Genomic DNA, 71596 nt, shown 5'->3' on the forward strand with positions numbered 1-71596 from the left:
CACATTGTATGCTATATAGGACATGCAGAGGATGTGATAGTTTCATGGTGCAATGAGCTGTCACAACTTTGCGGTTGGTTAGTTTTCAAACATTTCAAACCCAGTGTTCTTGCTAGTGGGCCTTAAAAACAGATGAGACTCGTTTGTGAGTTTAAAAACAGGAAATGTTGCTGCACCCAACACTAATATCTGGTCTCTGCATGAAGCTTTCGTGAGATCTTTCTCCATGCAATGTCTTAACTGGATTATCTATGGTGATACACAATTTCTCAGAGTACGATTCACTCACCAAAAGCTCTTTTTTGTAGGAGTTGGCCTTTTGCATTTCTGGAGAAAAAAAAAAACGCTGCACGCTGCTTAAACATGATAATAATGTTTGATGTGCTGAGATAGAAATTTGAATAGATGCTGTAATTGCCTTGTAAACTCTACAATCAATTACAATTAATTTATCACCACAGCTATGAAAAGTATGCAAAGATGAAATGTAGAAAAATTCGATTTGATTTAAGTAAATAAATACACCAAATTGCTGACAGCTAAATTATTAAACTATTCTTCCTGCAGCACACCAACAGGTTTAACAGATCTTTTGATATGCAGACAAGTTTCTATTAATGAACTTTAACATCTCACAACTAGATCAACAAAGATTTTGACTACGCATTAAGTAAGGATCCACCCTTCCACACTTATTAAAACTGGACGTCAGGGATTCCTTCACTCCCAGCTAAACTAGCACAACTAGTACAACAACAACGCCCTACCGTCTTGTCTTTTTTTAAAAACAACAGTGAGCCTGGGAAGACATGCAGCGTCTGACGTAAATGAAAGAGCCAATTGTAAAGTTGAACTAATTAGGAGTCCACGATTGAGAGTCATGGACAAAAACTTGGGTCAGAAGGTTAAACTGCAACCTGGTCGTTAAGTGAATTAGATATGAATCAGCCATTGTTGAGAAAAATCAGAATCACTATATGAACTCATTCACCCGAACTGTCCTCCTTCACTATTCACTTCCACAGTTAACTGAAACTTGCAGCACACCAGGCCTTGATGCGATTATAGTTACTGTTGTAAGCCAGTTGCATCCAGAGACAAACTTTGATCATTTGTTGCGCACAAGTTTTGCATGAAGACGTCTTCTCCAGAAACAAAGGGGTTATGGAACAAAAACATGGCCTGAACACAATATTTGCAAAATGTTAGCCGTGTTAAGCAATTTTTACCCATAAAGAGGCAGAAAGTCTCTACAATAGTTTTTACCTTTTGTTTGGTCAACCTAATTCTAAGAAAAATGTACAACTGTTGCTGTATCTTTGACTTGCTAGACGATCAACTTTCTTTTGTCTGTTTGTTTGCCTACAGTTTTATACTAGGGAATTAGTGAGAGCTAGCGGCACTCCAACACCACACAGAGTGACTGACCAAATCATTGAGCTAAAACCATCTTGGTGTTTCTGGTCCTGAGTCCTCCACCCCTGCTGGGGATTCTCATGCATTTCTTGCATTTTAAAACATCAACATTTCTAATAAATCAGGCTCAACTACAGGTAGTATTAGTAGCCTAACTTTTGTATTGTGTTGTTTCTGTTCTAAATATACTGACATTGCTCATTATTTCACAGTTGTTCCAGTCATCACAAATGTTGCTATTTCGTAAAGTGAGATTGCTTCAACTCGGAAATGCCTTGTAGAAACTGTATATCAAGCTATTACTTGGTTTCCCTGTTATCTCTCTCCACTCTCTCTGTTTCTCTGCTGTCTCTCTTTTTCGCTACAGGAATGAATCACTCCCACGAGAAAAGCTGGAGTGGCACTTCACTCTAAAAACAAGCAAACCCCTCCCTCCCTTTTGGCGCTGGTGTTTACAGAAGAGCTGTTTTGTGGCCCAGATTCAGGTCACAAATCGATGTTGTTACTGTTTTTATGAGAACCAAATGTTCAATTGTGCTGATGTTCATGTGAAAATGTCTCATCCGTCCTCATCTAAGAACTGAGGACATCGTCAGTCTTATGAAACACTTTCGAATCAAGTTGGATAAACTCAGAAGGCCAGAATTAAGGCTGTTTTTTCCCCCCATATGAAAACAAGACTGCAGCCAGACATGGATGATCTGTACTGTAATAAAACAACCATTTATTTTTGTTACAATCAAACTGCTTTGTTGCTTAGCCCACAAATTGTGTCAAAATTCTTGCAGCATCAGTTACTACAGAAGAGCATACAAATCATTTTTTAGGTCAAACTGAAACAAAAAATCAATGGATCACAACAAAAACAATTGTTCCAGGGTCAGTCAGTAAACACTCCAAACTGTGAGGAAGAAAAAATTGAACTAAACACAGAGGACCCCTCCCATAACAAACTGTCTGTCCCAAAACACATATCAAGTCCAGGGAGAAGCGGCGGGAATAAGTGGACAACACGCAAACACAGACAGGCAGGAATGTTTTTTGTGACTTGTTAGTGACGCACTATTTGTTGTTGTGCTACGCTGCGGTGCACTTATTGTTGAGGAGGGACACTTCGCACTTGTTGAGAGAGGAGGAGGAGGAGGACGAGGACAGAGGGGGAAGGGGCATAGGGAGGGGTTTTGTTGTGAGAATGAAAAGTTGAGGGTGTTCTCTTTTCGTTTCCTCCTTTCCCTGAAAGCCCCCCCTCTCCTTGGTCTGTCTCCCTCTCCCCCAACATACTCGCTGTTCCTAATGTCTTTCCTGTACAGGGGTGGGACCTGTTCCCATACAGTGTAGGACATCCCTCGGATGCACACACAAGAAAAACACACCCTGTTCCCTGGACATACAGACCTTGTTAGCCTGAACACATATTTAATGCATTCACAGCATCAACTCCCAGGTTTGATGGATGGATGATATATTAACTACTCTAAACTCAAGTAGAAACATTATTTATCCCTAAAACAATCACTGAATTTTGTAAATACAGATTATGTTTTGGTAAAAAGCATTCAGGCTTCCATCCCTCTGGTTTTATTCTTATTTTGCCACCATGCTAGCTGTTTTATTTACTGTTATCCACTGGCTGGCAATTTTGTACTACTGCTGGCAACAGTATGTGGTGCTCACGGTTTTACTGCTTCAGGCTGTGTACTTGCTTGTTTTGGGATCAAATTACTTACACGTTTCTCACCCAGAACACACTAGCAAGAACTGTTTGGCCTTGAGGAGGACAGAAATCCAATATTTGACAAAAAACAAAATGTGAACATGCAAAAAAAAAAAAAGGGCATCACTTATTTTAAATTCAAGAGGCATGTCCTGAACTTTCATTGGCATTTTGCCCAGTGATCCCATTAAACTCTTCTGTTTGTAATCACGTATCATAAAAGTCTAGGTGAAGATAAAACTGTGATCAATGACAGATTTAAAATGGGCTGAATTTAGTAGGTTAATATGTTTCGTTGGTGCCTGTTATGCAAGCGCCTGGCAAAGGATGTTTTGTTAGATAAGCCTACAAAGTAGCTTGCACAAGCGCAAAGTTATAAACCTTTCTCGTGCACCACTGAGCAAAAGGGAACACAAAGCTTGTTTCCTGTTTGTGTCACATTCAAACCCCTCCCCTCCATTTCCTTCCCTGGGGCTCGATTGTGCACCTGCACCTAAAGGGCTGGCATAAACACTTTCAGCTGCTCGGCTCTTGACTGGGCGCTCAATTCATCAGTCGCACAACAACACGTGTAGAAACAATACAGCTCCTGGATGAAAACAAGTTTGTTTTTCGCCGATCCTTGACAGAATGAATGGAAAGTCCAGGATGCCTTCAGATTCCTTAGCATTCTTCTCATTTGGTGTTGGTTGTTTGGATGTAGTCACTGGGATGAATATAGATTATATCCATGTTATTATGTTTGAGGAATGAAAAGAGTATGAGCAACAATGTCCAGCTGCTCTACTGTTTGTTTTAATATAATGAGGCTAAGTGACAATGATGGATGAGGTTAAAAAATGTGTGTGTAGAAAGTTTGTTTTTGTGGGATAATCCACAATAAACCACGAGATGATTGAGAAATGATGCAAAAACAATCAGGCAAACAGATAAATAAACAGAGGCTTAAGTAAAATTCCATTGACATTCATGATCCCAAGAGGACAAATGCTCTTGACTTTGGTGATCCCTGAATTTTCATTTTGCGTATTTTTATCTAGCAGCTGTGACTCAGGAGGTAGCATCAGCAGTTCAGTTGACTTACTTTGGCAATCTCCTGACTTTTCCTCAGATCCCAGCATTATGTTGACATTTGTGGTGTTAAGTGAAATGTCTTCAACTGTCAGCTGGATTGTAATAACATATAGTGCAGATATCAGTGTCCCTCTCAGGATAAATTGTAATAACTTTTGGATTTTGGTTAGCTTTTTCTCAGCTGTACTTTGTGCTCAGTGCTAATCTGCATGCTATTTATGTCACTGTTTAGCTCAAAGCGCTGCTGTGCTGCAATAACAGATTTTTTTTCAGCCCTAACACAACTTTGTCATACTGTATCATCACCTTTTAGTTGATATCATGAGCTAGTTCTAGTAGCTTATTTAACATACTGCAGTTATATATTGCAGGCTATAGATTTAGAAAAATACCATGAGGTTTCTGTGGGATGTGAAATAAGAACCCTGTACACTAATTGCTCCAATATAAAAAAAATCAGGCCTTTTTAGAGTCTGGATTTGCTTTCATCTGACAGAACTGATCAATTAGGAGCATACAGGAAGCCTTCAGAGAGAGAGAGAGTCATTGTGAAAAAGTGAGAGTTTGAAAGTTTTTCTGCAATTGTCCTGGAAAAATCAGAGTGATTGATCAACTATTGCAAGGAGTGAAGTCAATTTCCTTTGGAAGACACCAACAGAGTACCTCAGAAAGTTTAGTCAGAGCACACAAGTTTAGTCAGATCACACACACACGCACACACACACACACACACACACACACACACACACACACACACACACACACACACACACACACACACACACACACACACACACACACACATACACACAACAAATGCAATCCCTCCCACTGCATCTAGTGCCACATCTGCAGACAGTGTAGGAGTGGTTTACAGTAAAACCACCGGAGCTACAGTGAAATTACAGAAGTAAATCAAAACACTTGCAGACTGCGCTCGCTCCCAGATGTATCTTTACTTTTGTTTTTAGTAAAAGCGTGGGCTGCTTGCATCCCACCTCAGACTTCTACCAGGTTTAACGCTTATTTGGGAGGCAGCAGAGTGGGCAATTCATACAGATATGGAGCTGAAAGAAATCCAAGGATGCCTACGCTATGCCTTTGCTTTTAAATACAGTTGCATTAATATGGGTTCCACCAGCTCATTTCAAATATTTACTTTTCATGGGATGTCAGCTTTAATTAGACAGTAAATAGAGTCATAATTAGAGGGAGAATTGAGACCACAAGAAAGAAGGAGAAAGAGAGAGAGGAGAGATGTGAACTGGTTGTGAGCCACAGTCAGACCTTTAAATTAACTGCACGATAAGGCAACATCATACATATATCTTTAAAAACAAAAGGAGATAGGAGGACATTGGAGGATGATTCTATTACAATTTGAGCTCAAAATAGTGCAAGTCATGACTGTGACAGCAGCATTTTCATTGTCCACATGGTAATTCTGTGTTTTATATTTCCCTTAAACATGAATGATTTTCTGTAAAATAAATGTGTATTTTGAAAAAGGAGCTGCTATGCAAGAAAAACACAATTAGTTACATCACCAAAACTGAACAATTTGTCTTCCCTCAGGAGCAACAAAATACACTCTAAGAGCTTATTGCTTAAGTTGGCTTTAACTGAGGTTTGGTCTCTGTTGGAATTTTCTCTGCTGTGATTCACATGTTTTTCATGGAGTAGTTGGAAGTCAGTTTATAGTATTTGGCAGATACCTACGTCACGTCTTTTCACAGGTACTTAACATACTTCATATGCTCACATTACTGTAATGTGATTTCACGTATTTTAAACTGCATATTCGTGCAGGTGCAGCAACTTTAAAAGCTTTCAACATCAAAATATAATTAGAAAAATAAGTTCTAATTAAGTGACATTTGACCTATAGATATAAAAATATTTATACTATTGATTTAGTGTCTTACTGGTTGTGGAATGATAATGTAAAGCAGATGTAGGTCAATGTAAGGAATGTAGGTTTTTTCTTTCCAAAGAGGAAGTAAGGTGTAGTGTTTGGGTCTATGTCAATGAAGGTCATCTATGTGTGTGTGTGTGTGTGTGTGTGTGTGTGTACCTCCCATCCTCAAAGGATATCTGTGTATGTGACATGGAAGTTAAGTTCACATCCAGGAAACAGGCCCTCTGTCCGACTATTATCCGTCACCAGAAGCTGTTACAGGCCTCAAACATGGAGAGGCGAGCGGATAAAAACTGGAGGAAGAGGAGGAAGGAGACGGTGAAGAGGGCTAGGACTTTGTGTCTTTTTGGCATGGAGTCATAGAACAGGCAAAACCAATTAGTTCCTCAAATTTGCAGTCCTGTCCAACAGTTATTTTTAAAGTTCAACTAACTCGAGTCAGATGGATAAATGAGTCTCACTAAGGGTGTGATTGCACCAATCTTAAGAAGAGCTGTGTGTTTGAATTCTTTTGTTTCCTCTTTTAGTTTGCTTACATAACCTTGTGACATCTATGGTGCATGAACTCAAATAACAAGTGTCGCTTCTCTTCCTGGTAAACGATGCTGCAGTTTTTTTTAGGATTGAGAACATGATCCAAACCACGCAAAGATAAGCTAAAACGACAAAGTTCAAGGCAAGAACTGGTCTTGCATTTTCATGTGTTTGGAAACAAGTTCTTAACAGCAGGAGAAAGCACACACAGATGACAACTGACGTTCAAACCTTAGTCATCAATTATATAACCAAAAACCTGTATTTTTCCTGTTTCACAAAATAACAAGATAAGAAAACATGGAAGATAAAGGAACATTTTATATGCTGTAAAATTTGGCATAGTCCAGACATCAGCTGTCCACCAGCCATGACTCACAATGGCACTTCTGATAAGTGGTTCCTGCCATTTATATGGTTACTGTTGCCGTGGGTGAAAGCGATCCACTTGCTTCCCATCTTAGAGTCGCTATAGGAACACGATTCACAGGTCAGGAGGTTTAGCAGAAAGATGGATCAATTCAAAGAAAGAGTAAAGCAGACTCAGTTTGAGAGAGTGACAAAAACAATGAACAAATCAATGAAAAGGGGGGGGGGGGATACTGTGCATGTATGGGGTTTTTTGTCTCTATTCCGTAGAAGGGTGGGGGTGGGGGTGGCAGTGGCGGTGGGGGGTGATGATGAAGAGTACACATGCATGATTCATGAACTGTTTTGGAAAATAAAAGCAAGTCTTGGAAAATGTTCTGAGGCTCCCTTTTGATGCTTGCTGGGAAACATGTTAAAGTCCATCTTTGGGGACAAATACTGAGACCCAGGAACATACTCCAAAAAATATTGTGTATGCGTGCATTATTCAAAATCTATGACCTGTTTGTACTGCATGCATTTTAACACGAAATCAACAGTGGTGACAGCTGTTGGTTAGTCATAACTTTCCTGCTTGCTTTTTTCATAGTTTTATGACCTTTAGGGTCTCCAGCAAAGTAAAAAACACTGATTATTGGCAACATATTGTCTCCAGACAGGGTCAGGGGGCTTCCAGTAGCTGAGTCAGACCTCTTACTGGAAGCCCCGTGAGTCATCTGTCTTCCTACCCCCATTAACCCACTCCTCCTCTCCCCAAATCCCCCCCTTTTTATATCCACATATCAATTACTCCTGTCAACCTGAACTATCCTAATACTTGTCTCTTGCTTCAGGTCCTCCATGTCTATAATGTGAACGTTGTGGCGCTGCTGCATTATTTCCTTCTATGCTGATATTCCTACATTTTTTTCACAATGTACGAGCGCATGCATTCCTAAGAGAAAAGAATGTCACCATAAAAGCCATGCTACACCCGCCCCCCGCCCGTCTGCCCCAGCATCCATTATACCCCGTCCCCTCTGCGTCCCCCTCCCCCGATCCTCGGGTTCTCCCCCCCTTCTCATCCCCCCTACCCCCCTTTCCCGAATCGTAATGATCTCACCCAGCTGTCACTGTGTAATCCCACCCACACTCACTACAGCATACAGGTCTGCTGCTGCTGCTGGTGGCGGCTGACATCATTTGTTTTGTCCGTGTCACCATTTCCCTGAAATCCTAAACACACTTCCGGACATAAACCTTTGAACATATGTTTGGTATTTGGGTTTAAGCTTCAAGCAGCATGTTCTAAACTTTGAAAAGATACATTTTTATTTCATAGAGTTGGAAATAAACTGGATTATAATGTGTAACTTGCAATGTTCAAAGTAGAAAGTAGAAAACCTATTGCGATCCTTCTAGCAACACCATTCATTACAAAAATAAATCACTTGAATAATTATGACCTAAAAAACCTCCAACAGACCTGAATCAAAATTTTAGAAAATTGTGAAACATGTCAATCACTGTTTCCAGAATCCAAAAACTTCAAAAATGTTGTTTTGTTCCAACCAACAGACTAAAGAAACCAGAAATATTCACATTTAATAAGCTGGAGTCAGAATATTTTGCAAAAAACACAATTACAACATAACAATTTGCAGACCAGATGCTGATCAATTGTCCGCCCATCAGTTAATCAACTAATTGCTGCCAAATCTAAATTCATCAGCTTTATAAAACAATGCTGGTGTATTGCTTTGAATTACATTGTACAGGTCAAGCTAATCAAAATGGTAACTTCCTGTAATCAGAGAACCTGTGCAGCACAATATAATGGTAGCTCTCTGCAGTTTTTAAAAGGTATATTGAATCTACATTGTGTTCTGATATTTATAAAGGTGAGTCACAGCTCTAAAATGCCATCAATTTTTTTTGGTGATTTTCTCATTTCTCTATGAGACAATCTTTCATCACTCACTAACTCCCATGATGACTGTGTCATGACCTACATATTTGTATTCGGGAACCAACATTTTCATTGGCAGAGCATACTGGAAGACATAAATAATGTTTATGACATGCTGGAACATCAAACCATATCAGCTGTATATGAAGCGCAAGCCTCACCTGTCAGACAAGGCACAGATGCAACTCCAATAAAATAAAAAAAGTCACATTCTAATTTCACCTATAGGCTTACCTCTTCTATACTTTATCTCCCTTTTTTGGTCATTTAAGGGTATGTACAATGAATAAAATTACATCATATTTCACAATTTTTGCCCAGTACAGAGAGTTAGGAAAACTGTCATTATTTGTTGGCATGGTTACAAAGAATCAAGGACAAGACTCCAACTTTGTCCAGTCATTATTTCTTCTGCTGATGTTTTCAAAGTCAGCTTGAGTTTTGATGAATAATGGAAAAATAAGGAACATCTGTGACGTTATCTGTCTGTGTGAGCGTGTGACATGTGTTGGCGGGGTGATAAGTGTTTCTCTGGTGTTTGTGTAGTTTGCATAGATACCGAACAACTTGAACAAGTGACCTTTACAATGCTTGCACATCAGTTCTGTGTATTTACGACGGGGCGCAGACTGATTTTAAATCGAGCTTTTGTGACTATCTTGTCTTTGTTAACGACCCCCCCCTTTTTTTTTCCTATTACGTTTGGGAAACATTGTAAGCTAGTCATTTGCTGTCATACAATGACAAATGGTGTACAAGTTTTAAATGTGATATAAGATGTATTTAAGGACACACAGCTTGTTTAATTAATAACTTCATTGGCTTCATTTGGAGATTTCAACCAAAAGAGACAATTGAGATTTAAGCTGCAGCGGTTAGTTGATTAGTTGATCAACAGAAAGTTAATTACCAACTATTTTGACAATCAATTAATCATTTTGAAAAATATCTTAAGCAAACAAACACAAATCTCTGGTTTCTTCTTCTTAACTGTTAATATTTTCTGGTTTATTTATTCTTCTATGATGACAACCTGAATGTCTTTGGTTATGGAATGTTGGTTAGGACATAACAAGACATTTGAAGTTGCACCTTGGGCTTTGGGCAACAGTGATCGATATTATATTGACCAAAGGACTAATTGAGAAAATAATCAAAAGATTAACTGATGAAAATAATTGTTATTTGCAGCCCTAGTTGAGATTATGAACAGAGTGGAAAAAGACATAGGACAAACATGCAGGGTGGTTTTTAAACTGACAACATCACATGAACATGGTACTGTATATGGTGGTACATGGGTGCTGGACATGTCCATAACACAAATATTTTGGCTCATGGTGGTAGTGATGGTAACATGCTAAAGAGAAGTTGAGGTCTCATTTACATTGACATCCTTGATTTCATACGCCACTCTAACAGGAAGTCTTCCTCAACAGCTCTCTGGCAGCTGTGGGCGTCAAGCAGCCAATCGAAAATCCAAATCCCACAAGGGCCCTCACCGCGCGTCGCCACAGTGAAGTACCACCGGAAGGGGATGCGTGTGTGTGTGCATGGGCGTACTTTCGCTTCAATGCCTCTGTGATCCACACATGGCCAAGCGTAGCCGGAAACTGTGCGCCTGGTGTAGGAGTTGGGTTATTGTAATGAGAAAGCCCTGCAGCCTGAAAGGCACAGAGATCAGCTATTCTTGCCCGAGCAGTGATGTGTCAGAATATACGAGGCGTCAGTGATCAAAAAATGAGCACCGCCCACAACCTCTGGGCTCGGTTGTACTGTAAATCAAACACAGTGTTTATGTAATTTGATGTTTACGCAATGGAAAGGACTGGACTGGGTTGAGGTGGATGGCAGCGGTGCAGTGGTAGTTGAGGGGGTGGGTATGGAGTGCACACACCTTGCTTTAATTACCATATTTCAGGGAAAATTAGACTGCTGGAGAGAGTGATAGTATATATATTTATAGTATATTCTAAACATTTAGAGAAGGAGATGAGGTGTGTTTTTATACTCTGACAAGGTAAAAAAAATGTGTTCAGTTTGAGATTTGCTCCTAGTAAGCCTGGTCTAACCCTGGCCGTGCCTACGTAAGAACCCACAGACTTGAGGAAAGTACAACAGGATTCAGTGAACACATTCCTGTTCTTACACGAAAATTCTGATAATCTTCTTGTTTTCACGTCAATTTAGAGATAACTTTGTGTTATGGGTTGAGTAATTTCCCCAACCATGTGGGCTTGTGAAATCCTTTGAAAACCTCACTGAATATCAAAACAATCAGTCATCATGACTGTTCTAAAAAGCTAATACAACATGCAATTAATGCAGTTCCTGCAAATGAAGAAAAGTCTCCATAATGATCCCTTTGCTTTCACTACACGCTGAGTTGAGTAGTATAAACATACCACTGAACAACTGTTTACACATTTACCAAAAATGCAGGTATAGTTGCAGATCCAGTTCTTGCGTTGTATACTTACCTGTGCGTAACAATGTTGTATGAATGGTCAAAAGTGGATAAATAGTGTGTTCATCATACTACACTTTTCCACATAGACATTTGTATGTAAAAGTGTAAATGTTTAATGTAAATATTTAATGTAAAGATTCACAAAGTGCTATAAAAGGGTTAAAAACTCACTCTAAGAGTCTGAAATCTTGGATTTTGGAGCTTACCATATAGAACCTGAACACACCCACAAACCACACTATATTAATCCTGCTTTTAGCTGCATAACCAAACGTGAATGATATATTTTATGTTAACAGTGACTGTGGGTTGCTTTCAGTGACAAACACACAGATAATATTGCTGAACTTGGCAGTTCCTCTCAGTTCTCAGGAGCATTTTCATGATTTTAGAGGCTAATTATTTTTTCTTTTCTGGCACGCAAACTCAGCGAATGAGCTCTGAACATATTGGAGCATTTATCAGCTAAAGAGACAGGTATTTCCCTCAGGAAATGGTGGCGGACACGAAAACAGAGCTAAAATAAGTAGAGTGAATATTAAGACATCCGTCACTGGACACACACATGCTAAAATTGCTTAGCAGGATCAGGATGTACACTTGTATCTAAATGTAATAAAGTCATAGGCTACTAACTGTATAAAGTGACATATCAGATGTTGGGGTTTCTGCTTGTTCCTACCTTTAAGTGGCCAGAAAAAAGAAAACATGCAGCTTTAAAACAATATGTTCATTGTTAAAGATTACTATTATCAAAGCAGGTTTCAGGCTCTTTCATCTGATTTTCATACAGCACAGAAATGAATGGCAGCCAAAGGCAGGTAAGGAAAAACCCTGAATCCCACCATGATGCTTAATGACATAATTTGGAACCTTAAACTCTATAAACCTCAAATAAAACAGCTTGGGGGCTTATACTCTTGCATTGCCTTGATTTTTATGTAACTGAGACCTACTTACAGCCACACACACACAACACATTCCGGGAGGAAACCTTACACCTTCCATATTTCAGCTCTCCAACAAAAACATTCGCTGCCTCTGGCTGTGGTTGAAAAGAAAGGATTCGACGGACGGCGAGCCAGCCAATCAGAATCCACAGAGATTTCGATTTTTTGACTCCTCCGCTGCGATTGGCCCGTGCTGCCCCTAGAGGCACCCGCCCTCGAGCAGCAATTGGTCAGTTTTCCCGGCTCTATGGAAGTCATTTGAATACGCCTCGCTTTGAGGTTCATTACGGCGCTGCTGGTTCAAATTGACTCAAATATCAAGAGCGGAGACGCACAATGGAGGCTAGTACAGCACGGACACACTCCTGAAAGACTTATCTGTACGTTACACACCGTGCAACTTTATCCAACGCGAACAGTGGAAAATCACAAGTACTTTGGATAGTCTTGCATCTTTTTTTCTTTTTCCACTTTTTTCTGCCTGTAAACGAGATTGGATTCGGACATTGAGCTGCATCACATAAGAGGTAAGTTGAGGGTGTGGATGATAAGGATATTTATAGAGACAATAAACTTGTTGTTGACGTTATATAAGACAATTAACTATACCTAATTAACGTTTATAGACAGAAAATTATGTTTACAATGGCTTCTTTCATTGCAATTATACATTAGGCATCACTAAACTGCCCAGACTTTTTATAATGTAGGTTAATTTAATAACTTCCTTAATATGATACTTTATAGTCATTTAATTCTTCTTGCAAAACCAATGAAAACATTTCCCCTGATTTCTGTTTTTGTCCCTCAAATCTGTAGCTACATTTGTTGTTGTTGTTGTTGTTCATCATCCAGTTTATATTTAGGCTGGCTGACACAAACAAACATTACTCACCAGCACCTGTGATGGGACTGTGGTTGCACAGCATGGCTTTTTCACAGTCAGCTTTTACTTTTGCTGTGTTATGATTCAGTCAGAAGCCCATAATGTAGAACAGGCATGGTTGCTTGGTGTGTATGTGTGTTTATGTGTGTGTGTGAGAAAGAGAGAGAGAGAGAGAGAGAGAGAGAGAGAGAGAGAGAGAGACAGAAAGAGTGAGAGAATAACAGATTGTGTTAGTCTGTAGGGAAAAGAAAGAAAAAAGAGCGACATAAAGTGTGTGTGTGTGTACTTGGAGCCAAACAGACTTTAAAAAGCTTTAATTATCTCTTGCTTTAGCCAAACACCTCTTTATATAAACCAACAGCAACCTTTACTGGCTGAAATGACTGCCTCGAATTCCCCTTACTTTTCAAGCTCAAATTAAATAGTTAAACTCATTTAATAATTAAACACAAAGGCAGCCTGAGGAACAACATTTGGGACTTCACAAGGTCTTAAAATAATCCAATCCACTTGTTTTGCCCTTTTAAAGTGAATTATCTGATGTAGATTTAATGTCATACCTTCACATCTCAGTATGAAGTGCCTCTATTGTACTGTGATGCAGATGTTTGTCACATTTGTAGGTGTTTGGACAATAGAAAATGTGTGTGTGAGAGGGAAAAACCCATGCACAAGCTTAGGTTTATTATTTCCTCGCAGCAGAGGAGATAATGTGTCATTATCTTTTCTGACTCTAGGTTAATACTGTACTAGCCTACCAGATCACAGAAGGGACAGGTGTGTGTGTGTTTGTGTCAGAATTGCATGCCATTGTCTTCCTGTCTGTCTGTGTGTGTGTTTGTGTGTGTGTGTGTGTGTGTGTGTGTGTGTGTGTGTGTGTGTGTGTGTAGCCTACACACAAGGAAATCCATGCATGAATGACGTGTGTACGAGAATAAAGGATGGAAACAGGTCCTGCAGTGGGTGAATTGTATTCCAGATATCTCTCCAGTCGATCTGAGTTTGGCGTCTGTATCCGGCTCTCTGTGTATGCCTGCCTGTTACATTTAAGTGCAGGTGCAGGTTTTTTTAAAAACTGGTCAGCGGCTCTTAGCGTCTGGTGTTTTGTCAGCGGCTGGAGGCCTCGTCTGACCCGTACGCTTACTCAAGCGTGAGTGGAGCGGTTTGTTTGAGCTATGGGCTGCTCCCTCCTGCTTTGGTTTGGCTGCTTTGGTCAGACGATTGAAGTCTGGTGGTAAGAAGTAAGAATGTCATTTAAACAAAATGCAGGGAAATGATTCTGGGTATAAAGACACAGATGCAGGTTCTCATGCTGTAACAGCCTGATAGAACAAAATAACATTTGGATGGATGCTTATACAGTATTTAGCTGTTTATTGGTATGATATTATCTAGCATTAACACCATAGAAGAGATATACAAGTCTATGAAGTCATTGCACTAAAGTCAGATTGGTTGGCTTGTTTCTGCTTCTGCAAGACCCTAAAACTTAAAATATCTCATGTTGGAATAAGTCAGTCAATGGTCAGACTGCCAAAGGAATCTGCCAAATCTCAGGGTATGTATACAATGCAGCTTTTATTAAAAATGCATCCTCAAATGACCAAATAAAAGTAAAAAAAACAAGCAATCTTGAACTTGAACTCTGTCATTTCATTAGCTCCTAACTGGCTAAACCAACATATTCAGGGGTTTTCCTGCACAGGAAACTTAAATCGATTTCTTTAAGATCTCTCAGACCAGTGAGGTCATGTATAAAAGTACTGTGTGCAGGTTACTGACATCATCTTACATCATCATCTAATGTCAGAGTATGCCAATACAGTTTAAAGGTGAACTCATGTTGGTGTAAAACTGTTTAGCATGCAGCTTTGAGAAAACCACGAGTTAGCCTGGACTTTAACTTCATTTATTATCGATAATAAGGCTGACCATAAAGGGTTTCCCCCTTAGCTACCTCTTTACCTGTTGTAGCATATTAGTGTCAAAGTACAAAGTGGAGCAAATACAGCATGTCATTACATTGGCATGTACTACTCTGTACAGCTGATAAATTGTTTTACAGGTCCTCTTATCGGGTACGTGCGTGCCATTTGTTCAGTGTGACCTGAACCCAACCCTGTTGTGAAGACTGGTAATAGCATGTATAACTATTGTTGGAGAAGAAGTGTTTTAAGGCCAGTTTACAGTAGGAGCATAATTGGAATTGATTAAATTATACTGAACCTTCAAATAAAATGAGGGCAGATTTACAATAAGGAAGTATTGTTTAGCCTGTGGCCCTGCTTAAAGGCCTTAAAAAGTATTTTTGTTTCAAGCTAATTTTGTGTTGTTCTTCGACTCCTCTTATAGTGCTGATTATTATTAGGTCAGAGAGCACGTAGATGCTTACAGGGGTCAGCTGGCTTTGAATTAGGACCATTTAGAATGACTAGGTTAGCTGCAGAGTGATTGCATGCCATGTTGCATGATTGCTATGTAGTCCACTTTGTTCTGTATTCATACATAATAATCTCAAGTCTCCTTTGCACCAAAGGTTGGCTGCTGCCTTTTGGCCCTTCAACCACGTGTAGTAATATCTGCTTATGTAAATATGCAAGTTTCGATATGCTCCTTTGCCAAAGTCATCAGGACAATTCATGTACATTTATTGCACTTGGCAAATAAAAGTGTATGTTTATGAGGGCAAGATTGCAGTAGATGGTGTCTATCAAGGTATAGTAAGAGTCCACGCCTCACAGAAGAATGAGACAGTCTTCTTTACTAGTTGGACTGATGTGAAAATGATCCTAGCCTCGGTACGTGCAGTGGCAGGGCGTCATGCTGTACAGGCAGTGGAGAGCTGAGTGTGTGAAAGCTGCTGTGTTTGTCTGATCTGCTGTGATCTGCTGTGATCTCTTCCTGGGGGTCTTTGTGTGGTTGTTAATGCCATGACAGGAGAGATAATACCTCTATTGTTGAGGACCTCCCCCTCGTCCTCCCCCTCCTGTTATAACTGGCCTCAGCATAGCTGGGCGTACCTTTTTAAAACCACATTATGAGACTTAGAAAAAAAAAAGTAATCTTCCTAAAAGGTTGAAAGATTGAGTTTGTTTTCAGCTCTCAAACTAGCTGACGGGAAGTTGGTGCTTTTGCAAATCTGCAGGGATCCAAGAAGGAAGCCTCGTTCAGCTGTAGAACAAATGGTTGAACACCTGCGTCGCCCACCAATCGGCTTATTTTTGTCAGGGTCAAAAAACCTCTAAAGCTTTTCATGACTCACTAAAACATTTTATTAAAAGCCAGACAAAGGCCACATTCATACAAGACATTTGATAACTGTCATTTGTTGAAACCACAAAATTGTCTTTGTGCGCATGTCTCTTTGAAGCAGTGTGAATGGTTTTATTGGCTTAGATCCATTAGCAGATGATATTTGCCTGCAGCTCCGCCTAAAGTTTGATTAGTTGTAACCTTTTGATGAACTGGGTTATGACATTTAAGCACTTCACACTGCAGTTTGTGTTGCTCTGTCAACAGAGGAGATACTGTCCGTTGTGTCACATTACAAAAGGAAAAAGAGCACTAAAAAATGTAGAACGCAACACACACGAAACTCTATCCATGCGGTTTTCTCGGTACAATGTAATACCAAAACTGTACATTTCTGCCATTTCCTGTGTTTTTTTTACCACATCAAACTCCTCTGTGAAAAATGCTGCAATCTCTCAGAGTTTACAGACAGAGAGAATGTAAACAATACTTTCAATATGAAATTATGCTCCCAACGTCATCATTAAGTTGTCCTTACAGAGTCCAACCTATGATTTAGAAAGAGTAAAAATTTCAGTGCTGCAGCATGGAAGCCGCAACTACCCAAAGGGTCAACTTTTTAGGAATTCAGTCTGGAAAAATCCAAGGTTGTTTTAAAAGTTTTAATGTGTTTTTTTCTCATGGAGAAGGTCACCCTGGAGTGCAAACAGAGGCTTGGAGGAAGAAAAAAAATTCAAAAAACGTCCAAACTGGAGTAAATATTACTCAGTAGATTCTTATCTCAACTTGACCAGCAGAGCCAATCTCTTCCAGATTACATATTGTAACTTTAGGAAGGTAAAGTCACTGTAATCTTTTAACCCAGTTAGAAGGAGAACAGCAGGCAGAGATCACAGAGTTCAGAAGACGGGTTGGCACTGGACCGGCTTACACTGGCATGACGCCAGGCGTTGCGGTATACAAAAGTGTGTGTGTGTGTGTGTGTGTGTGTCGCTCGAGCCGTCATTTGTTTATGTGTGACATGTGTGTGTGTGTTTGGATTATACCAGCATGGGGCTAGGCGCCATAGTGGACAAGGGTGTGTGTGTGTGTGTATGTGTGGGTGTGTGTGTGTGTGTGTGTGTGTGTGTGTGTGTGTGTAAGATGTTGGCTCAGGCAGACACTCCTCTGTCGGCGCTGTGATGGACAAACAAAAGTCTGCTGGATTCCTGCAGGGTTTTGTTTTCTGGCACAGTGTACGTGCATGTGTGTGTGTCGCTGTGTGAGGTATGTACGAGTGTGTGCGGTTTGATTTACGCTGGCATGTGGTTCCTAGACAGACAACAGTAGCAGGATAAAGATGGCTCCAGAGTTAAAGCACGCCTTGGTGGTGATCAGGGATCAGCTTACCTAACTCAGATCCAATTATCCTCACCATTAAGACAAAAAAAGGGAAAAGTCTTGAGGTCTTCCATCTGTCAGCCTGTTTTTTTTTTTTTTGTTCATCACTTGGTATTGTTGCCAAGAACTTCAAGAATGTGATAAAAGACGCAATAAAGCAGAGGGGGGAAAAATCAGCCTATTTGTAGAAACTTTGTCAACAAATAACTTTTAATGGAAAGTGAATTTCACAAGGAGGAATCTTTGCACAATTCAAAGCCAAAAGGGATAAACAGAGGAGGGGTAAAATTATGTGATTAAGTGTAATTACTTTAGCAGACAAGTCTAAGTCTTTGCTTGGAGTGATCAAGTTGCTCCAACAGATATTTTCTCTGCCTGTGAATTAAACATCAGCCACATTCTCAGGGAGGGAGACGTCAACCTGAAGCACAACAACACAACCAAAGGAAACATTTGTAGTCATGGTTACAGAGCAGCTCAGTCACTTGTCTTTACTGAATGATGGGCAGTTCACGACCGCATTTTCAATAATAGTGAATATTGACGTGTAATAAAAAAAAAATCATAAAACATGTTAATTGCACTTTTCGCTTTTATGGCACCACAATTAATGTCACTGCTGAGATGATTTGATTAGCCAATCAACATAAGATTGATTAACATTCAAAAATGAATCAGCAATGATTAATAGTTTTTAACAAATTATTATTAGTTGCTTGTTCCAGGTTCTGAAGATTTAGTACTTTAAAATTCTTATACAGTAAATAAATTTGAAATTTGGACTATTGTTTGAACAACAAAAGTCTTTTTAAAGACATCACGATGGTTGGGAAACTGGGACAGACATTTTTCATTATTTTCTGACTTTTCTGACTTTTGTAGACGATGAACCGATTTATCAACGAAATTATAAAGATGAAGCAACAAAGTAATTGATCCCTATTCTTTCTGTCTTTTCCCCAGGACATCATGCCTCCCACCACCCCTTATGCTGGAAAGTTCAGCTCTTGCGGCCTTTACAACAACAACAACCATCCTCAGCCTCACAGCCCGTACCGCAACGGCAGCACAAAGTCAGTGAAGGAAAACTTGTACAACGGTGCCTACTCTGCCACAGAAAACCCCTATGACATACCGCAGCCTCGCAGCGCGTACCGCAGCTCCTCTGTGGGTTCCGCGAGTGTGAAGGAGCATCATTACAACAACAGCTGTGCGGTTTCAGAGAACCCGTACTCCTCGCCACGGCCTCACAGCCCTCGACAGCACAGCTCTTCCTGTCCGGGCCGCGCACACCGTCACACCAGCAGCAGCAGCGGCAGCGAGCAGTCCTGTCGGAGCAACGCCGCTCCAGCCAAAGGCCAGCTTTATGGACATGGCATCACCGCCAGCTATGGGGAGATGTGTTACCATGACAACAGTTTGGTTTCAGCATCTCTTGAGGCGCTGATCCAGCACCTCGTTCCCACAGTGGACTACTACCCGGATGTAAGTCCTAGTAAAATGTACTCGGCATGTTTGAATAAACACATTACCCGCTTGTAAAAAGGAGCTTATTTCATTTAAAGAAAGATCTCTGAGAGCTGTTTTGTGTTCTCATCATCAGAGGTCATATGTGTTCACCTTCCTGCTGAGTTCTCGCCTCTTCCTGCACCCGTACGAGCTCATGACGAGGGTTTGTCACCTGTGCGTGGAGCAGCAGCGGTCTGGAGACGCCCTGCTAGATAAGGTGGGCGGATTACACACGAACACACATGCACACACAGGTGTAATTATTTTTCTCTCCCACACCGCCTCACACCCACTATAATAACACTGACACACTCTCTCACCCACTGACGCAAACAGAGCTCTGCATTTCTTTTCTGGGAGGAGATATTTACTGAATATTTAATAAGCGAAGACATTTAAGACAGACAGAGAGGAGACAAAATGACACTGGGGAAATAAAAATGAAGGGAACACATTCAGTGGGAACAATGAAGGAAAATAATAATAACTCAGACAAACAGCAGTGGTACTTTTGTTTGTTTTAACACATGAATGTGATTAGATTTACATTTTGTCCCGAGACAGTATTGCTCATAAATTCTTATGAAATGTTTGTGATTACATGCACACAAACACATTTTAATATGCCATGTGATGTTTTTCAGATCCGTTTCCGCGAGGTGGCGCCTAAGCTGGTGCAGCTGCTGACTGAGTGGACGGAGACGTTTCCTTACGACTTCAGGGACGAGAGGATGATGCGCTGCCTCAAGGACATGACGCATCACGTGGCCCGAGGGGACGAGGTCAGTGTCATGTCTTCAGAACAGAGAAAATGTGGAGGAAAACGTGGGCTAATGTTTACAATAGTGAGACTTGACTCGAAAGACTGCAGGGTAATGACGAATCTATGATGTATGTTGTTGACCTCTTGGCCCGACATCAGCTTGAATCTGTGCTTATACTTCACGTTTAATTGTGTGTGTGTTGTGTCATGCTTTCAGTACTCGTGGCGAGCCATGCAGCAGATGACCCAGCGGCTGATCAAACGCCTGTCAGCTCTCGGCCAGTACGAGGAAGCGGTGGCTGCTCTGAACGCCGTGGCGATGGAGCGTCCCGCCTCCCTGAAAAGCAAACAGGCGTCCGGGCAGCGAAGCGACGTGCTGAGCGTATGCGACGACCCCTTCATCCTCGCACAGCAACTCACGCACATTGAACTGGTAAGAAGTTAGATTTGGGAATAGAAACAAGTGTAATCATATATTGGGAGATTTAGAGGCTAATCTGTAGTTAGTGGCTTTGATGAAAAGTGTTGTGTTGATTTTGTATGTTAAGATTCACGTTAATGTAAATGTTAGACAGCTAAATTACTCAATTTTTGTTTCATGATTGTTATTTCTTGGTTTTATTGTTTTACTCATAAAGCACAATGTGTGGTCTGCTTTGCAGTGGTTGCGCATAAAGAAAGGTTTATTAATATTGTCATTTTATATAAAGACAAAGTACTTTCAATCGTATACTGTTTTGTTAAGGCAAATTTAAATCACTTTTAAGGGCATGAATCTGGTTTGTGTCTATGACTTTTTCTTTAATGGTACTTTATTAAAGTCATAACTCTCCCTAGACATTTCTGCAACATCTCCTTCTTCTCATTCTCTGTCCTTTACGTCATCTTCTTTCTTTACTTTTTTTTGACATCATCCTCTTACATATTGCTGTTATTTCTGTGTTGACGGTTATCTTCATCCTGTTTTCCGCCCTTAGGACAGACTGAGTTTTATCGGCCCTGAGGAGTTCATCCAGACATTCGCCATGAAGGATCCTCTGGAGAACCATAAGGTATAATTGAGTTTACAATGAACAAATGGACGACCATGTGTCAGCTCTCTCTGCAGTTTTGCAGCTTGCTTTTAGACACCACAGCTCACAATAATTCCAGTTTAGCATCATCGCATTAGACTATGAACTTGTATCTTGGATCTGTTGAATTTCCTCATTAGTTATTGTTTCTTTTGTGATTTTTTTTTACATGAGGCAAAGAAGATGTCAACAAGATGTCTTAATAAAACGACATCATTCTAAATTATAGGGGAGGAAGAAGAATACAGACACGTGACTTGTTTATAATTATCCGCATCAAAGATATGATCCACAGAAGCTCCAGTTTGTAGTTATTTTTAAGTCATTCTTTGTTATTTTGATTTCTAGCCTCTTCATTGTGGTTCTGCTCTGAGTCTTAATTTGTGGTCTGCTTGTGTTTAAGTTAATTTGCTTTCGAAACCACATGAAAGATCCTCTAGGCAGATAGATGTGAATTTTTTTTAATGTAGCTTTTGAAACTGCATCAAACGCAGTATGAAAGAGCCATTCTGCGTATGTCTGAAGAGCTCTTTCCCTCCTAAGTGGTCCAGTGAGTCAGCTGAAGGGTTGTTTTTCAATCAGCACTGCTGAGAACAAGCTTTCAGTCGGTGTTTGTGGCCACGCTGCATCTCGGCCTTCAGTGTCGTGCCAGTTATATAAGACCCATTTTGTATTAAAGAGCAGTTGAGTCAGTGCTAGGGGTCCTGAAGTGTAGAGGGGAAGTTTGGAGTAGAGTGGGCTGCCGGAGTTGTGTAAGCATTTAATAGAGCCGTGAATCTCAGAGATTACATCATCACTGCCGATGTCAAGTTTATTTATATGCAGCTTTTATTTATATAAAAGTGCCTCTGGCAAACAGGTTTGCCACAGAGCGTCTCACAGAAAACCAAAATAACCAAATGCAGATGCAAACAAATGGGATGAAAATAACAGCAGACACATCACAGAATCCAGTGCGCAGGTTAAGAGGTTGCGTGGGTGTGAAGGCTCTCAAGATCCATTTGCAAAGGAAATTACAGACTAGCAGCTGCCTGTTTCTTCGTACTTACTTTATGTCAAATTACATACTGCATACTGATGATGTAGAATTTCATAGAGTGGCTCATGTCAGGGTTTTGTTATAGAAAGCTGTCAAGTATAAAACAGACAGTGTGCACAGAAAAATCTTACTAAAAGAATATTAGAAATTTTTTAACAGTTTGGATCAAACCTAAACCCTAAACTCAATGAAATACTGACAGAAACATGATTCATAAAGACCATAAAAACCTTGAAAAAGATCATCCTTTTCATTCTGTGGACTTGCTTGTATTTTGACTGTTATCTTCCTCTGACTGTGTTTCAGGGTTTCTTCCGGAAGCGTAAAACCAGCAACCTGGAGGCCTACGTAAACTGGTTCAACAGACTGAGCTACCTGGTGGCCACTGAGATCTGTATGGTACGTTGTTCTTAAAGGAACAGTTCACAAATCTTTATGTCTGTCCCTGTTTTACACATATCAGTGTACATCATAAACAATTCCTCATCTACTTGCTCAGCATATCCCAAAACAAAAAATAAAGGTTAAAGTTGTACATATAATACATAACCAGTGAATGAGGAGTCTTTGATTCATTTCCTATTGTGCTCTCTCTCATTTCAGCCAGTGAAGAAGAAACACAGAGCGCGCATCATAGAGTTCTTCATCGACGTGGCTCAGGAGTGTTTTAACATCGGCAACTTCAACTCCCTCATGGCCATCATCAGTGAGTATTCTACAAAAAAGAGCAGCACCTAAAGAAAATCAATCTTCATCAACAGATGATTTATAGCAGACAACATATCCCCTCCGACACAATCTAAATGACAGGTGATCTCTGGGAAATGCAGTACAGCATCATTACAGCTCTTAAACTACTGCCAGCATACATTAAAGGAAGTGGAAACAACAAAAATCCAACATCATTTCAAGGCTTACACTACAATTTCACAGCCCACCCTGTTACAACTTGTAGCCTAAGTACGGGACACTGCAATTGTAGTTCTCACTATTTCCTGATTGATTACCCAACGCTAACTCTAATTATTTCCTCACATCAAAACATCTGTTCAAAGAAGTACAGACTGAGTTAGTGTTCAGGTTTTTATACATACATCTCTCTCTCTGTTTCTCTCAGCTGGGATGAACATGAGTCCTGTTTCCAGACTGAAGAAGACCTGGAGTAAAGTCAACACTGACAAATTTGAAATCTTGGAGGTGAGAAAACCTACATGCATGTATCACAATATTATTAACTCTCCATAAACTACTGATAGTCTGGGATCAGTATCACAGTATCTTCTCCCATTATACGTAGTAACTACAGTAGAACGTTATTTCTTTTGTTAACCTCTGCAAGCCTATGTTTGTGTTTGATGACTGTCTCCTCTGTTTGACCACATTCAGCACCAAATGGACCCATCCAGTAACTTCAGCAACTACCGCACTGCACTCCGAGGTGCCACCCAGAGGTCTGAGACTGCACACAGCATCCAAGAGAAGGTGAGAGAGCACACAGGAAGTTTTAGAAAGAAAAAGAGGTCCACCTCCCAGATGTAAAATGTGAATGTAAACTTTCTGTCATATTTTATCTCCAGATTGTGATTCCTTTCTTCAGTCTCCTCATCAAAGACATCTACTTCCTGAATGAAGGTTGCGCCAGCAGGTTACCCAATGGACACATTAACTTTGAGGTCAGTACACAATTCAAGTTTCGAAATGACGCATATCAGACTGAATGTGCTTTTGACTTGACTGTTGGTTACAATATTAACAGACACAGCAGTGTTAAAAACACATTTACTCTCAGTAAGATTTCATAATTCTCAAAGGAATTATGTAACTGCTTCTAATGGTTTACCATGGCCTTTTAGAGGAGGCTTTCTGTCATGTAATGACGCCCCCTTGTGGTTAAAAAGAGTAACATATGCTCCCTGTCAATGCTTTGCTTTTATTTATGCTGTATGATCTTTATGGATTTAGTGCTATTTGTGGATAAGCCAACAAATTCATTTATAAAATTAGTCTTAGCATTAATCAAGTTTTATGTCCCTGTGTTTAAACAGAAACTGTGGGAGCTGGCGAAGCAGGTGAGCGAGTTCCTGGTTTGGCGTCAGGTTGCTTGCCCGTTCAACAGAGACCGCCGGATCCTCCAGTACCTTGTCACTACACCTGTGTTCACCGAAGATGGTCAGTATACAATCTTACAGATCACTGCATTTATCTCCTCATATAGAAATCATACAACTGTCAGGTAGATTATAGCAGTTTTTCACTCAGCGGCAAAATCAATTAAACTCAGGCTTGTTTGATTGTTGCAGAGCTGCATCTGGCCTCATATGAGAGTGAAGGACCTGAGAACAACATGGAGAAAGACAGTCGTAGATCTCTTAGGTGAGTGTACAAACACACACTCGGTCATATGCATACACAAAACAATCAACCGCCTCAAACATGATATATTTTTATATAATAACACTGGTTATTTATGCTTTCCTCTCTAGATCCTCCCTCCTGCATCGAGAGAATCGGTCGTAGGAGAAAGACAATCTCCTCTGCTCAACAGAGTGTAAATGAACGAGGTGTTTTAAAGCTACCGATTCCTCCATATTTCATGGAAACACTTCAACATTCCCGTGGCCAAATCTTAGGTCTTGGACTTGGACAACAAAGGCAGCTGGGATCACATTTTCACAGATTAACGGTGGAATATATAACACTACAACAATCCTTAATGAAATTCATCCAGTGCCAAAGGACCCCAGTTGCTGCATTTATTACTTTAGCCCTCTGCCCTGCAAGTCTTCATGAACTGAAATCATTTTTTAAGCAAATGAAGAGCTGGATGAAGCTGGACCACTGCTCGGATCATCTGCCGTGCTTTCTTCTTCGACATCAGCTCTGTCTGAGGCACGTAAAGGATATCAGACACCTGCAGAAGTTGTAAAAAGTGTGTGGTTTATTTCTTCAGTGGACCTCCATCATGGCAATAACTGGTGCAATTTGTGATCACTTGTACTAACACTCCAGCATATAACAGCCTCATATTGTGGATAGACTGAATCTGTGGAAGCATGAAGCATTTATTGCAACATTAGCACAGCATTGGCACAGTCAAAACTACAGCGAGAGCAGAGATCCACTCTGAAAGGAAGAGTTGGTTAACATCGATATGTATTATATACAACGGGCTAACATCTGCTTTTAAGAGTGGTGATGCTGCTTTGTTGTCCTGTTGAGTGCTTCAAAACCTGCACTGCATCTACTCCATCTACGCTAAGTACCGCATTCAAACCCTTTATGTCATTTAAACACACAATGCAAGTAAATACATCAGCCACTTATTTCCAAAGTACATTTTGGAGACACCACTTTCATCGACCGCACACTATTTTGTTCTGAACATGAACTCTTGTGACGCGTGCACTTTGACGTGTGTTTTGTTGATAGTGGCAGCGACGTCGTGCTAATCATGCAAAGGTAAATCAAATGCACTTCAAGTACATCAGTGGAGTTTTGTGTATTGTATTATAGGAATACGTGACTCCTATTTTAAGGCGTCTTTCTACAGTATTAAGTTGTATTTTGTATCAGAAAATGTGTTTTTCTTTATGTACTCTTTATGAAGTTTCACCATTAGCTTCTTGCTGGTTGGTCAAATGTAAGCTATTTTGTTATATACAACACCAGTTCATCTATGACAAAGAAGTGTGTGTGTTTGTGTGTGTGTGTGTGTGTGTGTGTGTGTGTGTGTGTTTATGTGCAGCTTTAATACAAATAGGAAACTCATTCTCTTCATCTCATCTGTGATGGTGTGAGCATGATTTGATCCTTTAAAATCTGCCTATGAATGAACATGATCCTGCATTTTTGTGTGTTTTTTTAAAAAGCTCCTTTTATGTTTCAAATGTTTTATAAAGTGTTTTTTTTTTTCATGTATGCTTTTTTAATTCTTTTTTGTGTATCATTTGTGTCACCGGTCAGGGTACTTGTACTGAAGGTCTTTGTGAAAAGAGAATTATATTTTTTCTTTCAAATAAACCGAAAATCTGAATGGAGTCGTACTTTGTTTATGTGTTGATTTGGTTTGAGCTGATACACAAAAACAAAGTAATAAAGCAGGTTATGGATTTCTGAATGCAACAGCAACACCAGGGTATATGTAAAAACATTTATTTACAAATCACACTGAATTTCAACATTTACGTATCTGAGCGTGCATGTCAGTCGTCTTTGGCCAAAAACAGGAATGAAGCGAGAGGTGTTGATCCTCAGTGATTCTGAACTCTAGTGAAGTTAATGCAGCGACCCTATACACAATAAAAACAGGCATCACAGACAATCACTGTAGTAAAATATGACAAATAAAGACATAATATCCATTATCTGCCAAAATGTAAACATAGTTTGTCATTAAAGACAGGAACAAGCTGTAAAATAACCAACATGGAGCCTGTTGCACATGCATCACACCAATTTCTTATTTCTAAGGAAGACTATGAATGTATCTTCCCTTAAACACAAGGCCATTTAAGTTGAACACAGCTGCTTCAAACAGTAGATAGTGCTTTTATGTTCTAAATATTGGCCTTTTGTTAAGAGCCCCTCCATCAGCTCAATCAGTGTAACTATTCACACTCAAAGATAAATAGGTAAAGATGGATGATCAAAATCAGGATAGCAAATACTGTGGGAAGTAAACAATTCTACAAAATTAGAGGGCCTTGCAGTCATTTAGAAAGCACAGTGTTGACATTTAGACTGCTATTCATAAGAATTGTGTGGATGCAGCAAGCTGTTATTTGTCTGTTAGTGGATGATAAGAGGGGGGAGATCGGGCTCTATCATTTTCTGTAATTATCTCATCAAAATCACTGTGAAGTCAAGAGGGTGGATCAGTTTTCCAATCAAATTAACTGGTGACAATTTATGACAGAAACATCATTACTCATTACCCGTCTGGAAGAAATTAGACTCAAAATGAAAGCTTTCAATGGACAAGCAGCAGTGTTTTCCTTTTAAGACTGCAGATGTCTCTTACCTTGTCCTGATGTGTCGGCCTCATGATTGCCACTCTGTCGTACTGTCTCCTCAGTAATGCCATCAACGCATCAAAACGGCCCTGAAGGTCAGGTCACACAGAGTATAAAAATGCAGATAAAGAAAGTTATACAACAAGCACATCAAAGCACATATACATATCTATAAATAACATCATCTAATGTAAAAGTGCCTTTAATGTGGACTGTAATGACTAACTAGGACAGTGTCTCACCTTGATGGGAGTGTACCATTTGGTCTGCGGTGCAGGGTTGTAGACTGGAGGAGGTCTTGGTGGGGGTCGAGGTATGATAGGCTCTTCCACCTCATCTGGCATGGTGACCACAGCATTTTTGGCTTTCTCTAGCCGCGAGCCTTCCTCTGTGGACCCCTTGTCCCCCCAACGCACCTATAGGACGCAGGTACAAATGTCAGGAATCACAGACATGTTTGATAGTAGAACCACAGTGGCCAACACTGAACCAACACAGACAGGAACACTTGATAAATGCATGTAAAAATAATAAAAGCAGGGAGAAATCAATCTGAGCAATTGTGGATATTTTTCTTAGAATAATTAATCTCTGATTTATTTACCTCCATGCGTTTGATTCCTCCAGCACCTCTGCCTCCGTAGTATGAAGCATCCACTGTAGGCCACTTGTGTTTGGTTGAAAGATCCTCTTCTGGCTTCTTAATAGTAAAAGTTAATTAAAAGTTACCAGCCAATTTACAGATTAGTTGCTGATTACTAATTACTAATCAAATGACTTCTGATTAATTGGGGTGCAGTAGTACAGCTCCACCCATATTTCTCTGTATTCGCCCAAATTTGTATTTCCTTCAGGATTCAAAACATCCCTTTAGAAAATGACTAGTGATGTCACATAAACATGTTTTTGATCAGTGTACAGTACTCACAATTGGAGGAGGTGGAGGAGGGGGGCGAGAGGGGGGTGGGTCCCTAATCACCTGTTAGAAACAATGTGAAAAAGTAAGTAAAAAAACAGCAGTGAACGTTATGTATGGACAATGAAATAAGTTGTCCGAACTGCAACACTTGAACTTGTTGGCTATTCTGTTATAGCCAAACATTATGGTACATCCACAAAGTCTGAATGTAAGCACAAACACATACATACTAAGACTCGCCATAGTGAACTCACCACAGTGCAGCAGAGAGGCCAGAACCACCAAAGTAAAACCAGAGCCAGTAACAGCAGAAGAGCCAACAGCAACCAGAGCACCCAAAACCCATCTGACTGCAATAAACACACAAAAATCAGCTATATACATTACACCATACACATGTAGATATGTTAGTACATCTTAATCTGTTGTTACCTAATGTAATTATTATTACACTGGCACCAACCATACATATGTTTCCTTACTAATATTTGAAGTTCACCACTAGTATAACTTTGTATTATTCATAGTGTGAATGAATGAATTCTTTTCTTCTTTCTCTTCTCTTCATACCACTGAAATGATCCATCCCACATGAGATCATAAGATGACACGGAAATAAAAAACAACTTCTGGCAATCCAAAGAAAGACAAATAACTGTATGTATACAGATCAAATCAAATTCAATTATCCAGCCTACTACTATATATGGTTGATACTCACACATGTTGTGGCATGGATATTGATGGGAGTGGAGATGTAGGATTGTCCATTGTTCAGGCTAACCAGCACTTGAATTGATCTGGAATTGTCAAACAAAATCACTGAAAACATCTGAAGAAGAGACTGTTTCTCTACCTTTTAATGGTCGCATGTGATTTTCACTAAACCTTTGTTTGCTGGAAAATACAGAAAAGACCATGCTGATTTGAATCTAATCAGTTCTATTTTGCACTAACTTTGATCTAAATGAGCCATTCTTGCCTATGTTTGTTTTCAATTATTCCTCTTTGCCACCAAATTAAGCCTTGCAAAGTTAGTGAGGCACTACCATATACAGTAGCTATGTATCTTGGTAACCTTGTCAGCTTCCCTGTTGACCTTCCAACATCTTTAGTGCCAAGAACACTGACTCATCTGAAAAGGAAATCTCTGCCTTTCAAATTGTTATCGTATCCTGACCAGATTTCCTTATTTGCCAATAAAGTTTGCGCTTACACCTTGTTTTGTTCAAACGTTTGTTGAAGTTGAAGTAAACTGAGCTTTGTTTCTAAGTATCTAACTGTGCCTGAGTGTCTGTGTAAGCAGGGAATGCTGCAGAGAGGGTGATACGTGATGGAAAGTGAGAGAAGACTGGGGACAGATAGATAGAGAGAGAAAGAGTGCTGTTTGAAGTGGGTGAAGTTCAGTTAGCTTTGGCTCGCTCTCTAAATGCCACCGAGATATTCTGGTCCGACTGGCTTCACTTCATCCAACACTTTGAGCTGTTGGCAGATAGCTTTACTGTAAACACTGTTCTTGTTTCTCTCTCCGTTACTCACACACACACACACAACAGATTTCTAGTTTCTAATTTCAACCTTCTGTACTTGCACAGACCATGGAAGACATTTTGGTGAATAAATAAAACTGTCTGTATTTAATCTATAAATGTTATTATCTTGTTGTTTGACATATCACTCAGTACAACTTTAGCTTGATTGCAAAGGATGTATTTATTGTCCATCAGCTTTGTGAAATGTAACCTCATTGTTTTACTTTCCTAATGGGTTGAGCTGGTGTTGTCAGAGAAATGCAGAGTTTGTGATGTTATAAAATGATGTCATGACAAATAACTTGGAACAGAACTGAATTTTTCTTTCATGAAGATTCATGTTTTTCAATATTTATGAAAGGCTCTGTATTGTATTGGATTATAGAGCTCAGACATGCCCATGCCTTGTAATTTTGCTAAACTAACTGATTTCAACCAGATTTTACCATACAAGAAATAAACTAAGAAAAAAACTAGGACAGAAAGAACAAAAATGGACCGTGTGACCGTGCATAATAAAAGTTTCCTGTTGGTTTCTCAACTGTAGATTAAAAAGTTCTTGTGGTTACTGTTTATTTTGTTGGTGAAGAAAATCTGAGTAATATAAGCGCTACCTTATAATTACGACAATGATGTAATTGTAATTACATGTTTAATTACAGCCGGAGATTGGCTTTTTTTGGCTTTATAAGACCTTACGTTGATCTTACAGTTTTTTGACAAGCAGTTATACACGTGTGTGTGTGTGTGTGTGTGTGTGTGTGTGTGTGTGTGTGTTGTGTGTGTGTGTGTGTGTGTGTGTGTGTGTGTGTGTGTGTGTGTGTGCAAGTGTGTTCACTCACTGTCCAACCTCTTGCAGAGCAGGAGCTGGACACAGCAGATAGCCGTCTTTAACTACTGTTGGCTTCTGGCCTGAGAAAGAACAGAGACAGACAAGACCTGTTACTGTCTATAAACAAAGAATTTTCCCACAAATTACATTACACAAACATCACAAACAATGCTGTCTCTTTTCACAATCTGACTGGTACATAGAAATGCTGTTCATGACATTTTGAATATGAATCATGGTGTACAGTCATGGTTACATCTTTTAATTTTACACACTGCCAATTAGCAAAGAGGAGATGCTATGTATGTACAGTACCTTGCTCTCAAGATATTACAGTGCATGTAACAACAGAATAAATACTTTTTAAACCTCTTAAACTGATAAATCAGTATCAATTTGAATTGACATTCATATTCAAAATCATTTGTTTCATTTTTCCCCTTCATATGATATAAACATCAGTAGTAAGTGTCAAGAAATTAAAAATAAAATCAACAGAGAGAGATAGCGGAAGAAAGAATGAGCATAAAAACAAGCGAGTAAAAAGAAGAAAAAGGAAGATATGAAGCAGTCATGTGATTTCTCATCATGTCCTCTCAGTGACACTGATCCCACCCTACTCCATCCACCTATTAATAGACTAATGGGACAGAGAACATCTCCTCCCTCCCTCTGCCTAGTCTCATAATGGTCTCCTCTGTTCTCTGGCTGAAGTCAATAAAAAGCGGCTACTGTTTGTTTCTGGACGTCATGACTCCAACTTTCCACTGCAGCACAGAGATCTTCACATTGTATCACTTTTCACCTCATAGATGATTCTATCCCTAAGTGTATCACAGCATGTAGATGCACATGAATCTGTATCCTTGATAAACTTCAATAAATGAGTTAAATAGATTGTTTACTCACTGTATGTCTTTTGATTGACAGTGAGGAAGCAGAGGACATTGTCCATCCTCTTCGATCCACTGAAGCCACCTCCCCTTAGCACTACATTGAAAGACTCTGAGACACATCAAACACATCAGACTATAATACTGTAATTGAATTCAGACAGAAAAAGCAAATGCAGGGATTGATGAGTGACATACTTAAATAAAAAGTCATATTGTCTTTGTTGCTGCATTGTTCGAATCTAACAAACACTTTCAAACTAACTTACCATTTACACAAACACTTGACGGCTCTATTGTGAATGTTTCTGTGCATGTCTGCTTCAGGATCTGTCAGGAGATCCAGACACAGGCAACAGCTCGGATTACAAGCCTGCATTCACATTCACTCTCATTGCGTGCACATGAATGTTTTTGTGCATCTTTATACATGTGTTGTGACCTCACCGAGTTGATGATGCCTTTGAGAGCATGAAACCCAGACAACACGGGGAACACTTGCTCTGGGCCGTCTGCTATTTCGTTAAGCTGTGACATAAATGAAACCGATACATTTTACCAGCTTTTAAACACAGTCTGTTCAAGTTTTGCACATGTTTGCATATAAGACTAATTTTTCAGCTTTTTTTTTTAGTTCTTGCTGCCTCTCTGGGAGGTCCTCTGCCTCAGCTCAGTGCTACAGCAGCATTTAGAAAGGAAAAATCTGTTTCTAGGAGATGAAAGCTCTGGGCAGCAGGCTGAAGCTTTCATCTCCTGCTTTAATGATAGCAGAACAGGAAGTTCGTCTGGCATTATTTAATTAGAGAGTGATGTAATTACTTCCTCCTCAGACCACAAATTACACTGGGTCACTAACCGGGCAAAAGACTGCTTGCAACCGTTGTCTAGTAAAGATTTACAGGGTCATGAGCTATGCACTTTTGAAACCGTGCAGATGTGATTATTAATACTTATTATACAGATAAATAATGTAATTATAATGAGGTTAAGGCTGCTATAACAATAAAGCAAACAGCATTTATTGTGAAATATAATAGGATTACATTTCTCAGTGGATGCAGTTATGATTGACACTATTTAATATTTCTTGCAGTCAACACACTGCAACAACAAATATTTCTGAGGACACATTAGGCTTCATCCTTATTTCTTTGCTCTCTTTCAACAACCCGACACCCGATACCTGCACAGGAGGAAATCAGTCTCTCTGAGGAAATGATAACTCGCTGCCTCACACAATTTATTCCATGTTTACATAAACCAAATGCAGCACAAACCATAAACTTTGAAGCCCTGCCAGCTGCTTGCTGATGTGTCCTCGGTGGGTTTCATTTGAACTCAAACAAACTAAGTAATAAGGTCAAAGTGTGTTAATCAATCTGAGACAGAAACAACATCCTATTGAGGTTCTGACCAAAACCTGACACACACACAGAAAGACAAATACAAACTTTGTGTTTAAACAAGCAACAGTAACAGTAACAGAGGTTTTTTCTTACTGTGCTGCATGGCATTCAGTGGATAGAGAGTATTCTCCTACCTGGTTTTGGTCAAAGTCCATGACCCCAACACAATACACTCTGGCTCCAAACCCTCTGACTTTGTCAGCCTGGGAAACACAACACACAGAGTGACATCACTTTGTTTCTACTGACATGAACCCACGTATATGATTAGTTAACTTATCACCAAAGAAGTAATGCTTAAAAATCATATGTAAGCACATTTTAAGTTTCTTTAAGTTCATGTTGTATTGTACTTAACTGGAGACCAGTGGCTGCTTGGAAAAAAGTAAAACTTTTGTTACGTTTAAGTAAATGTCTTCTAAGGTCTTCTTCTAGTATAATTCTCACCTGCACAGTCTCATTTTCATTCTTTATCTTATTTGTCATCCACATCATCTTATAAATTATTGTTTGAATTATCACAACCACAACCATCACCATTCTTCTCGCTAGTCTGTGTGTGTGTGTGTGTGTGTGTGTGTGTGTGTGTGTGTGTGTGTGTGTGTGTGTGTGTGTGTGTGTGTGTGTGTGTGTGTGTGTGTGTGTGCGTTTGTGTGTTACCTCATTTACACTCAGTTCAAAGGGGTAAATATCCAGCTTGCCATCAGTCAGAACAATGATGATGCTGGATGACGGTGAAGTTTGTTCCATCATTTGCTTCGACACCTGATGGGTGAACAGTAATTCAGAGTAGATAACTGCATTTTTAGGTATATTAAGAGAGAGAGGAGATTTTACAAACTCTATTCTAAAACTAAATCAAATGTATAAAGCTGATTGTGTTTAGGTTACACTGAAAACAATCAAATCACAATCTATGTAAGAAACATTGTTCCTGGCAGGTAATCTAAATGTTTGATGAGGCCTTCAGATGAACGTACGTACCGCTTTCATGCCTTCATGCATGAATGTTTCACCTGCAGTTTTGATTTGGCTCAATTTATTCAAACCCTCGTCTATCTTGGACCTGTGCAGTCAGATTACAAAACACAACACAGTTTAAATAAAGACTGATAAGAGCCCGGTTTCTTTGTGATCTGGTTATCTGTGTTATGTTGTTTGTTTTTCAGTGAGGAGGAGGAAGAAAGAGGAAGAGAGAGAAAAGAGAGGCAAGATTTAAGACTAAAAACAGCGTACCTGTCTCCTGTTAGTGGCAGTATTACATCTGCATTGATTGAAAAGACTATGTAGGAAACCCTCATCCTGGGACTGAAACACACACACACACACACACACACACACACACACACACACACACACACACAAATGAAGCTTATGAATCAACCACATCAGAAAGGATTTTTATCTTTTATGGCCAAATATTCTAAGACAGTTTGGGCGTAACATCAACAACAACGATTCCCATGAGTGCTATTATACTGTACACATTATGACCAATTGTGCTAGCTTTGCTTCTGATTGGACAGAAAATAGATCAACGGTCTGTTTCCAATTTCACATCCACACTTTCCTACTTTTTTAATGATGACATGACCACATTTTAACAAATTATATTGCAGTGTGTTGTAATAAAACAGATGATACCATGTTGCATAACATGACATGACATAAATTAATAAACCCTGCAATTTGCATAATTCTTCATTTCATAAACTGTCTTCTTTTACTGAATCTAAATCACTAGACCACTTAGTTCAGTCTCAGTGCCTTGCTCAGTCACTGATCTGCACATATTAGGGAATTGAACCCTAAACTTTGTTAGCTTTACTTCCTTGGTCTACCCTTCAGGCTGTGCAGGGACTGGCACAACTGTTTGTTGTGGTCAGCACCAAACCTTCAACATCTGGCTGGATGTTTTTTTAAAAATATTTAGTAACCCACTATTAAAACTAAAGATATCACACACACCCTCTGCACAGAGCGTGTTTTGGGGCAGTTGGTGGCCTTGTAAAATGTCTGCTGCCCAAAATAGACGTGCCCTACTTTCTACTCACTACTACTGTTTGTATTGTAACATAAAGAGCTACAATATAGACACTACTCACTGTGTAAATAGTCTGTTTCATTAGTTTATATTCTGCTGTATGACTCTATTTTTAGCGTGCTTAGTTGTCTGTAAAGCACTTGAAATGTGCAACATAAAGGTATGTGTTACTCACAATTTTCAGAAGTTATCCATAGTAAAACATCCTTGAAATATAAGGACCCTGAGGTGGCCAGAGGTGGAGAGGACCTTTACTGTAAAAGCACAAAATGGCCACTATACTTACCTGATAAACCTTTTGCTGAGCTCCTCCACAAATCCATAGATGTCATCCCAGTGTCCCGAAATACTGCCTGACCTGCAAAAAGAGCAGCGCCAGGATGATAAGTCACACGCACCGAAACATTGACATATCAAATAATGATTCAAAACCAGCCCTAGACACAAAATCAGAAGTGAATAAATGTCATCTATAAAGCTTATATTTTTCTAATGAGCTACATGAATAAAGTTTGGATGCTGTATTAAACTGTGACCAGTAATAAAGCTGCAATTTACAATTAAATAAATTCAAACAGCAATGAAAGTGCAAATGGAATAAATACTTAAAACTGGAAGAGGGACACATGTAATAATATATAGATTTATGTGAACATTTCACATCTTAGCAGGTTTCCCATACAGCTTTCAAACTCTAAAGCATTCAAACAAAAATACCTTTTTTTATGCAGAATGACAACAATCACAGAGTGGGTGTCCAAGTTTGACATTAGTAGTAAACAGAGAACTGATTGTTAATGTTGGAAAGTCAGTTAATGACTTGTATATTTAACTGCAACATAACATACTGATAATACGCCCACAAACAGTTACGGTCAGTACAGAAAAGATTAAAAGAAACTCTGGCAAACCTGCAGGGAAGCAGCAGAGCAACATGGGAAACTAAACATAGCCATACATGGAGAGGACTGAGTCAAAGGCAGCCTGTGCACTGAGGTAACAAATATGACATGAATATGCTGATCTGCTTTATTCCTTTAAGCAAAGACATACATGCAAACAGATGAAAGTGACACAAACACAATCTGTATTCACTCACTTGTCCAAAACAAAATAAATATCAAATGCTCCATCGCAGGAAGCATCCTGCCCATCATTCAACGATGAGTTCACAAAAAAACTTATAAAAAGCAGAATTTTGCAACATATCCATAACCGATCCATAATCCATATGTTACATATCAGCAGTGACTGCTTTTTTTTTTTTTTAAATCCCCAAATCAGGAGTTACAGTTATAAATCCTTCATCTTTACAGCATCAACCAGGCGTCTCACATGTTGAGTCACTGCTGTGTATAACACTGGACATGTGGGATGTTCACGCTGAGGTTGATAATGAAATAAACGGGGCAGGGCACACAGCTGCTACCACTGCAGTGACTGCTAGTGATACAGTAACACTTCCCTTACGATTCTTCAGATTAAAGAACAGGCAGAAAATGAATGACCCCATACAGAAAAAAATATTTGCTATCTTGTACTTTAATATAATTCTAATCTAGTTTTTATGTGGCTTTGATGTGTTGCTTTGCTATTTTATAACTTCTATCAATGGAAACCATCTGTCCTACATTTTCAGGTCAAATATGGAGTTAATACATATTTATAAAGTACAAACAAACAGCATAAAGTAAATGGTGTGAATATCAGTGGTGGCCAAATCAGTTCAAATCACCTCCACCTCAGCCAGCTACAACATTAAAATGCTGCTTAGCAATGCATTAGTAATGATAATCCAATATTATTATTATCTCATAGGGGCAATTCAGCAGCCTGATGAACAGTGGTGGATGGTATAATCAGATCCTTTACAGGAGTAAGAGTAGAAATAGTGTTGTCTAAAACTACTCAATTGCATGTAAAAGTCCTGAATTGAAAATGTTACTTAAGTAAAGGTACAGAAGTAGTACAGTACTTCTTATGACTTACTGACATTTTTGAATGCAGAGCTTTTACTCATGATGGGATATTCATAGTATTTCATTACAGTTCTTTGTTCAAGTAAATATGTATTGCTATTATACAAATTAAACTAATTTAATGTAATATACATGATGTTATGTTGAAAAATACTACAAACAAATGTGTGAAAGGGGCTTTTGTTATATCTTACGCCTGACTATGCTTTTTTTGTACCGTTTTATTTTGAAGTCATCATTGTCTACTTCCTGTTTCCCACCCCCCCGAAACTCAGTATTGACATCTCTTTGACAGAGCAGCTGGCAGGATATACAGTGTAAATATAGTGACTGACTACAAATACAAAGAATGGCAGACTGATGGCTCTGATTGCTTTATATAACTAGTACAGAACATAATGAGGAACCATAAATATTCCTGCATTTAAAATAGTTGCCATGAGAACTCTTTTCTTCTTATAAGGAGACATCCTTCCTTCTTCATGTTAATTAGGGTGCTATGTTTCAAGCTTTAATAAAACCCCTCAGTCAATTATCAGTTCAGACGTGGCTTATTACAATATGTGTCTACACCTCCTTGATTTTTTCAGGACAAACAAGTACATCATATTCATATAAATCTATTGCAGATGGAAAGCAGAATCGAATGGGCTATAACACAACGCCCTTGGTATGTGAGAGTGATTTGTTTCCTTGCGTGATCCAGAGTGACCTCCCAAAAGCAGAAATTACATTTTAAACTTAATCTTTGTCTCCAGAGATGATGCACTGATCGTTCTTGATTTCCAACTGTGCAATTAAATCCAACATGTAGGGAGGATGAGGTCATAACAGTAAAAAAGGTGAAACAATGACATAACAAAGTCATTGTGTCAGGAATCTCTGGGATCTCCCTTGGACAGTTCATGGATTCTTGTGATTTGTGTATATTTTGGGGGTAAAGGATTGGGTGCTTTCTTTCTTCACTTAGAGGAGTGAGAAGAAACTTACTGGTTTCAGCACTGAGCCCTTTGACTTTGACCTCTCAGCCAATCAGTACAAACTCAAACCCACTTAACTAATTACTTTAGTAACTATTTTAGTTCCAGTTGAGATTCCAAAGTTTCCAAAGATACTGAACAAAAAACATTTAAAACAAAAGGTAGGTCTCCAAAATATTGAAATAGGTTTTTCTTATCAGAATCATTCCTCTTGTTCATACTAGCCGTTACATCCACAAGCTACTTAAAGTGGAAATTAGAGATGTTGATCTGCAGGTGGATACATGGATGTCAGAAGAAGGAATGGTCTTTATTCTTCCAAGTGAAACAAACTGTTGGAAGAAAAGAGAGGTCCTCGGTGTAGTCCATAAGGGAGAAAAGCTCTGTTTTGACTTCAGCTGTAAAACAAAACAGAGATAATGTTACTTCATAGCCCTGTGGGTGAAGTTTGAACAGCTTGTGACCACAGTAGATCTCCCACACCCAAGGAGTGGCCACATGTCCAATAAATGAGAATCTATTACAGTAAACAAGCGGCATTATAATTTAAGAGCGTGATCTGTGTTTCATTTTGTTGGATTTTTTTTAGGAACTGGTCGAGGAGAAGACATTATTTTGCTTAAAAAGAGGAGAAAAAGAAGCCTTGAAATTAATTAAATGTAAATTGTAAGACATATTTTGCAGGTAAATTCAGCATATTGTTTGACCTACACTGCAGTGACCCACACCTGCCAGTTGGTGGCAGTAACATGTATTAACAACATCAAAGAGAGGACAGGTTTGGCTAGGCGAATGTTATCCATTATTATTTAGCTTTATTGAACTAAAATGTGATTATTTTAAGGCAGTGCCAGCTTGATAGCCATCGGGACATGGCTCTATTGCCCGAACAAGGACATCGACGGTGATGGTGAGCTTTGTTCCCCATGTTTTCGATCAGTTGAGTTGACTAAAAATAATGCAGGTCAAGGTTAGCATTGTATGCTAAGTAAGCTAGCCACCGAGAGTTTAGCTTACAGCTTACAGCCGAGACAGTGATAAAACGCTCTGACAGACACTCAGTAGGTCTATTTAGCGCTATTTTTAAATAACAGTCAATACAGGATGAAGTAATGCTAGTCGGTGAACAGGTAAACTATGAAATTTAGCTAGCTAACGGTGAATGTAAACAGATAAATGTCAACACTGGCAGCTGTGTCACGATGACTTTTTCTGCACGGTAGCACTGATTTCTACCCTCAAAAGACTGTGTTAGTTTTAGTTTATATTATTATTAGTAGTAGTAGCGTGAACTACATGAGCGGATATGAATGGAATTAAACTGACTACACGTGTTTCCTTTTTAATCTATCCTGTCCAGTCTTGACCTCCATTGCTTGCCTTGTACCAGAGGAGCCCAGGACAAGATGCTGCTGAAGATGCCCCAGAAGCTGCTGAAGACTGCCAACTACATAGAGCTGGGCAGTTACCAGCACTGGCCGGTGCTGATACCCCAGAGGATAAGACTGTACACCTACGAGCAAGTCCCCCTCTTCCTCAAAGAAAACCCCTACATTACAGATGGCTACAGGGCTCATCTGCCCTCCAAACTCTGCCTGAAGAGGTGGGGGGTACATTGGAAGTAGATTTGAAGTCCCCTTTCACTCAAAAATGTGTTTTTCTTGGATGTTTTCGAGTTGTTTTTACATCCATCTTCAATGTGAATGTGGGAAGTTTCTCTACGCTCACTGAAAATCTGATATTTAAAGATCCCCTCATCCAGATGTTTTGAAATTTTATAAAATACTCAACTTTGATTAATAATTAGTGTCTGATATAGTTTTTCCACAAAAAGAAAGATACATTATAATGTTAAAATCATTAAAAAGGTTTCTCCTCCTTCTTGTGTATCAAAAATTCCAAAATCTATAAATATGTAAATATGTTTCATTTCCAAAGTTTGTCTGCTGGACACAAAATTTCAACACTGCACATACCTTATTGAAACTCAAACAGTTATATGTTTGTTTGTTTGTTTGTGTGTGTAGGCTAGTGCTTTTTCTCATATATTTTGTCTCCTCCTTTTGTCTTCAGTATTTTTATCCTATCTAATGAGACGGTGAATATCTGGAGCCACCTGCTGGGCTTCCTCCTCTTCTTCTCTCTGGCGGTCAACGACATCTCCACAGTACTGCCAGCCTCAGGAGCTCACAGAGAGGACTACGTCATCTACGCTATTGGACTGTTCTGCTTCCAGGTAAAAGTTACCGCAAACCTGCAAATCTGATGCTATCGCGGTTTGCTCATGTTGACATAAAACCAAAGGCTGGTGGACGCTGAATGTCAAAAGCTGGGATTTAAACTCAGTGAAGTCTATGAATCCTGTCCTAGTTGGTCAGACATTTAACTGAATGCAAATATTTAGTTTTACAAGGATTTTAGCAGTCATACTGTGTGTTCCAGACTAAATAAAATAACATTTCCTTAGACCGCACAGCATCCATGCACATAAAAGGAATGATCTCAGTTGTATAGCTGTGTGTGTGTAATTTTACTACTTAAATAGTAAATCCTGCCGGCTTGTTCATTTTTGACATAAACATCTTTTGTAGTATTTCTATCTGAATAATAATGTATGCAGATTATATTACAATGTATTTGTGTGGCTTGAACTGACTGTAGATTTACGTTTCCTGCCGCAGGTTCATTGAGTTCACCTGTACCTGCCCAGGTGTGTAAGCTGTAGCATAGGTGTAACAGTTGTAAAAGGTGGGACACAGTGTGACGTTGCACAATATAGAGCTTTAGTGGGGATGGTAGTGTAGTTCAGAGTTGCTGCTGGGAGTTGGTAAACTGTTTGTGTGTTAGCTGTGTTAGGCTTGTGTTTGTAAGTTGTGTAGCTGCTGATAATGGGATTGGAAACGTGTTGATGTATAAATCACAAGTTAGTGTAATTCCCATTTATGGTATTATATGTTACACACACACCTCCCCGACCCCATCTTGAAACCCCTTTCTGTGCCTCCTTATCCTCATTGTGTGAGTATCTGGATTATCATTACAAAACATTATATTTGGAGGTAAGTTGGTGCATAATAATCACTTTATTATAATGACACAACTTTCATGTTTCTAAATACAAATCATCTTCCAGCATGTAACGGTACTCTGTGTGTGTGTGTGTGTGTGTGTGTGTGTGTGTGTGTGTGTGTGTGTGTGTGTGTGTGTGTGTGTGTGTGTGTGTGTGTGTGTGTGCATCCCAGGTGTGCATGTTGTGTTCAGTCGGGTATCACCTGTTCTCGTGCCACCGGTCAGAGAAGACTTGCCGTCGCTGGCTTGCGTTGGACTATGCTGGCATCTCAGTCGGCATCTTGGGCTGTTATGTGCCTGGAATCTTCTACGCTTTCTACTGCAATGCTGTAAGTGTGAACGGAGGTACAATGATGACACAATTAGCATGTTGGCCCTTTTATTGAGCAATAAACAATACATGTGCACTGTCTGAACAAAGCAAAAGCACATACTCAGAGAGTGTAGGTTTGATCGACCAGTTTGATTTTGTTGGCTGAGAAATCTAAGGAGGCAAGAAGAAGCAAGATTTACATCATCCTCTTTTGTAAATATTATTTTAGCTAGTAGGTGCTGAGTAGAGCAAACACTTAAGTTAGCCAAGAGCAGCTCTCCTTGTTTATCATTTGTCTCCTGGTTGTGACTTTTCCACAGAACAACATGTTAATCCAGCTTGGAAGAGATGTTAAGACCTTTTAGGTCAGGAACACAGCACAAGATTTACAGATAAAAAGAAAAAATACATAAAAGTGGTAATTCTAGATCCAGATGAGACATTGCAATCTGACCCCTGAGCCAGATGTGCAAACTGAACATCACGATAATAAAAAAACGATGTCTCATAAAACAAACGTCCTCCAGCTATGATCAGACTGTATCTAATATGATTTGTTGTTCTCCTGTCTCACAGTTTTGGCGGCAGGTGTACCTGCTGACTGTGCTGTCGCTGATCTTGGCAGTCTTCTGCGCCCAGATCCACCCTCGTTACCTCAGCAACGACTGGCGGCGGCTGCGGATGGCGATCTTCTGCTGCGTGGCGGGCATCAGCGTGATCCCAGCATGCCACTGGGTCTGGCTCAATGGAGGATACACCACTGATGTAGTTAAGGTCAGGCAGGTTTTTAATAATGTTGCTGCTTGCTGCAAAAATCAGCGGATAATCAAAAATGTTCTGCCCCAACACTTCTCAGTTTGATGCTCTATCATCTCTCACTTGAGGCTGATGTAACTGGCGACTATGTGTTAAATCTGCTGCTCATTAAGCTTCAATCTTGCTGTTTTGTGGGATTTATGTTGTTGTTGTGACATCTGGAAAAATCTATTTGCATGATTTAAATTTCAATTCTCAGTAGGAGCTTGACATGTTAGAAAACAAGCAAAATGATCCACCTCTTTTGTTCTCCTGACTGTTAAATGTTAAATTATGCAAACTTTGGTATTTGTTGTATGTGCAGCTGTTCCTGCCCCGTATTATGGTGATGTACTTGATAGCTGGATGTGCTTTCCTGTTCTACGTCACCAAAATCCCTGAGCGCTATTTCCCTGGTGAGTCTCTGTTTTGCTTCTTCTTTGTCTCCCTCCATGTGTACAAACATGTAATGAAAAGGCAAAAGCATTTTACCAACCAGCTGTGACCATGAACTGAACAAGATGATGTTGTTACTCGCAGTTACTGTATGATTCATAAAGAGTGAAGTGAAAATGAAGTGGAGGGGTTCAAGCTTTGAGAAGTGTTTAAAAGAAAATAACGCGCTGTCTTAGATCATGTGCTCTGTTATGAGAAGCTGTTTGGTGTCCTGCACCAAACACCTAAACACCACTAGAGGTCATTAAATCTGAGGTGAAACTTAAACCAGCTACAGGCACAATTTAACAGTAGTCTAAGGTCATACAATTCAGTATAATGTGCAGCTCAAATCACTTTGCTACCTTGTAAAAGTCGAAATCCTACAACATGTATGAGATTATAAGAGCAACAATATCATAAGTCTGAAAATAAAATGTGCAAGTTCCAGTTTAGCTGAACCGTGGCTAAACTAATCAGATTATAATTGATACACAGAGAGCTGTAGTTTTTAATTGAAAGCATACCAAGTCTGTTTTTATCTAACAGAAAGAGTGAGATGAGAGAGAAGAGGGTAAAAATATACCTGCTGATATTACATATTACTAAAATATTTTTGTCCATTTATTATCTGTAGTGAAGCTTTCCATCATTAAGTATTGTGTGCACATCCACAAAGCTTCTGTGGGATAGCTGCTAGATAAAAAAAAAATCAATTCAAGGACACTGGAATCACCACTCCCATAAATTCTATCTGTGACATTTTGACAAAGGAGTTGACCTTTTCTCATGCAAATACCCACGACCAGGAAATGAGAAACATAAATGGCAAAATGACCATTGACATCATAATCATCTTATCACTTTTCCTAATTACAAGCCCAGTTTGCAGTTGTAATGGAATTATTAAGATTTCCATTTTTTTCTGAGCACCATTTCCTCCTGATAAAAAAAAGAAACCATGAGAATGAACATAAACAATACATACAGTATCTGGAGCTAATATTTTCCTCTCCTCTCCCAGGCCAGATGAACTACCTGGGTGCCAGCCACCAGTTGTGGCACATACTGGTGGTCGTGATGTTTTACTGGTGGCATCAGACCGCTGTACACATCATGCGCTTCAGGCACAGCCAGTCCTGCCCAGCCTGGTCCAGCAGCAAGTGAAAACAGATCAAATCATTTAAAAGGCAATCGGTTATAGACTAGTATTCAACTAAACTCACCACATTAACACTGAAAACCTTCTCTCCAGTTAGCTGCTGGTTAGAAGCAGCTACCTGATGGTTGGTCAACCACTAAATAACAAAGGCTCCTGACTATTAGCTTATTAGCTGCTTGTGCCTTGGCCAGCTGTTAAAGGCCAGTATCTTTTCTTAAAAGTCTACTTTATTCAACAGTAGATAGCAGCTAACAGTGACCAGGAGCTACTGTGAATTTTAAATTCTCTGAACAAAAGGGCAGTAGACCAGAGCCTGTATTATATATTGTACTTTACTATACTGTATTGTATAGTTCATAGTTTGACTGCTGGCTAGTAGTCAGAAGATCTACCATATGATAAGATCAGTCTTCAGGGACTGATCTGATGTCAAAACATAAGGTGTGTAGCCTTTCATGTTGCACCACGACCATTAAATCAACGCATGAAACAGGAATTTTAATTTACTTGTAGAAACAGACTAGTCTTTGGTGTTTTTAAATGATAATCACTTCATCTTATGGCTGATTCAGAGACTTTTTTTGTACAGAGGTTTTGAAGAAATTATCCATGATTCTTTTTAATCAAACATAGCCACTGTGATCAACGCCTTTTTTAACCTTTAGTTTAGATTCAACTGTCGGTTTTCTACAAGACAAGAAAAATATCTTGATCCATGTCAGAAAGCACAGAAAAAATAATGATGGTATCACAGGAAGAAATGGAAATTCAACATTTGGATGCTGTGAATTGCTAGTCTCGGTAAAATGGCATGTGCCGCTGCCTCAGATATTCAAATATTTTGAACAAAAAAAAAAAAATTGGTAAAACTTGATCAATGAGCAATCTGAAATATTAAATGAGGTGGGGAACTGAAAAAGGAAACAATGTGGGAACTATATTTAATCTCAGTGCATTGGTTTCTTAGATTTATTTGATTTGTCTTGTGTGTCATTTTTTTGTCTTTGGAACAAAGTCGGTTTTTGAAAAAATACTTTGACAACTCTTTGCAATGGACTTAGCCAGTATGTTAAAGCTTCACTGGGCCCAGATCACAGAGCAACGATCAAAATGTTGTACAATCACTGTCATATTTCATCATCTGTCCCATATCTGTCTGCAAAGGGTTTGGGGCCACTACTAGTAGTTTACTGACGGTTCTGTGAAAACACGACAGTATTGAGGGGTTTACAAAAATACAAATAATGCTGTGTTTTTTAAGGGTTAGCAACAACTCACTTGCCACACAGCACTTCAGGAGAATGAAAAATTTGAACCCATGGAATTAGAGGTCCTAGTGGAAGAGGTTAACAAAAATATTGATATAAATACCTTCCCTTCAAACATATTATTTATAGATGCCCCATATTGCATGTTCATTATGGCAAACGTACTAAATGGACAGCTCGTATTATCTTGCACATTTGAAAGACGCAAGCCTCAATGCTCCCCGTTAGTTGATCAGCTTGCACATTTTTTGCAGGTGATGTCAAGTTTGCACACGTTTTTACACACGCAAACCTTTAGTAAATCAGGCCCTTTGTTTCTTAAAACAGTCTGAGTAGATATTACTCCAAACTATGTGCATGGTTAAATATCACTACTTATATGAGTTGTTTTTTTTGGGTGAACTGACCCTTGTTAGGTTGTGGTGATGGGTCAGATATGTATATCAACTCCAGGGGTCATCAGTTATCAGCAGAGGGGATTGTCAGTTGTTACCCCTGTGGTCCTTCTTAGGTCAGTTTTAAGTGTTTCAGGTATATTTTAACAGTTCTTTTCCCCTCGTTTACGTTGGGAGAGTTGCACATTTAAATTTTTGGTATTATGCGTTTTACATAAATCATGTTTGTACTTCATTTGCCTTATAATCCTTGAGTATTTGTACTGTATTCACACTTACTGTTACAGTCCACTTTTGGTCAAGAGGTAAACATAACCTGAACAAAATGATTCAATGTCACTGTCACACCACTAGGCCAGTATGTTTGTTCTATGTTTGTTTTATAGTTCAGTTTAGTATTTAGAAAAACTTACACATTAAAGTTGAGAGCATTTATTGCTGCAGGCTGTAAAGCTGGAGAATGCACTGTACAGGTGCTAAAAGAAGTGTTTTTCTGCTGCCTTTTTGAGTTTGTGTTTTTATTTTTGAACATGAACCCTCAGATTATCATGAACTGCTTGATCCTTTTTTTTTTTAATGATCTTGTGATTGTTTTATCCTGTGTGTTTGCTTTTTTTTTCTTGAATATCATTTGTATGAAAAAGCACTGGCGCTGACTTACGAGATGTATATTTATTTCAGTGCCTCTGCAAATATATTTTTAAACATTTTGAATGAATAAAGAATGCGGTAAAATAAATTGAGTCTTTGTGTTTCAGTAGCTCATTTTATTTCTGTTATATCTAATAGGATCACATCAACCTCTGACAATTCAGTGTTTTCGTACTCAGAGAAGAAAGGTCTGACCTCTTGGAGAGCATCATGTGCCTGGCATTTCTTATTTTCTGCTATACACATTAGTGGATGATAGAGGGCAGTGTTCCTACAGAAGTTGCCCATTAACAATAAAGGGTAGGGAGGGTTTTCTGTTCACCCACTGTTAAGTGGATCACTTCAAGTAGCTATTAAAAAATGACATGCTTATTAAAACAGTGGACTTCTGATGACTCAGCGGGTCACAGGTCATATCATGTGCTCATACTAACAGTTTCAGAAGCCTAAAGTGTCAATCTGCACAATCTCAGTTGCTTCTTGTAGAAAAAAGTGCCCCAAATATTCTTCATTTTGTGATTGAAGTCATTTCTGATGGCAGTGCTGTCATCCAGAACGACTTTGTGAATGTGATAGTTGTGTTTTAAAATATATATTCCATTACTGAGGTTTCAGACACAGACGTTTGCAATTGATGAGTAAGTGACTTTGTTAATGACGAATCTGTAAATAATGACTGCTGACTCTGCAGTCCCCCTGCAGCTCTAATGAGATTTATAGCATCTTTTAATTGATTGTTGTGGCTTTTACTGTTTCCATGCAGCCAAAAATGCAGGTATTGCAGGTTTAAGCTTTTCATAAGTTTGAAAAAGTAATTAAGAACAGGACTGTGAGAGTTGAAATGCACTATGACTGTTATAACTACAGAAGTATACATGTGGAACAGACACCAAGCTCTGAGGTAATCTCTTTGAAGAACCATAAAGACGAAGAGGCGTACCTTCTAAAACCAAAGCTGTCACCATAAAATAAATCTTTTTATTTCTATATGATCAACATGATTATTGTTTAATTTTACAATACCCTTTGCAAAGAAACCATTTGAACACTTTGAACATCAGGTTGCGGACACAACAGTTTGTGCTTGTGGTACAACATTTTATGAGTTTTGTAAGCTTTTAATTAGGTTTGGGTTCAATATAGATGTTCAAGTAAAAGTGTCAGAGTCCTGTTGCAGTGATAAAAATGTACATTAAATGGTTGCTGTGATACGTGCATGGCTTAACATTTTATACATGTATACATATATATACAACACATTTAATCATTGACTGTCTTGGTACAGAAAGACTGCTTACTCTCAGCATGTTTGCAGTTAATAAGTAAAAAGGCCCCTAAAATCGACTTAATGCGTAACTATTCTATGGATAATTACATGAATTCTGTGTAAGCATGCGTCTACCAGTTTTTGGGAGGGGCAGCCACATGGAATCCTGTTGCAGTGCTGTTATTCAAAATGCATAGAACAAGACATACTGTAAGTGCTTGTAAGTATAATCATTATGTTAGACAATAATAGCCATGAGTTTATCACCTCATGGAATAATGGATAGTTGTGTAGAGCGTAATGTCTGACATAGTGGTACCTGGTAAAACTGTTTTATCATCATTTTGGGAAACAATCAACCTTAATTTGAGAAAACATTTATATATAAATGTAGCTGTATCTTCTTTGCTTTTCCCCATTGATGAGTTTATTTTATTTAAATGCTTTTTTTAATTTAAAGAGTCAGTCCGCTCAAATCACAAAAAACATTTGTGCGGTATCTAAAAATTCAAATAACTTTGTTTTATATGCTGCTGTTTTGTTATATCTGCTTCTGAGACTTCTGCTGCACCCCCCAGTACAGTTAAGGTGAAAGGGAATCTGTATTTGCTGCTCATGGACAAATTACAAAGTTTTTTTTTATTTGCAACTGTTTATTAAAAAATGTTTAGATCAAGGTCTCCAAATTATTCAAATTAACCAGGGCATCATTTCTGGGGGGAAAAAAGACAAAAACAGAGTGTTGCTGTATTTTTCATGTCAATTGAAATTAAAATAGTGCAGTTTTTGGTTGTAAAAGCAAAACAATGAGCTGAAAGATGCTGAAACGCACCTTGAAAGTGAAGGAAATTACAGATTCAGGATATAATTATCCTATAGTTAGTCACTATGAGCAATCTTTTTCACATTACAGGCAGTCAGGTAATTTGATCTTTTAATATAAAAATATGGATTAGCGCAACTTTAATATTCTTTAACAATATATATATTGTCATTAATAGGTGTTCCCATGATAAATGTCTTTTAATAGCAATAATACAGTCACAAACACAATCTTTTCACTAAGAACTTCTCAGTTTAATTCAAGTATTAGGCATTAAGGCAGTGTTTGTATATGGATGTTGAATGTCAACACTAAGTCCAAAATGAATATCAAACAGATCTCCCCTAAAAAAAGAAGTGAATGCTCAGTAGTCACTAACACAATTCCAGTTAAATTAATGCTTGGAAAAATAAAATGTATGAAAATACAAAATAGCCATTTTCTACATTGTCAAATGAGAATGTCATAACATGAACATGTTCACATGAAATTAAAAATACATCCTTTTTTAATGATTACATAGTATACATTAATAATCAAAGTTAAATTGTTTCAATCTAGCTGTCACACTTGGCACAATAAATAAAGCGTGATTTAACAAAGAGGCAACTTCTGCTCTCATTTTTGCACACAAAATATTTGATTCAACAAAGCACTGGCAGTGATACAAGTAACCAAATATGTGGCATCACCTGCTGCTAACAGTTTTTTTTTCTTCAGTAAAAGTATAAATTTCAGAAGCACCAAATTATGTCTTGCTTTCATCCAGCACCTGAGAAGAGATTCAGGTATGTGTAAATGTGTAAAATGTATTTTTTACGAGAACAGATCATAAACCTGTCTCTGTTAGGCGAACAGAGTACAGGGCAAGAGTACAAGTATGTTATAATGAACTCTGCTTTCAGGATGAGGCTAAAAAGACACACTGTTCTCATGAGGACACATAAAGCATTTCTCTCCACCACACTCAAGCGCTTCAAGTCAGCAAGAGTTTAACTTTCCTTTGAGAAATGATTTTCAGGTCCAAGGTAATAGTCTTGATGTCTGCACTCTGGACTCCTGGATTAGAGCCATTCTAGATGTTGGCTAAAGGCTTGAAGTTTAAACAGCTTTCATCACATTAAACTCTGCTTTTGACATTGTGTTATATGACAAACCCAGATATGAGCAACTTTAATTGTCTCAACTGGAACTAATCTGAAAATGAAAGAAAACAAATGTGACAACTAACATTCATACAAAACAACTGTAGTAAAGCCATAGATTAGCAAGCATGTACAGATTCAATTAATATGTTAATGCCTCCTGTTTTACATTTATTTGACCTCATATACTGATCTCACTAATGTTAAGGGCAGTTCACCCTGAAAAAGTCTTCAGGTTCACTTAATATCAGACCCTGAGGAACCGGCATATCAGTGATTAAAAATAAGCCACAATAGCTCTCTGGGGTACAGAGCTTTGTGTGCATTCCTTTAGACTTTCTTCCTGCTAATTCCCTTTCCTTTCTCATTACGACTTGTGACCAGTCAGGAAGTTAGGTGGAGGAAATGACTAACCAACTTAAAACAATCATCTCTTCTTTCTTTATTATTATCTGACAATTAAACTGAATTATGTAGGAACAAAAGGTGTAACATGAAAGCTGAGGTGACTTTATGGGTATTGTGCTTTTTGTAGACCTGCCTCTGAGGAATGTTAGAAGGGTGTGTCGAAACTCAGGAAGCAAAGCAGTCTGCAATGTTGTTTTTTTGCTAGTGATCAGTGAAAAACTGATTAAAGTACCCGAGTACTTGGGGGGAAAAAATGAAATCAGATATTCTGAGCTACAAATGTGCAGCTGCAGTTGGATCCTGATTGTTGTAGGATTTACCCCTTTTGGGCAACCGGGAACGCCAGAGCCTTTTTTTCTCCAGCACAAATTATTATAAAAATAAGTGCACCTTTCTACTATATAGACAGCACAATCTTATGGAATTACTCTTTCCAGCAGTGAAATGGTTTTTAAAATCTTAAATAGTGTTTAAAAAGGCTTGTTGGGCAGATCAGGTCTTTTGTGGTCTTTGTATTTAATATAAAACATTACAACTTCCTACCTATATGGTACCCTATATTTCTTGAACAAAGCTTCCTAAAAGGCAAACCCAGTACTACCTAATGCAGCACTGTTACAACTGGCAAGATGGCATACTGTACCTAAATTCCCTTTTAGGTTTACATAAGAAAGGAGAAGGAGAAATGGGGCACATCACAATGTTTTCACTATTCCCTTCATTTTCCAGCTGCTCTACACCACAGAGTCTTCTGACTTGCTCTCTGCTGCTGAAGGCATACTGTTTGCATGAAGAACTGCAGCATGAACTGTATGAAACAGCAGGTTGTTCATGTCTTTGTCATTCTTCCCAAAGAATTGTCCCTTCTGCAGGGTATCGATAAGTGAGATGTTACAGCTGGCGAGGACCACGCTCACCCCAATCGCTTTATATTCCTTGACCAGCCCCTTAAACGTGGCCATGCCTGTCGAGTCTATGAATGGGATAGCAGAGCAGTCTAAAACTATTGTGTGGAAATCAAGTTCTCTTTGAACGAGTCCGACAACAACCTCTCCGTTGGTTGTATCCCCATTTGCCTTGGCCTGCTGCATGGACATATCTTTGGCCTTCTTCTCTGCCTTTCTCCTCCTAGTCATCTCCAAGAAAGGTTCAACTCCTACAGTTTTGTAGAGGGATTTGAGGAAGGATTCCTTGTTGGCGTAGTAGAGAGGAGCCTGAAAGCGGAAGACCTGAACCCGAGGTGGTGGCATGAGGTTCTTGTACTCCTCCATGTCCTCGTATAGGTCAGTGTCATCGGCCCGGCCAAGGAGAGAGACCTGACATCAGACATTGGATTAGATGAGATTATGAGATTACTTAAATAGAATATGATAGGCTTTCACAACATATTGGATATTAGCAAGTCAGTATGGTTGATATGGTGGAGGATATGGTTTACAAAATTTGCAATAAATTTACCCTGACACAAATGAATGGGTGGACATTCAGAAAATGTCGTCTCATTTAAAGATGAAATTAACACAAAACGTCCATCTTTGAAATCTTAAAAGATTGTCATTTGTATCAGCTTTAATTTCCTTATCAGCATCAAGTCACTCACCTTAGGGTTCTGGGTCTTGAAGATGATGCATACCATGGAGAAGACGATTCCGATCAGGAGGCCCAGCTCCACACTGATCAGAGCCGTGGCTGACATGGTGACCAGCCAAACAATGGCGTCATTCCTGCTGGCACGCCACTTATCCGGGACGTCCTTGAACTTCCTCAGTGCCCCGCGAAGGCTGACAATGATGATACAAGCAAGAACAGACTTCTGGAGAGCATGGAAGTAAGGCGCGAAGAAGAGGAGGACGAGAAGGACAACCAGGGCGCTAATCAGACTTGATATCTGTTGGAGGAGTGGGGCAATAAAGAAAACCAGAGATGCCAGACAAAAGAGAGAGATTTTAGTGAACACTATCTACAAAGTTAATATGAATAGATAGCTTCCAACTTCATGATTATGAAATCAATATTTGCCTCATGCAGAACACCCCTCACCCACCTGTTCCTGACTGGACAAACATTGCAGAAGCACAGTCCTGGGGTTACCCATTTTTTGTCATTGGCAAATTAACCATGTTTCATCATTAAGCAAATAAAGGTAGTAGGAACATTTCTTTATATCTTTGTAATCATGAGATAGTATTGTCAACACATAAGTCTATTGCAAATTGGGAGCAACAAAGATCTATAGTGAATTATATAACCTTATTGCAAATAGTAGATGGTTTCAACAAAAATGTCACATTGATGCTACAAAACCATGCCTCTTTCTAAATTGTCAAAACCAAAAAAAAAAATTGGAACCAATTAAAAAATGGTTTTGACCACTTTGTTAAGTTAGACGTTCACCTGTGTCTGGCAACCAGTTGAGTCCTTGACCATAGTTTTTGCTAGAGCTGCACTTGTGGTGAAACAGTGGAAGAAGGAGGGGATGATGTTACAGAAGCCGATGGCTAGCATCTCCTGGTTGGGACGAACTGTGTAGCCATTTTTCTTAGCAAACATCTCGGACAGTGACACCGTGAAGGCAAAACTAGATAAAAAAAAGATAAAATGACATTTGTGATCGGTTGAGAAGTTGAGATTGTGATTTAACCTTTTCCCTTATAGAAACACGTGTAGACCTTTTTTAGAGCTGATGGGAACATGCCTTTTGGGTGAACAAGTTTTGTTTGCATCCAAGAATCAGACTCAGTTGTTGTCTTGCAAGAGCAAATGCACCTTTGTCAACAACTAAAAGGCTGAATATCACGATGAAACTTGAACAGTGGTTGCCATCAATCAAATGATCCACTTTCCTTTTTTTTGTTGCAAAATGTAAACAATAAAGAGGACAATATCTGTAGTTGTGTGTATTTTGGCATGAGATCTGTCTGGACAATAATACAGATTTATTCCTGCCAGACAGTAATCCAGCTATTAAATTGCATTTGTAACATCCCAGATAAAAGACACATATTGATTGATGCCAAGCAAATACAGTGTAAAATTGGTTGTACATTACCTAATGACAGCTAAAGGTATGGCATCCAGTGCCACTTGTGACATCAGACTAAAGTTCGGGACCTGGGGAGGGATGAATCCTGTGGGAATATGACCAGAAACACTGGAGTCATAACGGCTGTTCAGCCCCCCATAATGGCTGGCAAGTGTAGATCCGGCCACTACGATCAGCTCAGTTGGAAGAGGAATCTTTAGACGATCCTTGTAGCGTTCCTGGATCTCCTTCCCAGCCACTAGAATACAAAATGAGTGATACTCCATATTAAAGCAATAGTTGTCTCATAGTACTGTACATCATACTCAAGGGCATCACTCAGAATCCTAAATTTGGTTAAATGAATACATTTGGGAATCCAAGGTAGAGATGCCTTTATTTACCTAATACAGATATACAGATGGCGCTAGTGATGAGGTCACACAGGTTGGTATTTTGAATGTTGGCAAAAATGTTGAACCAGGTAACGGCAACTGTGCCATAGCCCTGGTGACGAGGAATCTTTAGACCCAACAGGTATTTAGCCTGCACGGTCAGGATGGTGAAAGAGGCTCCTGTAGCAAAACCATCCAGCATGGGAGCCGAAAGGTAGACAGAGACAAAGCCTAGCTGAAATATGGCCATCATGACCTGGGAGAGGGAGAGGAAGAAGAAGGGAGGCAGTAAATTGATGAAAAAGTGTCTTATTAAATTGAATAATCGCAACATCTAACAGATAGATTAGCAGACATTATGTTCCTCAAGTGCCACCAGCTAATTGACATGTTTTAGCTCAGAATGACTGAATGATTATTGGATGGATTGCCATGGCATTTGGAACAGATATTTATGTTCCCATACTATGAATTTTAATATTTTTGGTGATCTCCTCCATCATCTAGTGCTATCATAAGGTTAAAAAACTTCATTTTGTCCAACAGTCAACCCATCAGCACAACCTTTACCTTGTGTTAAGTGCTAATTTAGCAAATGTTGGCATGCTAACACACTATACTATGATAGTGATCATGGTAATTACCTGACAGCCTTGTCATTATGAGCATGTTAGCATGCTGACATTAGCATTTAGCTAACTGCACTACTGTGCCTGCAGCCTCATAGTGCCACTTTTGTTACGTATGTAAGTCTGGGACAGACATGTCGTCGTAAAACTGTAATGGTAAACCTTCATCATAAACTGCTGCGGCTGATGTTCCTTTTCTTTCATTGGATGATGTTGTCTGAGTCTAGTTTCAGGTGCATCAGTGGCACCTGGGAAGTGATTTTATGTAGCCAGAAATCTTAGAACTTGACCAAATAATAATTGAATCATCAATAACTATCAAACTCATCTATCAAGTGAGCAGTATCACATTCATTCAAATATACAGTTGTACAGTAGAGAAGAGAAGAGCTTTGGAAGAATACAGTAAGAAGGCAACTGTTCCTTTACCTGATAAATACCAGCCAGGAATGTGATGGCAGCAGCAATGCTGATAGCGTAACACTCTTTCCCACACTGCATGCCCATTAGCTCTACAGTGTGCACTTCACCTGCTGTGAGGTTGATGCCCATTGAAACATTTAACACACGATAGCTAGATGGGTCCTCACTGAGGTCAAAACCGGCCTTGAACACCTCTCTGTACACCACCTGCAGGTAAGCAGAAATAGGTTTTTACTATTTCTAGAAAGCTTCAGGTTGTTTTATAGCTTTGCTGGTTGTTATTTTGTATATTTTCTTTGGTCATTCTTTTGAATCATGCATTCATGCATTTTATAATAATCATAATTGATACATTTATTAAATCTCTATCATTTTTATTTAAACTAAATTATTTTTTATTTACCAGAAAAAATTACATTGGTCTACTTGGACTTATTTCCTTTCCAACTCATGATTCATCAATTACCTGTCCCACCATGAGGCTCATGAGGCTAAAGATCCCAACAGAAACATGCCGAGACGTCCCCATGATGAAGTAGATGATGTTGGCATAAAATGAGGTGTATAAGCCATAGATGGGCTCCACTCCAGCCAGCAGGCAGTAGGCTATTGCCTGTGGTACCAAGATGATACCCACGATGACCCCGGACATCAAATCACCCCAGACATACTCTCTGAGCTTGTATTTAGGCAGCCAGCGCACCACAGGGAAGAACCCTGTCAGGGTTGATCGGACTCTGGGCACTGAGCAGGTCACAGTTTGCTTCAGCTTGGATTTGAGGACTGATACTGTGGGCTGTCGCTGGCGTACCTGCCGTTCCAGGAGAGGTGTTGGGGTGGTTTCTGTGACCTTGATGACCTCCTCCATGGTCTCAGGAAGGAGGAGGAAGCAGCACAGTGATATGAAGAGGGAGGGGTGGAGGATAAGTTGGTCAGCTGTGCTCCTTGGTGGTTATCATAAAGGGGGAAAAAGAGGGGAAGGGAGACATAAAGGGACAGGCACATATGCAAACAGTGAATATCAGTGGAGATTATTTCAGTCAATAGATAAGATACTGAATGATTAGGTCACTTTTACATTATGTTAACTGTGGCCTATTTGAAATTGGATATAACACTGGCTACTGTATGGCTATAAAGAGACGGATGCTAGCATGTTAAAGTATACTATAGCAGAATAAATTAAGTTTTGACTGATGCCCACATTAAAGTTGCCCTAAATTTTTTCTTGTTAACCAACAAATGTCACATTTGCATTCAGTGCTTCTTATCAAAAGGCATTGTGTGCACCCTTGAGGTCTATCAAATGTGTTGAATGTATTTCCTTCCTTAAACTTTGAATATCACTTCTTAAATCAATATCTTGAATGATTCCAATCCTACACTGTTTACATACATGTTTGCTAGGTTGCAGTCTTCTTCTTCCCTGCATTTAGAGGTGCATTGCTGTGCTTCTTTGCATATTGCTGCGACCAACTGTTGTTGGTGAAATAGTGGGAAACCATGGACAGCAACGTCATATGTGTTTGCTTTAGAATGTGCATCTTGATCCTCATGTGCAATACAAACAAAACAGAGATCCACTCTTACAAATATTGCTCCATAGCACTACTAGTAGTTAAAAACCTCAGGGAACCTTTACTATTTTTGCTTGCCTAACTAAAATTATTTGAATTTAAGTGTCTCATCTGTCAGGACTGCAGGTTGAGTAAATGGTCTACTTGTAGTAGGATGAGATGTTGTGATCTCCTTTACACAGATCATTGGTTGGTTAGTAACTCATTCTTGAAGTAGTGAATGATCACTCCAGATTACAGAATAAATGAGTGCCACAGTGAATGACTGTCTTATCCAGTGTACAAACAAAACACAACCATTGTGTTAAACTTCAATGAATGGTTATGAAACATCCCAGATGTGCAATCTTTCTTGGTAAAGGTATAGGACTAAGAGTTGGCCCGGAGTTAATTAGCTCCTTTTCCCAGAGCACCTGTTAGACGGTGTCTAAGATAGCTTGCTTTAAACCATACAGTTGAACCTCAACGTTTTCCAGGGACATCCTCCTGCTTGTAGGAATATAATCTATTGCAATTATCTATGCTATAAATGTGTAATTTTTTATAATTGTTAGGCAATTTGGTGTTGTCTCATGGCCCGTCCTATACAAATCTCGTCATTTCGGCTACAAAGATTTGAATACAGTATGGATAACCGTAGACTATGAAGTGAGTGGGATAAAAGCTTTATCAGCCATGTCCTGAATTTAAATTAGCCCTGGTTCAATAGACAAATGTCTCAGATTCTTTTGTCCTTGAAGTCCTTTACTTAATGTGCTATTTCATGTACTGACACTTTGCACCATTCATAATATTGACCCTGTGCAGCTGTTCTTGTTGATTATCTATACCCTCCTGCAGTTGTATTGTAATCTGTGGGTTGAGGTTGAGTTATAACAAGGTCATTATAAAAGAATGGCAGAGTCATGGAAGAGCTAAGAAAATGTCCATATATGGACAGCAGGAATCTTAGTGTTGCTTATAGAAAAGAGAACTCTCTAAAAATGGAGAAGCAACGTTTTAGCCACAATAGCGGCTGGGCTTTAGAAAGAGCAACGTCACTCCACCACTTTGATCGAGGCTGAAATATCTCAACAACTGTTGGACTGAATACCATGAAATTTTGTAGAAACATTAATGATTCCCAGAGGATAGATTTTCATCGTGTGCCACCAGCTGGTCAGTTTAAATTTATTTTATGAATTATCTCAAAATCTACTTCATAGATCAACACAATATTTTGCACAAATATTCATTGTTCCTAGATGATGAGTCCTAATGACTTTGGTGATCCCCTGACTTTTCCTTGAGTACCGCCATGACAGCATGTTAACATGTAAATGTATAGCAGATAATTAATTATTTTTTTGGACCATTTTAGTTTATTTGCCATTTGCTTGTTAGAGCAAAACATTTAGCTCAAAACACTACTGGGCCTGCATACAGCATCACAGAGCCACTAGCATGGCTTAGGACTCTTTTTTATCTTGCGAGTACAGTAAGTGGTAACTGTAACTTTTCTTCAAATGTACTCTGCTGCTTTACCTACTAAAATATCAATGTTTATTCAAATATAATCTTAAAACTCTGTCTTTAAGCATTAAACCTAAAAGCTTAAAGCTCTGAAAAGCCAAGAGGAGCTGCAGAGTCAAGTGACAATTCTCTGAAGGTTCATCACTTAAAACGACACCTCTGACATTACATATTATAATTTGATACATTGCTAATATACAGAAGTATAAATTATAGCTGCTTAAAAAAGATTAATTTTTTTCTATAAATTAAATTTTACAGCAGTAATGTATCCTAAATCTGTAGCATTGTGTGATCTAAATTATGTTTTAACCGGTTTCCACAGGAAATTACATCATGAAAACATTCAGTTAGACTTTAAAACCCATAACTGACACTACCTATTTAGCTAATACTTTGTGAAACGTATTCATGGCACTCATGAATGACGATCACAGGGTCCACAAAAGGCCTTTCTCACAATGTTATAATCCTTTTAATGGCAGCTGTGTCTCAGCTGAGATAACCATGTCACAGAGACCCTAAAACACAAATGACGTGTTATCTGCATCTGTCATCACCACAACCCTGGCATGCACTGTGATTTAGACTTCCTGGCCACTCTCACAGACTGATATGGCAGAGGGATGATGAACAGATAAGTGTGGTTATGATGATTATTTACATAAACAAAACAAACATTTAACTTTATTTACATTTCTTGATACAGAAATATGACTAGTTATGCACTGATCATGCTTCTTAGCAGCATTACTTTGCAGGACAATAAATGTTAGTTTTGCATGAAAATGTCCCTTTAAACAAACAAATACAGAGCTAATTTTGTGTTTCTATGAATGTCACCTGATTTTTTTAACAGACAGAGGACACAGGAGACAAATCATGAGTCTATACAGCTTTGAGACTCAACACATAAAAAGGAAAAACATCTTACATAAAGAGTGCAAGAACTATCTCACATGTGTGTTGAACAGTCCCGCCAACTGTCCCACTAAACAAAGTTTTCTTTCAATTGGAGAAACAGAGACACCTGAATAATTGCTGAGCATGAGAGGAGTCGTACTGAGGACCTCTCAGTACAAAAAAAATAAATTTACTTCATTGTCAACCCCCAACAGCTCTGAAAATTGATTAAATCTGTTTCTGTGACCGTTTCAAATCAATCCTCTCCGCCTTTAATCATGTGGTATAAAAGCGCCCCACCAGTGGTTAGAAATGACCTGAAAGCTTCTTTTGAGGGTGGAGCTTGCCTTTCATGTATGTTGGAATCTCTTCCATCTAGTCATATTAAAAGTGTAATGTGGACAGATATAACTTATCCGGATGCTGACATCACAGCAAAATGACAGATGGTAGATTAATTGATTGACACTGAGCTGTCAAAACAACATGTAGCTGATCTCTCTCTCTCTCTCTCTCTTTTAAAATGTTTTTGTATTTTACCAGTGTACATCAAGTAATTTAAATTCTTCAATATCATAGCAACAATATATTTTGTCCCAAATAACTACTAGCTACAGCATCAGTCATTTTCCTTGATTTTGGCAAATTTGACCAAATTTGTTTAATAGGGATGTGCAGATACATATCTTTCAAATTGTTAAATCCTTAAAGCATACAGCATTTAAATGCCTTGATGATTTTATGACTAAATTTGTGACTCATCCACATCTGTCTCATTCAAAAAATGCCACACTATTGAAACGCTTAAGCTGTAAAACACACTAATAAAAACACAACATGATGCAACAGTGCACATGATGAAAGAAAAGCCTATTACATTTGCACAGCGGTCAACAAGAGCCAGATTCTTCTATTGCTTTGCGAGCGACATTGATTTAGAGAGCAGGTGGTTTTGAAAAGATGCAAATTAGTATCAAAATATCCAAGTTTAACTGAACTTGCAGAGCTAGTCAAGTGACTACTTATGTAAATGACAAAAGTTGCTCTTTTGACGAAATAATTACTTTGTTGCATTTTGTTCATTGTGAAAGGCCTCATGTGGACCATACAATACTCATGCCAAGGAGAATTATTATTGTAAAAAATGCTCTAAATAGTTTGCATGACTTAGCTGATATTCAAATACATTCTTTAAATGACTTATGATACAATATGTATACTGCAGTATATGGACATAATTTAACCTACAGATCATATTCAAAATTGCACTGACCCGGAAGCAACACAGCAAAATATTAATATTTTATTATATATTATTTATATGTTCTACCTCTGGTGATATTACAGATTTACTCTACAGATGCTTTCATAAATTTCCAGGTGGAATGACAATTTTTTGAAGGCATCATTTTTTGCACCTCTAAACCTTCTCTGCTCTAAAATCCAAATTTTAAGAACATTTTGTTCTAGTCTGTAAAGTTATGATTGAATACTCACCTACTGAGTCACAGCTACAGAGTCAAACAAGATCACAAGTCTGATGTGTCGTATTTAAACCAGCTCTCTACTGTCTGACTTAACTTCTTTTGACTTTTCGCCTGTCTCACTCTCTCTTTCCTGCTCTCTATGTCTCCCTCTCTCGCTCTCCGATGTCTACCAGCAGGAGACGTGAGTGTGATCTCTGCTGGATAAATAGTGAGATAAGAGCAGCCCTTTGCTCACCCTCAAAGTGTTTCCTATTGGCTTGATCACAAAGAGTGGGCCGGACTTGTTCATTTTGCATTAACTGAAAAGTAAATTTATGTGTGTGTACGAAGAGGCGCAGCTTTGGGCAACAGGTTAAATGAAGTCAATTTTTTACTTGGATCACAGTGTTTATCTGCCCTGCTGTGTTTGCAAAGTGAAAATGAGGACATACTTGCATTGTCAGCATGTCATACTGCTTAAATACATCCTGCAGAGGGCATGGATTACACAGCAAGCATGAGATAAAGCTCATCTGAGGTGCAACAGTGTGAGTGGCATGGGAAAAAACGTATATCTGTATTTCCTATTAAATACACTCACGTCAGACGTGTTCAGCATTGTGTGTGTTTATAAAATGGAACAATGTTGTGTACCTGCCAGGTTTAATGAAAACTAACACACAAGCAAGCAAGCAAGTTGTTTTCTTTACTGTTATAAATCTATATGTTAGATTATATCTCATTTATCATATAGGTTAGGCGTGCATGTCTGTGACGTGCAAATTATGTTTTAGAGTAATTGAGTTACTTTCTGTTACATTCTTATACTATCACCATTTTTAAAAAAAAGATAATAATGATAATAGTTTAATCTTATTTTCTATTTTAAGTGCTAATCATTTTGCAAAGCATTTCAGATGTAGGAATTTTGAAGTTCATCATGTTTTCCAGACTATTCATTTTACTCTTGTATAAAAATCAGCTTCCAAAGACTCCTGTGTGGTTCTCATGGTCATAGTTGCAAGAAAATCCAGTCTGCAATCTTATTTTGCCACACAGGAATTGCACAGCACTGACAAAAGTAAAGGCAACACTGATGTCCACTGGGGTTTCAAAAAAATTCAAGCAAGTCTCTGCATGTTTATTTTTGTGCTTCATAAAAAAAATAAAGAACTGCAATATCTGAATATCTGCTTGGTGTAGGAAAACTATCTACAATCTAAAATGCTACAGCACTTGGCAGTAATACAAATTCTTACAGTTTGTAGTAAAATGTGCATGAACACTGGTACTGTTTGTCCCATCCTTTCAGCATCTGGGTGTGTGTGGAATCTACTTGATCCTCCCTTTGGTTTTAGGCCTTGTTGGGGAAATGGTGGGTTTTTCTGTAGCTGTTGTCATGCAGGGTTTATACGCAACATGTAGAAGATGAATGCAGGTAATGTGTACGGGGGATAAAGATTTTTGTATTTTTTTTTACCTCATCTGAAGCCAAATAATGTAAATGTAAAAATGACATCAACAAGACGAATACTTTATCTCCAATAACAGAATAAGACTGAATTTCAGAGTCATAAAACATCCCTCAAACAGTAATAATGTGGGTCAAATTTAGTGTGTGAGACAAAAGTGGGTCTGTGTGTGTGCAAGTGTGTGGGTGAGTGTGTTTCTGTTTGTATTACATGCTTGACTGAATGGCATCATTGTCAGTGTTGGTGTGAAGGCATCTACTTGAGTCACAGTGAGGACGGGAGTCAAATTTGTAGCACACCACCGAAACATCAATGTAGACAGGGTCTGTTTTTTAATATTTGTGTGTGTGTGTGTGTGTGTGTGTGTGTGTGTGTGTGTGTGTGTGTGTGTGTGTGTGTGTGTGTGTGTGTGTGTGTGTGTGTGTGTGTGTGTGTGTGTGTGTGTGTGTGTGTGCGTGTGTGTGTGGTTCTGTAACATGACAGTATCCCTGCACAATAGGACTGGGATGTCACCTCTTGCTGAAAAAAAAAAAAAATCACAAGATGCAAGGAGTTTCTGTCTTGACCCCTCATCATACAGCAAAAATCTTTCATCCCACCTATCTGAGAGGATCACTGCACTGCCACTTTAAATCCACCGGCAGCATCCATCTGTCTGCATGTCTGCTTCACCGTCTACAAGCTCCATCACCCGTCCGTTATGATATCAGGATGTTATTTCTGGGTTTTTTTCCCCCCTCTCTTGTAAGAGACCAATCAGATAAGAGAAGACTCACCCAGAGAGAAGGAGCAGCTTGAATGTGTCCTGGGGGCAACATCAGCCATACCTCCCTGACTGGTGCCTCCTCATCCAACATCAGTCTGTTTTGCTGTATACCACCGTCCACTCTGCTGTGCTGCTCACTCACTACCTCGAGCTTCTTCCTGCTTCCTATTGCAAAGCATGATGGGTGGTTGCACCGCCCCCCCCCAACCCCCCCTCTGTCATTGCTGCATGCTGACTGGAGCTGAGCAGAGGGGGAGGGGAACGAGATGCAGGAGGGAGGAACTGTTGGCTGTGGATGATGGTTACCATGGTGACTAAGCCCTTGCTGAAGCGTGTGTTTAAAGATGACATTGTCTTAACAAAAAATTGCACGTCTACTTAATAAAAGCTTCCATCAGGTGTGTGTTTAGACCCTTCCCTTTAAAATCTGCTTGTGCACCGAATATTTTAGTTGTGTATTGTTATATCTGCCTGCATGATGGGGTATTATAAAACACAAAAAGTGGCACATTTAAAGTATTCAAAGATGCTCTCTCTCCCTCCTGATGTTGGAGAGGTTGACAGGATGCAGAGGATTTGAATATTCATTTAACAAAGACAGAGGAGAGCTCCACCTACGCAAGTCCATCAAAATTAAACATGAGGTGTTTTATGACTTTTTCGGTTTTGATGGACCTCTGCTTATCATTCAAAAAGTGACATATTGTTTTACCTCTGTTATTAGAGGGCTGGTTGGGTGATAAACATGGGGCACTTCAAACTCTGGCTAAACAAATATCTTTTTAGCAGGTAATACAGCTGTGGACCCGTTTGTGTAGAAAGCAAACACTGCATTCTAATATTAACATATACAAGTTTATTTGCTCATATCTAGAACTTGTGTGACATGTTATTGATGTAATGCATAATTGTTGTGTTTTAATGAGATATGACAGTTTTTTAAACATTTATTTAATGTAGTTTAGAGGGTTTTTTTCTCCTATTCACAATTTTCATTGACTAATTCCCCTCTATTCGAACTAAACATAACAGAATAAGCACAATCATGATCAGACAGCACAGTTAAATCTGCTTTCATACTCATCAATTCTTACCATAATTTCATCAACATAAAGCTCAAATACAGCCCCATCAATAACAACGTTTTTAATAAATAAAGACACATTAACTTGAACATATATATTCTTTTATAGGTTTAACTGTGACTTGATGTCTGTAATAACTTATTTTGCACTGTACAAATAATGTGCGATAACCATAAGTAAAGATAGTCATTATTGTTACCTTTTCATGGAAGAGGCTTTACTAGTTTATTTAAATATTTAAAAATATGCTAATACTGCCTCTATAATATTGCACATATTAAAATTTTGGTTTGTGACTAGTAATCCTTTGGCACATTTTAAGTTGATTTTCAGGGTGTTGATTGTCCTAAAGAGTTGAACCCAGGCAGGCGGGAATTGGGGCACATCTAATGTGAAGCACTTTAGCAAGTTCACAGCCGAAGCCAATCAGTACAGTGTGAATATGATGGGGTCAAAGAGAAAGGTCAAGGATTAAAAGTGACTGGAGCAATGCTTTAAATCAAACATAACAACATCAGATATGTTACTTTATGAGATAATAGGATGTGATGCAGTACTACAAAAGGTACAGTAACAAATTATAGATTAATTGTATTTGTACTATTGTACGTTTTTCTCCAGGCTGCAGTGAGGCATCGGATGTGAGCTGTAAACACAACACTAACCTTGACATAGCAGCTATTGACACATTGAGCAGACAAGGACAAACATTAGCATTCATTTGAAATCATATTTCTGTTCAACTTATGAATTAAAGTCCAATATTCACTCTTCGTTAAGTTCTTATTTCTATTCACCAACTCCTGAGAGAAATATATTTATCATGCACAGAGACATTTCACATTTCAAGTAGGCCTGTGTGTATGTGTCGCAGGTGTCAAGCTATTAAAGAAATGTATTCTTCAGGTCTTGGCTTCATATGTTGGGAAAACCAATTTGTCTGACCTTGTGGTCCTGATATATTACCATGACACCTTCCTCCTCAAAGATTACAAAGGCCCTTCTGCCAACACAGTGCACAGGAGTTTATTTAAGGAGTCCCTCTTCTACTTATTAACTGCTTGAGTTGAGAGTCAAACACTTACCTGCCAGGAACATAAATGTTTAAGGAGGATTAGCTGTAACAAGGGAAAAGTCATGCACATGAAATACCTGCTGTCAAGACTTTGCTCCTTTTAATCACCCCACTGAAAGTTTAAGACTCTGTTTGAGTATTTGAAGAAGGTCAAAAAGGCATGCTGGAGACTCAGAAGAACACAGTGATTTATCTTCACCACTGCTCTGTTTCCACTGTGTTTGAGGTTGGTTATTTTAATAGAACAAAAACAGCAGAAAAATAATATTACTTTCTACAGGAAAGCACACATTTTCATTTTCAAACACAACCTTTGACCTTTATTGATCATGTTTTGGTATCCAAATTGCACCCCAGATCTAACCAAAATTGTGAAATTGCTATCGTATCGTTAGTACAAATACACACAGCATCTTTGTTCAGATATATGTTGTCCAGTTGATTCAATGGAAGATGCAGGAAGTGTTTTTTCATTCAGGGAAAATCGCCCACATGTGCAATCAGTGCCAGTGTGACCTGTTCTTTTGTTCCCAGCTGGAGTGTAATTATTACATAACATCATCCTTGAAGACTAAATAGATTACGTAAATAATTATGTGCTAGTTAAAATATAACCAGCAAAAAGAAAAAGAAAAAGAAAAGAAAAGATAACTTCTGTGGCTTGTCGGTTAAGCAAGAAAATATCCATGCATAACAACCCTAACCAAAAAAACATATACAAAACAAATACAACTTTGTTTCACAGCCAAATACACTTTAACTCTAAGTTGTTTTCTCTTATCATACCATATACTACATACTTTGCAGCTTATCAGCGGTGAACAATTACTGATCAAACAAATCACAAACATACATCAAACACTCAAAGAAGGTTTTGGAAGTAGGTTTTTTTTGTCTTCCTTTCCAATTTCTACATGTTCGCTCATGTAGTACTGACTATGTCAAATTAATTGACCAGATGGCTCGTTGATTGCACCTGTGTCTGGATATTTAAGATTCAGTGGTAAAGAGGGCATAACAGAGTACAATAAACATCTGGAATTGTATCTGTAAAAAAAAAAAAAAACATAACAAAACATAAGAATCTTATTTTTTATAAAATGTTGTTATGCTTTGGCAGTTTTGCTAAAAACCTGCTTTTCTCCCACTTTCTCCTTTTTTTTTGTTTAGCACAGCTGCGACAGCTTCACTTCATTTTCAGTCTTTTAGCAGTCAGTGCAGCTGGTTGTCTTTATAACGAGATGAACACAAAATGTTTCAGTTTCTTAAAACAAAGATCATACGTATGCTCTATCCTAGTGCATCAATTTCCATCAAACCATTCAACACGCTATTAGCTAGCTTGCTTTACTTAAGTACGTAAAAAGTTGCATTAGCCAGACAGCCAGCTAGCTAAAAAGCAAGGCAAAATGTCCAAGTGTGAGCATCGAATCAGCCTATTAGTTTGAGTATTGAACTATATCAAACACATATAAATCACCAACATTCTCTAAGAAATATTTAATGAGAAGAATTTATTTATTTATAGTCAAGGCCAGGGTTGTAATCAGTAAAATAGTGTATGTTCACTGGTGGAGGATTCCTCAGGCTCTGGGTGACTGACTTGAAAACCAGACTCTTTAGTGACTCATAGTGACTGGAGTTGAACCTCTTATCCCTTTTGTCTTTCTGAACAATTTCCACAGACATAGACATTTCCATAGTGGGAACTGACACTGATGAATTAAGCATTCTGATATCATTTTAGTGTAGCCTATGGATTTTTTAGAAAAATAATTAATTAGCGACAAGTTAAAATAAATCATTTACCATAAGTTTATGAGGTGTTTAATGGGGCCATTGGTTGCTTGGGGTCTGCATCTGTTTGGGTTCCATACCAGCATAATGTGTCATACAAACATTTCTACAGCAGACATTTGGACTTGTCACTGTAGAAAAACACAGCTGTTACTAATAACATTATCAATGGCTGTCTTCTATTTAGGTGTCCCAGTTAGTCAGGATATTGTGATAATGAGCCAGTGCAAACAATACCAGGACCCTTAAACTAAATTCTGTGAAAAAGTCCTTCTGCTGCAACTTCAGCTTCCCCAATATGAAGTCACTGTCAACCCGAACACTTTCTACCACAAAAGTCAATTTGAGTTGCTAGTGTTGCAGCTACATCTAGTGGTAGTAAGGAGATAAGAATGTTAGAACTGCTATAACAGCAACTGATGCTTTCTTTCTGCAATCTAAAAACTGAACACACACATATACATACAGTACACACACTCAGTGTCTATGCTGTGTGTTATTTCTTGCATTATTTACTGTCAAGGTGGTTCCAAAGTATTTGCAAGTAGGATGTGGGTTACAGGTGTGATATAACTTTTCAAAGTTCTGATGTTCATGCGGGAATTGTATTGAAAGAGCTTACATGTTTTAAGACATAAAATACTATTTACTATATGTATGATATGATCCTTTATATGCTACTCAGTTGTAGCTGTAGGTAGGTATAGTCTAAATAAAATACAGTCATACAACATACATACCTATAAGTACCTATATAAGTTTGAAAAACATAAAATCAGTTTTGTTGTCTTCTCTTATAAACTGTCCTTGAACAAGGCACTTTACTAGTCTAAGGGTTTCTGCTTTGGTCTTGAGGTTGACCTCTTACCTCCAAATGGAAGAAGATAAGCAATAAATCCCCTGGAAGGCTTTATTAAAAAAATATCACATTTTAAATCCTTGAGCAAATTTTAATGGACACTTCAGATGGAGAAGCAGATTAAGTTGGCGTCACACAGGAACAAAGAACAACTCTTGTTGTAATTTAGATGAATAATTTATCACGGTCCATAGAAGGATAAAATATTGGATCTGTTATCTGTTAGGGTTCAAAATAATTTTGTGTTGATCTTACTCTTGGTCAAGATGCTTTTAGAAAACCCAAGTCCACCTCTGGCACTGCTGTGCGATGAGACAAAGCCTTGAGATCTTCATGCTTTTGGCAGGTAAGCCATGTAAGCTCGGACTTTTGAGAGGGCTCACAGAATAATGAATTCCTCCTCTGGATTTTCCCTAATTGGTTAATGGCCAGCAGACTTGGGGTCAGTGCCAATCAATCCTGCAAATCAACTCAAAGTTTGCTCTCAGCCGTGGAGGGAATGATTTGGGATTTGCCGCTACCAAATAGGTCTCCTAATGAGAGGCTTTGGTATGTAATAGCCACCTGCCACCGCCAATAATAATAAAGTCCTCTTTCAAACCCACACAGAAAAATATTAGAGATGCTTGTGTTGTGTTTTGAAGACAGGAGCACATCACAGACCTCAAGTTATGATCTGATAATCATCAAAAGAGCTGTACAAAGACCAAAATAGTCTTCCACCTACTGTACCTAAAATGGAGAAGACATATTTGCCTAAAAAAATGACATGAGTATTCACCATATTTGATAGCTGAAGTGGTTCTCAAAATGGAGGCTGGGCCCTTCCAGGTGATCATGAAATTAATTTTGGGGGCTATGATATGTTAAGCAGAAAAGGGCACAGTGTTATTTCTCTGCAAATGTATTGATGTGTGTGCTCGTTTTAAGATTTATTTTTTTATTTTTTTATTTTTTATTTATTTTTTACTTCCAGAACTGGAGTGTCATGATTACAGTACCACCATAAAAAGTAAAAAAATATATTGAGGCCATATTTTACAACATCCAGTGCTCAAAATACTAGTGCATACAAGATAAGTGTATATCTAGCTATAAACTCTAGTTGTACAAAAGGTCAGATTTCCTTGAGTTGTATCCCTTCCATTGAAACCTGAAGCATGCATTCAGATCCACACATGTGGATTTGATCTACTTAGCAGAGGCTCATTTAAGTCACTCAACTTGTAGCCAATGTTCACTTGTTATAAATATGCCTGTGGCCCAGCAGATCATTGCTTACTAAGTAGCATTGTGATGGTCGGGAACATTGCATCAGAACTAAATGAAAGTGTCATAGGTTAAAAGGCCATAGGCTTTCTGTCATAGGCTTTCTCAACTTCAAATCATGGCTAGACTAAAGGTTTCAAAGCCTGCAGTGCATGGAACTCTAAAATTCAGTATCCAAAGCACGATCGATCAGGCTGACCAAAAGTGACCACACCATCAGAACATCAATACATCAAGCTTAGTTCCCTAAGAGATAGAAAAGCAACTTCATCACAGATACAGAATTTTCTAAATAAAGACTGCAAGTCTTCAATCAGCAAAAGTACTGTCATAAGAAGGCTCTCTTGTAGTGGTCTGAGAGGACGAGTAGCAGTTTCTAAAACACTTCTCAGGAGGAGAAACAAGGACAAATGCTTGGATTGGGCTAAGAAATACGGGCATATCACTGTGGATGACTGTAAAAAAAAGTCCTATTTATTGATGAATCCAAGTTTGAGATTTATGGCAGTAACAAAACGGTAAGGACAGGAGAGAGAATGATACTGCAGTGTATCAAAACCTCACTGAAACATGGTGGTGGTAATTTTCAAGTCTGGGGGTGTTTTGCCTGCTCTGGAGTTGGACACCTGCACCAAATGGACTACACCCTTATCAAGGAGAAGTACCATGCTAGCGACATGCTACACCCTCTGGTTTGCATCTTTGTGGAGAAGGATTCATACTGCAGCTGGATAATGACCCCAAACACACCTCAAAGCTTTGCAAGAACTAAGACCAAGGAGTCCTGACAGTCATGGACTTTCCTCCAATCACCTGACCTCAACTCCACTGATCATTTATGGGGGCACTTGAAGACTGAGTAAGATGAGCATCCTGTGACATCTGTCACATCATCTCATTGGAACACTGTCAAATCCTGCTGGGATAACATGGGTCATCAGGTTCTGCACAAACTTATGTCTGTGCCAGATCAAGTGCATGCTGTCATTAAAGCACAAGGGGTACATACCAAATACTAAGATGTTCTTTAGCTATATAGTGGAGTAGAGTATTCTAGCATCTTTCAGTTCATTGTTTTGCTTTACTATAGTGTTTTGGTTCACTGTCATTGCTTGAATGAACACAGCAGAATGTTTGAATGTTTCCAGCAGAAGCAGGCTGTTGTTCTAGCGAAAAAGTTCTAATAAAGCAACTGTACATGTCTAGAACAAAAAAAAAACAGACAATGTTAGCAACTATAACTGATGAACATACAGTTGCATTTTAAAATCCAGATGTTCCCTTTTAGGAGCTGATGTAGAGCAAAACAGAGATAAAAAGAATAGTCAATGCATTTCAGATGGCCAGAAACAGAACTCCAAATGAATGCTTGCACTGCTATATGTCTGCTGAATATGTAAAGGAACAAAAAAGCCTCTATTTGCTGAGAAATGAATCAAAACATTGTCAAATTCTGTTTATTTGTGACCTCCTTCAGACATAACAAACATGAAATACAGGGGACTATTAAATGTCACAAAGTAAGACATTACTTTAGCTCTTTATCTGTGAAACTGGACATTGCAGTTGTGTATTATAAAATAAATGGAAAAAATGATTGTTGTTTTTGAGAAATTAAAATGCAGGTATCTGTGACAAAGGAAAGTAGGTGGCCGAGGTGGTTAAACACCCGTCTGCTGATGTTGAATAATGTTGTGACAGACAAAGAACGAGCATCAAACATTGAAGGGGAGTTAAAGTGTTGTGTTGTAGAGGCGCTTTTTGGTTTTGCCTTTGGAGCAAAAACTCTGACTGGTGAACAAAATGGAGCAGCTAGCCAAACAAAACACTAAACATTTTTCTTAAGAAGTAGGTAGAGACCAAATAAGAGCTAAAGTGAGAGTGAATAATGGGATCTGACCAGAAGCACAACTCCCATGCAATGCCAGAAGTTGCTTCTTTAAATTTGTTTTGAAGTCTTTCTGCCCTCTAGTGGTCAAAATCATTTAATGCAGCTTTAAAACACATCACATTCCTCTATCAACTTGAACACCCAGACAAGGTTTTAACAGATATCAAGTTATTTATTTTTTATTAATTGGTGGTTTATATTTTCATTTGCTAACTTTATTAATTTCAATGTGACTGAGAAATGGTACTTTTAAAAATGTATTACCATACACATAGGGTAGAATTGTAATTGTAAATTGACATTTAAGTATTTATGAGGCTGAAATAAATCTGCAAAGATGTGATGAGTTTATCAGGATTTAAACAAAACAAATCTTTATAGAAACAATGGCCCATTTAAGAACAAATAACAGAATGCATAAATTGTAAATGTTGGTGAACTTTGACATTTATAATCATGTTACAGGGTGAAAAAATGAAAAATAAATAGCTTCATTATGCTCATAGCAGATGAGACTCGTGAAAGTAATTGGCTCATCCTTCAGTGGATCTTTTATCACAGGTTCTACAACACAACAAGTTTAATCTCGGGATTCAAGCCAAAGGTTTGGGTAAGATTAATCTGTGACAGGATCATTTCCATTTCATTCAGCTGTGTCATGGTGATTTCCAGCTGATCCATCCAGCTGCAGGTTCAGTTTCCACAGTGTGAGACCAAGAAGAACAAGAAACATTTGACATTTGATGAGAGGCCACATGTAGCTGTTAGTTGGTGGAATCCAAACTACTTCTGAGGTTTTCATGTGGTCATGTTGCGGCTGTGTGCAAAAATGTTTGTTTATTCACTATGTGTAATACTACAGTACTTCCTGTTTCAAGCTGTGTCCTTCATATAGCATAATCCTCTCCTGGTGGGAATATTTTTGTCAGTACACATGAACAGTACAAATTCATGCCACAAACATTAAACACACCAAATAGCCAGACTTTTTTTCCCTCTTAATTCGTAAAACATTTGCTTTTTGAAGCAACATTTATTTGCAGTGTGTCTGTTCGAATGCTGTATATTTAGTGTTGTACAATCAAATTTTAAACGCATCACTGCCGCTTCTTGCAGGATGATGATGATGATGATAACCCATAAAGGGTTATTTCAACTGCACTGCTACAAAAAGTGCACTACAAAACCCACATGACATCATAATCAGATGCCACCGATCTGAACACTGATTCTGTATTTCATCACAAACCGTGATGTCTGTCTGTAAAGAAATCAAATTCATTTCTAATTCTGCATCCTCAGTATTTGTGTATGGTTAACAGCTATTTTCAAACAGAATATGAAATAGTGGATAAGAGTAAAGTCATTGCATCCAGCAGTTTCAGAGTACTGCCCTTGAGTCATATTAAAGGGGACCTTTTATGCTTTTCCTTATTTTCAGTCATATAATATTCCAATGTCCATTCCAAGTGTGAAATAATGAAGTAAACATATGTAGATGTAATCCCTGTGAGCAAAAAGCTTCAGACTGTGTTGAACACCCAGTTTCCGTTTTTTTCCCCTACTTTCAGCCTGAGCTGACGTCAAACGGTGACAGATTTCTTCATATGGTCATCTGCTCCATGCATAGTGGGTGAGTTCACTGCTATGCTCCACTCATGTTATGGCATTTTTCCATTGTTTTGGGGGTAGTCACGCTGAGCCATGACTCAAGCAGAGCTGGGACACCGTGTATTTTTCTATTACACAGCATGTCAAAGTAAAATAAGTAATTTACCTGTTGGAGGTGTGCTGAGAGCTGAGTCTGCAGCTCTTCATCAAACATCATCATC

At 38.7% G+C, this 71596-nt stretch overlaps 4 protein-coding genes across 5 annotated transcripts; 2 read left to right on the top strand and 2 right to left on the bottom strand.

Moving 5' to 3' along the window:
• The first annotated feature begins 12723 nt into the window (after positions 1–12723).
• On the top strand, positions 12724–26332 carry LOC133995508 (ras-GEF domain-containing family member 1B-B-like). Of its 2 annotated transcripts, none has more exons than XM_062434923.1 (14): positions 12724–12920; positions 18875–19396; positions 19515–19637; positions 20065–20202; positions 20401–20616; positions 21161–21235; positions 22602–22694; positions 22899–23001; positions 23413–23492; positions 23682–23777; positions 23873–23968; positions 24341–24464; positions 24596–24668; positions 24779–26332. In XM_062434923.1, the coding sequence occupies exons 2-14, from the start codon at positions 18881–18883 to the stop codon at positions 24810–24812; spliced, it is 1767 nt and encodes a 588-aa protein (XP_062290907.1). In that variant the 5' UTR covers positions 12724–12920; positions 18875–18880; the 3' UTR covers positions 24813–26332. The 2 variants fall into 2 exon arrangements, with proteins under 2 accessions (XP_062290907.1, XP_062290908.1); XM_062434924.1 differs by lacking the exon at positions 12724–12920 and adding an exon at positions 14758–14837.
• Positions 26333–26431: 99 nt separating this feature from the next.
• Positions 26432–36294, bottom strand: LOC133994852 (anthrax toxin receptor 2-like). The gene is made up of 17 exons (XM_062434044.1): positions 36033–36294; positions 35220–35291; positions 34126–34197; positions 33874–33955; positions 33550–33654; positions 33024–33092; positions 31931–32011; positions 31753–31813; positions 31500–31595; positions 30601–30670; positions 28948–29026; positions 28481–28576; positions 28236–28286; positions 27912–28007; positions 27550–27723; positions 27316–27396; positions 26432–26584 (listed from the first exon to the last, which is right to left on the bottom strand). Exons 1-17 carry the CDS (start codon positions 36155–36157, stop codon positions 26546–26548), a joined length of 1449 nt encoding a protein of 482 aa, XP_062290028.1. The 5' UTR covers positions 36158–36294; the 3' UTR covers positions 26432–26545.
• A 2359-nt stretch (positions 36295–38653) lies between these two features.
• LOC133994859 (progestin and adipoQ receptor family member 3-like) lies at positions 38654–46059 on the top strand. The gene is made up of 7 exons (XM_062434055.1): positions 38654–38802; positions 39253–39495; positions 39966–40128; positions 41135–41290; positions 41851–42048; positions 42395–42485; positions 43529–46059. The coding sequence occupies exons 2-7, from the start codon at positions 39299–39301 to the stop codon at positions 43669–43671; spliced, it is 948 nt and encodes a 315-aa protein (XP_062290039.1). The 5' UTR covers positions 38654–38802; positions 39253–39298; the 3' UTR covers positions 43672–46059.
• Positions 46060–47892: 1833 nt separating this feature from the next.
• slc26a1 (solute carrier family 26 member 1) lies at positions 47893–59717 on the bottom strand. Its single transcript, XM_062434043.1, has 8 exons — positions 59582–59717; positions 54559–55036; positions 54099–54299; positions 53050–53296; positions 52673–52904; positions 52018–52201; positions 51224–51511; positions 47893–50939 (listed from the first exon to the last, which is right to left on the bottom strand). Exons 2-8 carry the CDS (start codon positions 54958–54960, stop codon positions 50358–50360), a joined length of 2136 nt encoding a protein of 711 aa, XP_062290027.1. The 5' UTR covers positions 54961–55036; positions 59582–59717; the 3' UTR covers positions 47893–50357.
• Between the last annotated feature and the right edge of the window lie 11879 nt (positions 59718–71596).

The sequence above is a fragment of the Scomber scombrus genome, chromosome 15 (genome assembly GCF_963691925.1).
Source record: "Scomber scombrus chromosome 15, fScoSco1.1, whole genome shotgun sequence".
Classification (NCBI taxonomy): Eukaryota; Metazoa; Chordata; class Actinopteri; order Scombriformes; family Scombridae; genus Scomber; species Scomber scombrus.

What these genes read in the sequence shown, in the direction of transcription:
- LOC133995508 (XM_062434923.1), top strand. Translation starts at nt 18,881, where the DNA reads ATGCCTCCCACCACCCCTTATGCTGGAAAGTTCAGCTCTTGCGGCCTT. An exon ending in GAGACGCCCTGCTAGATAAG is followed by an intron (nt 19,638 to 20,064) that starts GTGGGCGGATTA and finishes GATGTTTTTCAG; the next exon opens with ATCCGTTTCCGCGAGGTGGC. An exon ending in ACGTGGCCCGAGGGGACGAG is followed by an intron (nt 20,203 to 20,400) that starts GTCAGTGTCATG and finishes TCATGCTTTCAG; the next exon opens with TACTCGTGGCGAGCCATGCA.
- LOC133994852 (XM_062434044.1), bottom strand. Translation starts at nt 36,157, where the DNA reads ATGGATCGGTTATGGATATGTTGCAAAATTCTGCTTTTTATAAGTTTT. An exon ending in TGGACTTTGACCAAAACCAG is followed by an intron (nt 32,012 to 33,023) that starts GTAGGAGAATAC and finishes TTTATGTCACAG; the next exon opens with CTTAACGAAATAGCAGACGG. An exon ending in GGCCGACACATCAGGACAAG is followed by an intron (nt 26,585 to 27,315) that starts GTAAGAGACATC and finishes TATTGTGTATAG; the next exon opens with GGTCGCTGCATTAACTTCAC.
- LOC133994859 (XM_062434055.1), top strand. Translation starts at nt 39,299, where the DNA reads ATGCTGCTGAAGATGCCCCAGAAGCTGCTGAAGACTGCCAACTACATA. An exon ending in TCCAAACTCTGCCTGAAGAG is followed by an intron (nt 39,496 to 39,965) that starts GTGGGGGGTACA and finishes TTTTGTCTTCAG; the next exon opens with TATTTTTATCCTATCTAATG. An exon ending in ACGCTTTCTACTGCAATGCT is followed by an intron (nt 41,291 to 41,850) that starts GTAAGTGTGAAC and finishes CCTGTCTCACAG; the next exon opens with TTTTGGCGGCAGGTGTACCT.
- slc26a1 (XM_062434043.1), bottom strand. Translation starts at nt 54,960, where the DNA reads ATGGAGGAGGTCATCAAGGTCACAGAAACCACCCCAACACCTCTCCTG. An exon ending in TCCTGGCTGGTATTTATCAG is followed by an intron (nt 53,297 to 54,098) that starts GTAAAGGAACAG and finishes TCCCTCTCCCAG; the next exon opens with GTCATGATGGCCATATTTCA. An exon ending in TCAAGACCCAGAACCCTAAG is followed by an intron (nt 50,940 to 51,223) that starts GTGAGTGACTTG and finishes GTCTGATGTCAG; the next exon opens with GTCTCTCTCCTTGGCCGGGC.